The following is a 72,089-nucleotide window of genomic DNA, read 5'->3' as shown; positions in this document are numbered from 1 at the left end:
CAAATGCACCATATATTGGAGACCTGAATCTTATCATGTGGACCAAGTGTTAAATGAATTAGGATTTTAAATTGGTAAGTTCTGTTGGATCGGAAAGTGGATATCAAAATCCAAATGACTTCATACACGCTTTGTTCATTTTTTTCTGGATATTTTTTTTGTAATGCATTGATGTATGACTTATTGTAGTTTTGTTACTATTTCTTCATATTGTTACTATTTTTGTATATTTTTGTAATGCATTGGTGCCATGAGTTATATTAAAAGGCATTCATTTAGGTGACAAAAATTGCAAGGTGTATGACTTATTGTAATTTTGTTACTATTTCTTCATATTGTTAATATTTTTTTTTTTTGATAAATGATTGATAATTTATCCATAATAATCAGAATGAAATTACAAAACAGCCTGTCGAAGGAGAGGCACGAGCTGGTACCTCTTCATATTGTTAATATTGTATTAATACATCCTAATTGTCCTTCTCCTCCTCCTCCTCCTCCTCATCTAAGCCTTGTCCTAAGGGTTCTACCATAAAAACATAAAAAGATCCAAAAATTTCAAGAATAGAAAAAGAAATAAATAAGATATGGATAAAGATTTTTCTGTTTCTGGCATGCAAATGCTCTATTAAATACTTGTTATGTTATATTGTTGTGTATGAAATATTGTTATGTATGAAATGTTGAATTTTTTTTTGAGAAAGTAACATATCGATTTCAATGACGAAAAGAAAGATAGATACAAATATAAGCCATGTACATCAAGCCCATGTACATTGGAATATACCACACAAAAACAGAATGGATAAAACCAACAAGACAACAATATATCTTTATTAAAAGACCTCTGTATGACAACCATCTGGAATCGTTGTGAATTGTCAGTCAGGAACACAACCTCCTTTTTATATCCCATTGGACTTCTTGACCTGAAGAAGAACTCTCAAAGATCTTGGCATTTCTTTCATACCATGTACACCAAAAAACTGCCACAGGGATTAAACCCCACACAACCTACCCTCTCTTTCCCAAGTTCATCAGCTGCCAATCCAGCAAGAAACTATGGATGGATTGAGGGATTAAGCGTCCCTCTCTTAAAGGGACAGTGTAGAAAAATATGATTTGTTGTCTCCTCGGCACAGGAACAAAGACAACTGACATTGTCCATGATCATACCCCTACTTAGAAGCTTGTTGTATGTAAGACACTTTTCTAGGTTATTGATTTATTTAACTTATTGATAAGATGACTTGTTATGTTTGTAACCACCTTTAAGGGGAGGTAACACCTCGTGCCTCCTCTTAGGGTGCTTCATGCTTGTACTATTTCTGTCTCTATTTAATAAAATACCATTCATTCATAAAAAAAAATAATAGGAGTGCAAGTCAGGGTACACCTAGGATTGGAGACCAAGAGGTAACTAAATGTGGCCTTTTCCAGTACGTTGGTTTGACAATTCATAAGAAGGGAGAGATTGAAAGTTGTCAAAAAAACAAAAAAGAAAAAAAAAAAGCAAACAAGGGAGAGATTGAAGAGGATAGCAAAAAGGAGGGGGTGCATCCTGTGTTTTATGTTATAGGTGAATACCACTTAGATTCAAAGGAAAATTTTATAAAACAGTTGGAAGGCCAACTATGCTGTATGGACTAGAATGCTGGGCAATCAAGAAATATGTACAAAAAGTGAGTGTGGCAGAAATGTGTATGCCGAGATGGATGAGTGGAAAACTAGAAAGGATAGGATCAGAAATGAAGTCATTTGAAGGAACCTAGGAGATGCTCCAATTGGTGATAAAATGAAGTAGATTAAGATGGTTTAGTCATGTGCATAGAAGATCATCAACAACACCTGTAAGAAGTGATCTTTTACAAGTTGAAGGGGCTAGATGGGCTAGGGGTAGGCCGAAAAGGACATCGGTTGAAGTAGTAAGAAATGATTTCTTATATGCATTGTTAATTGGCATGTAAGATTAATTAACTAACCTAAAATTTAGTTTTTCCTTTCTGATAAAAATTTTCCTTGTAATAATTCCAATGCCTAGGTGCCCACCTAAGCAACTAAGTTATTCACCCCTCCCCCCCCCCCCCCCAAAAAAAAAAAAGCAACTAAGTGACTAGGCACTCTACAGTTGCCTAGAATTATGTAAACACCTTGACAACTATGGTGATGATTTCATTTCTAGTAGGTCAAAGCATGCTCTTAAGTAACGGTACTGTTGTGTCTCCTTCCAAGTTGTTAAGCTCAGTTTTGAGTAGTTTCCTGATGTAGATGTGAAATAAGGAAAAAACATGGATGAATAAACTTTGTAATTTTTTGGGTGTTCCAAGTTTTGGTAAAGCTCAGTTTTTAAGTTAAATTCTATTTGTTGGTTTTATAGCAATATGGTTAGTTGTCTTAAAGAGTCAAATTAATTTGAAGTCACATTGGACAGTTTTTAGAAACTTGAGAAGTTGGAAGAACATCACTTATCTTTCACCTATTTTTCAGGGCGCAAAACTTGTCACTTTGACTTGATTTTGGTGACTAAGTAGGTTTTTAATCACATATCCTGTGCCTAACATCTTTTAAATTTGACCTCTTTTGAGAGAGAGTTATGGCCATTTGACTAACAGAAAACAGGAGCTGAGTCTTTCTAGCTTGAGGGGTCTATCTTGGTTATTTTTTGTTTGTTAAGATTAGAAGTGGGGTATTAGTTAGAGTTGTTTTATGAGGTATAATCTATATTAGAGCTTCTATATATGGTTTTTACCTTTGTCTTGGTTAAATTAGAAGTTTTTGGTTAACTTTTTACTCTAAATTGGAGTCTGTGAAGGGAGATTCAAGCCCTAATTTTGAGTATATAAATATAATCTTTGTAATAAAACTTTTATTTTATTTTCTGAAGCTGTGAAAAAACTTTTATGGTGCCATGAATAATGGAATGAAATAGTTTGAAGATTGTTTTGCTTTTTTGAGAAAGGTTAACAGAGATTTTTTTAATTAATAGTTAACTGAGAAAAGTTAACAAAGACAAGGCCTTAGAAGGCTGGAACAGAATTACACTGGCAGAGAAACATCAGAAAACAGATTTGCTCTATGGGCTCCAGATTTGGCTAGGCTGCCAGCTATAATGTTTAGTTCCCTAGGGATCCAAACTAGCTTTACATTCAGGGAATTTAAAATGTCTCTGGCTTCAGTCAGTAGATGTACAAGCCTCCAGGGACCTCCAGTCTTCTGTCGTAACCACTTTATTGTGTTAGCTGAGTCACCCTTGATAGATAAAGAGGAAAGGCCTAACATTTTGACGTAGCGGAGGCCTGTGAGGGCAGCTGAGATCTGTGCCTTAGTGGCATCAGCTCTCCCGATCGGACCACTGTAAACCTAAAGGACACTGCCCCACTCCCACGGATTACTCCTCCAATTCCAGCTTTACCTGTGGATCCTTGAGCGCTTCCATCAAAACATAGAGTTATATGGTTTTCCTCCCTAGGACAGGAAGTTTGAGTAGGACCAAAACTGTGAAGTATAGAGGATTTCAGTTGAGTTTTTTCTGCAGATCATTCAAGGAAATACCTTTGAAAACTTCAGAGTTTAAAGCCCAATTGTTGCAGAGGAAGGTAATATGAGAGATTAGGTCCTCAATGTTTCTGGCTTTGTTTTCAAAGGTTCTCTTATTTCTTTCTTCCCAGACCCCCAACATCACTGCATGGGTCACCGTACTCCAATAAATATTGCCCCTACTTTCAAGGCCTCTGCATTGCCACTGTTGCAAAAGGTCCATAACTTGTTCTGGGAGAACCCAGTTGGGTCCCACTAGACTGAGAAATGAACACTAGATTTTCCTTATTATTGGGCAGTGCAGAAATAGGTGGTCTGCTGTCTTGCCGCTATTGAGGCAGAGGGAGCAAACATGAGGAGAAATACACCCGTCTTTGAGCTTCTTTTGTAACACATCATGGGTGTTTAGTTTCCTTAGACAGGCCTCCCAAATGAATAAGGATACTCTAGGGGGAATGTGGGAAGTCCAGACCTTCTTGGCTGGCCATCTGAAACTAGAGCCTTAAAGTAGGAGTTGGTAGTGAACTTGCCATTTGGGTTAGGATTCCAAATCCGAAGGTTGGGGGTTGTGGGGGAGATGTAGGCCTCACTTAGAGGGTTTACAAGAACAGTTATTTCTGCAAGTTCTACCTCTCTCAGTGGCCTTCTTAAGTTCAAGTTCCAATTGATTCCTGAGGGATAGTAGCTTAGGCAAGTGGAAACTGAGGCATCTTGGATTTGTGATAAGCAGAAAATTCTAGGGAAAGAGAGTGCAAGGGAATACTCTCCCCACCAGAGGTCAGTCCAAAACTTAACTTTGTTCTCATTTCCTACCTGATATCTAACAAAAGCAATGAAAATAGAATAGGTAGAGGAAATACCTTTCCAAGGGTTTGTTGCTTTTACCCGGGACAAGTGGACCTTGCCATCCCAACCATTGGCATCCCTCCCATACTTACTGTTTATGACTGCAGTCTGTAAAGCTTCGGGCTGAAGGGGGTATCTCCATATCCATTTCCCAAGAAGGGCAACATTTCTTTCCTCGATGTGTCCTAAACCCAGTCCTCCATTCCTCCTTGGCCTAGGGACTTGTTTCCAGCAAACTTAGTGAAGCTTGTATGATGCCAAGGATTTTTGTTCTTGGGTTTTTTTTCCTACTCCCCATCCCCACCCCAAATAGTCTGATCTTTCTTCTCCATTACTTGTATATTTTACATATGAAACTTTTCTGTTTCCCTTTCTTTCGCTATATCAGATCCGAATTCTTGCTTTATCCACCTAGCAAGAGAGCACGATGCTTTCTTGTGATGGTATTTGTTTCCCTATTTCTTCTCTTTCTCTTCTCTATTACTTGGTATATTTTAAATGAGGACTTCTCTTAGGTAAATAAATACTATCGTGTCTGCATATAGGATTCCCTTTTCTTCTTTTATCACTTATCAGTAACAGTTATTATTGAAGTATGTATAATGAGTTTGTACAATCACGTACTGAGCACTGAACTAAGGTATATAGCCTTGGCTGATCTTGGAGTCAACAGCATATGCTGTCCTGAGCTCCATTGCAAGCTTTGCAACTCTTTGTATTTCCATGATCCTACTACATTACATAGCCCCTTCAACTTGTAACTGATTGCCTTTTCTCTATAGGTGCTGTAGGTGGTCTCCTATGCACATGACCAGACCCTGTATTCTCCTTTTTCTCATTTTATCACCTATTGTGGCTATTCCTAGGTCCCTTCAGATGACTTTGTTCCTAATTGTATTTTATCAGTCATTCTTCCTTTTTTTGTCATCAGCTAAGAACATTATTATTAATGCATCAAGATACCCCAAAAAGTGTAGTAAATTAACCCTAGTGCCTGGCTCCTCTTGTCACCCCTGTTAACAGATTTTCCCTTGTTGGCCCTTTTGTTGCTAGTGCATCAGCAATCTTATTTCCTGATCCCGGTGTCAATTTTTATTCTTTTTGTTTGTAGTGTATCAGCAATCTTATTTCCTGATCTTGGTGTCAATTTTTATTCCTTTCGGTTCTGCTTTCTGGATTTAAGAGTTGCAAATTTATTACAGTATTCTTCAGTCCATTCACTCGAGGGGCAGCTATTTTATCTTAGACCCCTTTATTACCAAGGCTCCATCGTATCAGTTTATATGCTCTGTCCAGTTATTACTGCATGCATTTAAGGTGGATGTTATGATATTCGTATTCATGTAGAAATTCAAGATTCAGACATACTTGCAAGCACAGTATTTTGTATTCAGAAGTTTTGAACTAGATGTGTAGACATTTTTATTTTTATTTTATTTTTTTTATTTTTGCTTTGAAGAACTCTGTTATGGTTTCGATCACCATCCGAAGGGTTACTATCTTAACATGCATTTCTCTGCAGAATGAGGCTGTCTTGAAGGCTTGTGCTGAACCACCTCCTTCAGAAGCTTCAACTGCTGGTGCTACTGGAATATCCAAGAAAGATTGCACCTTGCAACCTTAGCAGAAATGAGTGACAACACCAGATGAGCCTGAAGTGTGGGCTTTGGCGATTCCAAGTTTCTTGTGGAGATCGTCGTAAGACTGAGCCTATCAAGGGACGGTTGTACTCTTTTACCCACTAGAACTGAAAGGGCTTTGCAACAGTGATGCCCTTATTTAGTATGAATGAAATTAACCTTTTAATGTTTTGGGTATTGATTGCTAGCGCTTGTTCAATTGTGAAAAGTTTCTTTCTAATTGGTGCATCTGAAAGTTGGGCTGGATGAAGTTCACTGGGATTATGATTGAGAAAGAGTTCAGTGGGCTTCTGACGTGGCACCGCCCACAAGCGCCCCACAGCACATCCCCTCGTGCATTGGGAATATCTTCCCATGACAATTACGGGAGATGTTCCCAATGCACGGAGGGGATGTGCTGTGGGGCGCTTGTGGGGACTGAGGAGCCTCTGAATTCTTTGGGGTAATTCTTCTACCAACTCAGAAATATTCAAAGCATTTCATGGCTATGTTCATGTAACTAGGTTTGTTTTGGGATGATTAATTTTATGTTGTGTATGGAATTGGTGGATTTTGATCTACCCTTTTGCATTATTACGGGCAGGTTTACGATCCAAACGGCAGCTTCACATCCTCCCACCTTGAAGCAAAGCAAATAATTCCCTTTCAATGGCGACATTTTTACGATTTAAGAACACGTCGTATAAACTTAGAAATTTTGTTCTGATTCTTGGAAGAAATATTACATGGATATTATATTATCAAAGCCTTCTCCTTGTTTCCATCATGGACATGAAAATGTGAACATGATTGATGGGGCAAAGTTGTAATGTATAAGCGTTTCTAGTTTATTCAGTGTGAAGTATTAGATTAATTTCAAATCAACTGAATGATAAGAATTCCGCCCGTCCAATTGGCCAATTCAGTGTAGTTCAATCTGCTGAAAGGTTGAGTTGTCAGATCCAACATCCCTTGCTAGTATTGGAATCTGACTACCAAGTATAAATTGAATTATAGGCCAAAAATGAAATTGACTCCCCAATTTCCACCGGTTCCATTTGTACAGAGGGCAACCTTGAAAGGGAACCACCCATGTTGCCCATACTGTATGCTATGCAAGTGGCTTATAATATTCAATGGGGGTTGGGTTTGATTGTTTGAACTTGGAAGCCCTTTGGTTGGGCTCAGCAAGATGATCTGAGCAACAGCAGATTTCAAGGGGTGATCTACTGATCTATGATCTTAATCATCTTTTTCAATTCATACTATGACAATTTTCAAGTGTCTAATCTTGTTCAAAACTAAAGTGCAGTTAGTATTGCAAAATTAGTTATTGAATGGGCTCCAAGGTACTAGAGAACCCATCATTAGGACTTTCACTGTGATTTTTTTTTGCTTTTTCCATAGTGGAAGGAGGAAGAAGGAAAGCCCATACATGTATAGGAGATTCTCACATTAAAGTTCACTTCTTGTGCTAGCTCAAAAGAGATCTCTTTTGACAAAGCTATGATAGATATTGCCCTTTAGTCTTTCCCTTCTTTGGAAGTCTCTCTTTCTCTCTGTTTCTCTTTACTATTTTTCTTTTTTTTTTGTCTTTTCTAATATAATCATTTGCCTTTTAATATTTCTGTCTAGATTATCGAGTAACAGAATATTTCTCTCTTCCCTCTCAGATGCTTTTAATTATTTGGGTATTAGGCACTAGGGGTGTCAATTGGACTGGATTTGCTCCAATCCGGTCCAGTTCAATGTGAGTCCATTACAAATGGTCCTGGTCCAATCCAGTCCAATGAATATTTTGGACCATTTTGGACCGGTCCAGAAACTGTTCAATCTGTTCAAATTCCTTAATTTAGATTGATTTCAACTCAAACCTGGTCCATTGACAACTATGTTCTTATCTTCTATCAATGGACCAGATATTGGCTCAATCCAATATAAATTCATTATGGACGGACCAGGTCCAATTCAATATGTTATATTGGTCCATTCAAATTCAATGTCTTATTGGTCCATCCAATCTGTCCAAATGGATTTTGATTTGGATGGAGTCCAACCCAAAACCGGTCCATTGACACCCCTATTAGGCACAGGTCCAAATGCACGTAGGAAAATGTTGCCGATTTTAGTTAAGGGATTGCTTCTGCTTACAGAACTTTCAATTCCAACATCATTTAGTCTCTAGATTTCCTCAATACTATCGAGTTCAATTTCTTCAACAGTGGGCAACATGAGATGACAGAAACGATGGACAATTTGAAGTTAATACTTGGATTGGAGATTATCATTGAAACTCATAAAGCTCAATGCAAAACGTTTCATGTATCTCTTATACAAGGAGAGGAAAAGCTACTATTACAACTACTCCTTTCGTCGTGGTTGGAATCACTAGAACAGACTTCGGTGATCCCACTTGAACCCTGAAGATGAAGGAGTTGAATTGTTCCTATCCTTCATCATGAAATCAATGAAACTAGGCCTAGCAACCACCGGATTCCGCACTCTGTTCTTGTAGTGTTGGGAGATGTCGTCAATATTATTGGTATTTCTTCTCTTCAGAAATATGCGACAGAGTACCCAATCTTCCATCTGCATCATGGAATTCTGCGGGGAATAAAACAAACGAATAATTTAGTGCTAAACTGTCACTGAAGAGCTCTGGTTCAATTACTAAGAAAAGATGGCTTGATTCCAATTTACCTATTAACTTAGCTGAATTATATGGTCTGTATTCTGTTTAGTTACAGTGGCATGGAGTCAAATATATGCACAAGTATAAACGGAAACTCACTTAGGTCGAGTTCTTCCGCTGTGGGATAATGCAAGGTATTGTTCTAGCGCGAACGAGGCGATATTCATGCATGATTCAGTCGGTTCTAGACCCACGAGGAGGCTTCCCTATGTAGAAAACTAAGAGTTTTTCTCATCCCCACCACTTGGTTGCTTCTTGAAGCAACAATTTGCTTGTCTATGCCAGTGGCCTAGTAAACAGAACCAGTTGCGTGTTTGGATCAATTCCCATTTGGATACTTTGGCTTGTCTCGTGCAAAAACTAACCTGGGCGGTCGATTCGTCGACCAAGACAATGGTTTTGTCCGTTTTTTATTTTAATTATTTTTTATTTTTTATTTTTTATTTTTAAATTAGAGCGGGCCATCTGTTTGAATCGAACGGTTAGACCTTTTGACCAAGAAACCAGTGGCCAAAACGGTTGTGTCCATTCCAGTTTTTAAACCTTGGTACATTTTAAAATTTTAGGATATATTTAAGGGAAAATTCCCGATCAATACCCTATACTTTGGCTCGAGTGACAATTTGGTCCCAAACTTTAAAATGCAACAATCCAGTACCCGAACTTTCAAAATGTGACAATCCAATACCTATCGTTAACCAGCCCGTTAATCAGCTGTTAAGTGACATTTGAAAAGTCAAAAATGCCCTTCGAATGCCATTTAATTCCCTTTATCAACCATCCAAACATTGGCAAAAAACTGAATTAACCTTGAAAGTTTGAGTACTGGATTGTCGCATTTCAAAATTCGGGGACCAAATTATCACTCGAGCCTAAGTACAAGGTACTGATCGGGAATTCCCCTTTGATCTTGCAATTTCAATTCTAAGAAAATATTTGAGATGATAAAGGTTCTTGGTTTCAAATTTCAAAGGCAAGAAAGAATTTCAACTGAGTGATTTTGGAGATATTATCCCTAGTTACAACAATGCCATCAACATAATCATCCAACCATCATCTCTTCTTATAAACAAAGTGTGATAAACTTGGGATTGAGAGAATGCAATCTTCAATATTGCATTTTTAAGCCAATCAAACCAGGCTCTAGGACATTGTTTAAGCCCATATAGAGATATCTTCAGACGACAAACTTTCCCTTCACCATTGGGGAAGGTTACTCCTAGAGGTAGATCTTTCTTGAAGGTCCCCATTAAGGAATGCATTATTCACATCTATTTGATATAAAGGCCAAGAATAGTGGGTGGCAAGAGATATAATCACACGAATATAATTCATTTTAGCCAAAGGAGAAAAAGTTTTCTAATAATCAATGCCATAATTTTGAATGTACCCTTTGGCCATCAATTGTGACTTTTATCTCTTAATTGAGCCATCAACCTTATGTTTAACAGTGTACATTCACTTGCATCCAATAGGAGTCTAGTCCTTGAAAAGAACAATTTCCTAAGTTTGATCCTTTAGAAGGGCCTCCATTTCTTGATTCATAGTTTTCTTCCAATGAGGTGACTATATTACTTTTGTAACACCATGGGGGAATGAAAACAAAAAAGATAGAAGAAGTATTAACACAATAAGAGGGTGAGAGAGCATAATAAGAAATATAGTTAGTCATAGGGTAGTTGCTACATTTTCTCTTTTCCTTATAGATGTCAATAGGAAGGTCAATGTCAGAATTCAGGACATTAAGTTCAATAACTTAAACATTAGGAAGCTCAAGAGGTGTAGGATCAAGGTTTACCTAAGTTAGGGAGATCAAATTATGATGGACATTCAACATTAGGAGGCACCTTCTTACTTCGCTTGATAAAAAACTGCTACCAAGACTAAGGTTGATACAAAGGAAGAGGAGGAGGTGAAGGAATACTAGCAAGATGTAACTGAGACAGGAACTGAAAGACAAAAGGGAGTTTGATTTTCAGTGGAACTCTCCCCTTGAGAGAATGACGAGATGATTGGAAAAATGATGAAGACTTAATGAAGGTGATGTCCTATTATATTGTATCATTAGGTATTTGATATAAATGTTTACAGGTGTTTTCAAGAACCCATTTTTTTTTTATAAATGACAGCATTTTATTAATAAAGAGGGATTGCATCAAGATTTTGAACACAAACTATCCCAATAGGGACGTGAGGTGCGACCCCATTCTACAATGACCAAAGTTACAATTGAGCCAAGAACAATTCAAACTTAAACACCCCCATCTTCACAAAATAATCAACCATTCCATTTGCAAACTGCCTTTCCCATTTCACAAAACTAGCCATTTGAACTTTTTCATAAATTTGTTGCACTTCCAACTCACTGTTTTTGGTTCCTTCAGCCACCCTATTATCAATTTAGAGTCAACTTCAATGAACAATCTATCAAAATTTAGCTGTCTCGCAATCTGTACTCCTTGCAAGACTGCTTGAAACTCTGCAAAAATTGAGTCCCCTATTCCAACCGGGCCTGAGAATACAACAACAATGAGTCCTTCATTATTCCTAAAGACCCCTCCTACACCGGTTGGACCTAGGTTCCCTAGGCTGCTACCATCAAAGTTCAACTTAATAAAGCCTTCATCAGGAGGTTCCTAAGATACCAATGGTTTGTTCCTTGCATTAAACTTCTAGCTACAACTCCCCAGTTTCTCCATAAGTCATCAATAGAGAAATCTAAGAACAAGTTTGAGGCTTTAACCCAATGTATAGCACTATTAAAAATACACTCCCAAACTGCCTCCATACTCCTTTCTTTGTCATTGAAGATTACCATTTCTCTCCTCCCACACGTCCATATAATAACAATCCTAATGTCACGGGGATAATAGTTGGGGCTCCGTGCGGCACTCGAAAGGGGCGAGTAAGCCTACACAACAAAACAAACACACAAAAAGGCAACAATATGGCACACGAATTAGCAAAAGTCTATTTGTATTGCAATAATCAGTGGTAAGTACAAGCACACAGTACAATGTCGAGGGGATCTCGTGCTTAACCTTTACACGCTTATGAGCTCATTCGACTACCTACCTCCCCTCAAAGAGTACCTTAAGCTTTTGGGGGAGTGACAATAAGAAACATAAAAAAGTTGAAAAATCATACTACAGTATTATAATAATTCCATTAGCAATCCTCAATACAAAAGTACATGCATAGCCCACCCATGACACACACTTGGACACTGGAGTGGTGGCTGTAGGCACGATGGTTGGCACTTGATGGTGTGGCGAAGAGAACACTTGTTACAGTCTCCCCCACTCAATTCAGTCTTCGTCCTCGAAGACTAGCTTCTACTTGAGGCTTAAACTTGTTGTTGGTGAAGGAAGGTTCTTCGACGGCTCCACAAACAGGGTTTCTTCCAAGGCCCAGATAGGAGGTTGGGTAGATGGCTAGTGGATGTTCTTGATGGTAGGAAAACCTATGGTTAGTCCCTAAGTTAAGTCTCTGCCTGGCTGCTTCAAGGTAGGATTTTGGATGGTTCCTAATGGTGGTAGGAAAATTGGTTGCCAAGGCTAGGTCAAAATGGTATTTTGGATTGTTAGGGTGTTGGTTCCCATGCATTTTTTCCCAAGGGTGATTCATAGGGCTACTATAGTATTTCGTTTGAGGGATGATGTGAATGTGGTCCCTAAATGGCTTGGGTGGCACTCGCTCTCCCCGGTGGTTGTGGTAGTAGATGTGGGCAAAGTTTGACACGGCCTTGGGTCTTTTGTTGGGCTCACCAGTTGTGGGGGTGTGCGGCTTCTGCTGTAAAGGTGGCTTCCACTGTTGTTGTTGTGGCGGCATTGGCACTGACGCTGGCGCTGGCGCTGACTTCTTCCTGGAGTTGCTACGATCACTTCTGGTTGCATTGGTGGTGGTTGTAGATCTCTCTGCCATCAATAGTTGAGGGTGGTGTTAGAGTTGCAAGGCAGAGACTTGCTTCTTCTTGGTGCTAGCTGTGGCGATCATGTTGACCATGCAAGGTGACTGCTCATCCAAGATCATCAGGGTGTCAAGGTGAGGCGCCGGTGCCGCTTTTGCTTGTATCATGAAGTCCATTCCAAGGACAATATCAAAATCATCTATATGGACGATGGAGAGGTCAATCTCTCCATCCCAGGTGCCGAGTTGTAGTCTTACTCGGCGAGCCATGCCTTCAGTAGGTTTGGCACTTGTGTTAACTGCTTTGAGCTAACCAAGCTCTTTGGAAACGACCAAATTAAGTCTCTTGGCCTCTACAATGGATATGAAGTTACGAGTGGCTCCTGTGTCAACTAAGGCCTTGGTTGGCCTCCCACCAATGGTTACATCAACATACCTCAATCCTCTCTTGACTGATGAGGGCTGTTTGGAGGTAGCCCCTTTCTTCATCATGGCATTGAAAAGTTGGAGGGCGCCCACTCTTGGCGCCTGGGTACTCCGTTCCCCATCACTCTGCTCATCATCACTTAGCTTGGCAATGAGGACATTCAGCTTTGCTCGCTTTGGGCAATTCCTGGTGAAGTGCTCCTCCCCACAAATGTAGCAAGTGGAAGGATGGCTTGGTCTCCCTTGATATCTGTTGTCATAGTAGCTTTGACTTCCTTGTGGCTGCTTCCCTTTGTGGTGCTCGACTGGTTTGTGGTTGAAGGGTAGCTTCTCCTTTGGGGGACTTGGTTGTCTATCTCCCCCACTCGAATGTGTGGTATGCGGGCTGGCTGATCTGTTTCCATTGTCATTCGACAGTCTCCGTTAACTAAGTTGTTCAGCAATGGCCATGACGAAGGCAAGGTCTTTAACATTGCGTCGTTGGAGTTCGAGCTCGGCCCAAGGCTTTAGGCCATCTATGAAGTTGAACAATAAGTCTTTGTCTGACATATCAGTGACTTCTAATGTGAGGGCTGAAAACTCTTTGACGTAGTCATGGAGGGAGTCGTCATGCTTGAGAGTCTTCATCTTGCGACGAGTGAGGTATTCCACGTTCTCTGGGTAGAACTGTCTCTTCAGCTCTCTTTTAAAGTCAGCCCAGGTATGGATAACACACGTACCGCGTTCTATATCAATACACCTTCTGCGCCACCACAACATAGCGACATCAGTTAAATACATAGTAGCAGTATGCACCTAAGTCATTTCATCAGTCACATTGGCAGCGGCAAGGTATTGCTCCATTTGCCACATGAAGTTGTCGAGCTCTCGTGCATTGCGGGTACTCGAATAGGGAGTTGGCTCCCTAATCTTGATGTGGGAGGGAGTATGTGCAAATGAAGTGCTGGCTGGATTAGCGATGGCCCTCTTTAGGATTGCACATTCTACTTTGAGTTCCTCTAATTGAGCTTGGGTGTCGGAGGAGGCACATGTGGCGGGCTTCATTGAGGTCCACTCCGCTCTCATTTCATCTAGTTGGGCCTGGACGGCCATTGATGTGGAGGTGCTTCTTCTCCACATTGCCCACTCTTTCTTCATCTCATCGAGCTGGGCTTGAAAACTGTCAAGCTTGTCTTAGACCTACGAGTTGGAGGAGCTTGCTTCTTGTTGGCGCGTAGTGCTGCAAATTTGCTTGAGTGTGCCATTGATTATGTCCCGAACCTCGTCAACGACTCCACTCAAGCGACCTTCAATCTCGACCAGTGTGTTGTCCATGGCTTCCATGTTTTGATGCAGCTCGTCTATCGAGTCTCGCATCTCACCTACGGTGGCTTCGCAATGCAGCATGCGCAACTCAACGGTTGCATGCTTGTTGGAAGATTTCTCACGTTTGCTGGGCTTCGGTGCCTTGTCCTTGTCGATGTTGTCGGCGAACACATCATTGGCCTCATGGGCTGTGGAGAGTCCATGCTCGATCTCCTCCACGATGTCCCTGTTGTGCTTCATGCTGTCACTTGCATCACGGGTCGAATGGCTTAAAAGGAGTTCCTACTCTAATTCCATCTGTCATGGGGATAATCGTTGGGGCCTTGTGCAGCACTCGAAAGGGGCGAGTAAGCCTACGCAACAAAACAAACACACACAAAAAGGCAACAAGGTGGCACACGAATTAGCAAAAGGCTATTTGTATTGCAATAATCAGTGGTAAACACAAGCACACAATACAATGTCGATGGGATCTCGTGCTTAACCTTTACACGCTTATGAGCTCACTCGACTACCTACCTCCCCTCAAAGAGTACGTTAAGCTTTTGGGGGAGTGACAATAAGAAACATAAAAAATGTGAAAAATCATACTACAATATTATAATAATGCCATTGGCAATCCCCAATACAAAAGTACATGCATAGCCCACCCATGGCACACACTTAGACACTGGAGTGGCGGTTGTAGGCACGATGGTTGGCACTTGATGGCGCGGCGAAGAGAACACTTGTTACACTAAAGCGTCTCCACACGACTTTACCTCTCTTCTTTGGCCAACTGAAAGTCATGGAGTCAAAGAGATTTCCAATATGAAGAGACACAATCTACCTATGACCAAAAAGATAAAAAACCTTTTTCCAGAGGCCTACGACAAAAGGGCAAGAAATTAGGAGGTGTAAAAAAATAAAAATTTTTATTCATTAAATAGTATAAAAACGTATATAAAAATGAAATTTGAAAAAATGTGTAGCAAAAAATGTATTGATACACCATTATTGATACATTTGGGTGTACCGATACTTTAAACCATGTTAGAGACATATCTTCTTCCAAATTTAGGACCAAAGCATCTATACCCCTTTCTGGAGAAGAGAGTAACCAAGTAAAACACATTTAATAGACTTATGATCAAATTTGTATTTAAAAGGTCTAAATCATTAACAAAGCAAAGACAACCAAAGACCTTAAGAAGTAAATTAAAGGGGGCTCATAAGGGAAAAAAGCTGATAAGGAGACTGAAGCTTAAGGTTCTTTGATGTAAATCGGTTAATGTACATGATTGTCTAAATAACATCTCCCCAGAAATGAGTGGAAACATGTGTCTGAAGCAACAACTCTTTAGCAACCTCAACCACATATTTGTTCTTCCTATTGACAACTCCATTCTGCTATGGAGTAGAGGCGCATGAGCTCTGGTAAATAACCCCTATTTCTTCAAGTTACACTCTCAATTGTTTTTCAAAATATTCATTTGCATTATTGGATCTTATTATTTTAATCTTCTTCTAAAACCATCAAGACCATATTTATGAAATTTTTAACAATTGTACGAACCTCATCCCAACTTCTCATCAAGTAAAGTCAAGTATACTGGGTATAGTCATCAATGAAGAGAATGAAATGCTTGTAACCACCCATGCAAGGAATAGTAGTATGGACCCCAGACATTAACGATATTTTGAAAATCATAATCGTAGAGAAAGTTAAATCGAAACGAATCGTGAATCGTAAGATTATTTCTATTTTTATAAACTTGTCAAAAAATTAAATATAAATATATTAAAAGGTTAAATATATATAGGAAACTTACTTTCCCTTATTTATAATCTATATATACCATATATGTACCTAAAATAATAGAATTTACCACTTATACAATAGAAGCATGAGGTGATATAATCAAGTTTGACTTGAAAGTCAAATAAATCCACATATAATGAATGGCTTTTTAACCAACATATGATGGAAAATAAACTCAATATCTAGCATTAAATAACGTAAATTAATCATTTTCTAGTAAGAGCTTTAAAAAAAATCTCCCTTGACAAAACTAGTTATAAACAAAAGCATAACAAAGTAGAGAACTAATTCTTAATTGAATTTATTTGAATCGTAGAAATCATATAAATCATAAGATTTATGAATCAAATCGTAGGATTCAAACAAAAATCGTAAGATTTTTGCATAAAAGGATTCAAACATAAGATTCAAATTGAAACCCTTGGGATTCATGGTTCAAATTGTGAATTGTATCATAAATCGTAAGATTTTGATAACATTGGACATTAGTATGTATCAAGTGAAAAGAAACAATGCTTCTTCTATTACTTATAAAATATGTTGTTCTACATTACTTTGATAAATGACATACTTTACATTGAGGATTTAGATTTGGCATTGAACTAAACAAATTTGGAAATAATTATAGCCAAATGGGCATTGCACTTCTTCCCCATCTTTAACCTTTGGGGTTTCAAGTGTGGATTGAGTTTCTAGCATTTGTCCTTATTATGTCTTGGCTTCTTACATTATTTGCAAATTAGACCATCATCCTTCTTATTAACAATGGGCTTACTTGTGCCATATTTGGGCATTGACATTAAAGTAGAATGTTCAACAATGGGAGGCAATAATGCAACATCATGGCAGCCCTCCTACTCTCCTCACCTTGCACTAAGGAGTAGGCAGCTATAAGAGATATTATGTCTACACTTAAAATATGTTGTCATGTAAAATCATAACTCAAGAGTCAAATCAGACAAGAAATCAAATACCCTGTTCTTTTCTAAAAACATGGTAATCACTATCAATCAATAATGAGACAACAACCATAAATAATAAAAAAAAAGATAAAAAAAGGAGAAAGTAGAGAACAAAGAGGAAGAGAAAGAAAGGAGAAGATTGAGAGAAGAGAACTAAGCTATTCTACTACCCCAAATACAAGAAATCTATTCCCCTCAACACTCCCCCTCAAGATGGTGTGTATATCTCATATAGACCAAGCCTTGCTAGTAATGAAATGATGGAGATCAACCAATTGGTCTCTGTTTTATGCAAAAAGAGTGTTGATATCACCACTTTGAACCTTATCTCTAACAAAATGATGGAAATACTCCGTCACATTATTCGATTGGAAAATTTGAACTTCAACATGAAATTGAGTGAAAACCATGGGATGGAAATCTTGCACAATCTTGGGTACTTCTTCTATTGAATGCATAGGATATAGTCAAGTGTATATCAAATAGTCATCAATAAATCTGATAAAATACTTGTACTCACCCTTACTAGGTATGTTTACAAGGCCCCAAACATCAGAATGGATAACATGGAAAGGCAAAGTAGATATTTATTATTATTATTATTATTATTTGATCAATAACTGTGAATTGTATTAATATTATGAAAAGTTATAGGGCAATGGAGCTAAACAATCTTAGCTCCCGAGAACAACCATTAAACACCAAAAAACAATTACAACACAACCCAAAATATAGAAATTCTATTCACCCCTTGTCTAGCTAGACCATCTACCAATGAGCTTGCACTTCTTTTTACCCATTTGTATTGAATTTCTATGTCCTTAGTCAACCACTTAAATTTCCTATTTTCATTGCTGTAATTCCAAAGTCTAAAGTTATCCTCTTTTAGCTAGTTTACCACCACTTTAGAATCTCCTTCTATAATCAGCATGTTAATATGCATATCCTTGATCCTTTGTACCCCTTCAAGAGCTGCAAGTATCTCAGCCCTCAAAAAATCTCCCACCCCTATTGGTCCAGAAAACATAGCTAACAGATTCCCTTGTTCATCTCTTATTACTCCCTCAATTCCGAATGGCCTCGGATTACCCATGCTACTGCCATCAAATTTTAATTTAGTAAAGTCATGAGGTGGAGGGAACCAACAAGAGTTTGAGGCCTTCTTTATTGGAGCAAGTTCTGCTATCTCATTCCATTTTCTTTGCAACTCATCAACTAAGAATTCTACAAACAAAGCCAAGGTTTTTAGCCAATGTATAACCCTAATATGGATGACCTCCAATATTACTTCCAAACTTCTCTCCTACCTGAGAAGATCCATGAATTTATCTCCTACCAAATAGTCCAATAGATTGTAGCCCTCACCTCCACATAAACTTGGCCCTTTTTGTTGGCCAATTTGGCATAGATGTGAATAAACTTTGCACATTCGAAAGGGGGGTCCACCTGCACCCAAACAAAGAAGTGTACCATTCCCATAACATTAGTAAATTGACAAGAAATTAATAAATGATATCCAAACTCACCATTAGCTTTACAGAGGATACACCAGTGAGGACAAAAATAACTATTGGGTCTTTTTCTTTGAAGTAAATCTGGTGTATTAACTCATTCTAAAAAGGCTTCCCAGTAGAAACTCCCAACCTTAGGAGGTATAGGATGACACCACACCTCTTTAACAGGGAAAGATAAGCCAGAGGAAGAAGATCGTGTTAGAGCTTTAAAGAAAGAGGCACAAGTGAAAGAACTCGAGGGGGTGAATGTCCAAATTCTACTGTCTGCCTTTGTTGGCTCTAGGAAAGCCTCTTCAAGAATGGATGATAGTGATGAAATACAATCAAGCTCTATGTCCTTGATATGTCTTCTCAAGCCCAACTTCCAGCCAACCCCAGAAGTGGAATTCTACTGTTTGCCTTTGTTGGCTCTAGGAAAGCCCCTTCAAGAATGGATGATAGTGATGAAATACAATCAAGCTCTATGTCCTTGATATCTCTTCTCAAGCCCAGCTTCCAGCCAACCCTAGAAGTGGAATTAGAAGGGACAAGGAATGAAGAAACCAATTCATTTTTAAATGTGGAAAGGGCAAAAATGCTCGAGAATTGGTCTTTTAAGAAAGAATCCACAATCCAAATATGTTCCAAAAAATTAATGAGATTGCTTGAGTGCAAGTTATACCTGATCCATGGAGAGAACAATGGCAGAATAACTTGAATAGCTTTCCAAGGAGATGCTCTTGTAGTCCTTGCTAGAATCCCTGAATCCCATCCATTGTCTGCAACCCCATGAATACTACCCACTATCTTCACCTAAAGTTTGTCTTTCTCTAATGAGAATCTCCATAGCCATTTCCCTAGTAGTGCCAAGTTCCTATTTCTTATGTTCCGAATACCCAAACCTCCCTCCCTCTTCCTCCTACAAACCATCACCCACCTCGCCCAGCTCCCAAAGAAAGTCTCTCATTAGTTTTTCTAATCTGCTAGCCACCATAACCTGAATCTTAAAAATTGACAAAAAGTAGATAGGAAGATTAGCTAATGTAGACCTGATTAGAGTGATTCCCCCTCCAAGAGACAAATAATTCTTCTTCCAAGTTGCTAGTTTCTTTTCAAACCTCTCCGCAACTGGAACTCAAAACTCACCTTTCTGAGGGTTATCTCCCAATGGCAAACCGAGGTAATTTAAGGGCCAATTTGATACTACACACTCTAAGATGTCTGCACACTCAGATGTCTCACCTTCCCCCATATTTACCCCAACTAACTCTTCTCAAAATTCACCTTAAGATTTGACATTTGCTCAAAGAGTTGTATAGTGAGCATCAGGTTTCTAATCCTGTTAAGATCCCCTACTCCACAAAAGAGTATAGTATCATCTACCAATTGCAAATGTGCGTGGCACATTCTCCCTCCCAACTCTCCAACCTCTTATTAAGCCCCTGGAATATGCTCTAGAAATTAGTCTCCCCGGAAATTCGGCTACCAATGTAAATAAAAAAGGAAAAAGGTGGTCTCCTTGTATAATCCCTTTCAAGGTTGGAAAGAAATCTACCACTGTCCCATTTACCAATATGGAGTAATGGCAGTTCCTAATGCAATCCAACACCCATTTGCACCAATTATCTCCAAACCCAAAATTGATCATCACCTCCATTAAGAAAGACCAATCCACTAAATCATAAGCATTTTTCAAATCCAATTTGCAAACCACCCCTTTTTTCTTGGATCTCTTGAACTCCTCCAAGCTCTCATTTGCTACCAGAATCTGATTTGTTATCTATCTCCCCTTCACAAAAGCTCCTTGGTGATCTACTATGATTGTTGGGAGCAATTTCCTAATTCTAATGACAACACCTTAGTGATGATCTTATAGAGATTGTTAATTAGGTTAATCGGCCTAAAATCCCTTGGGTGACTTGCATTCCTTTTCTTAGGAACCAAAGCAATGAATGTGGAGTTCAGCCCTGAGTTAATCACTCCTCTAGATTGGAATTCATCAAACACAAGCCTTAGATCCTCTTTTAATATCTCCCAATAATCCTGATAAAAAACCTTCGTAAAGCCATTTGGGCTTGGTGCCTTTGATCTATCCATAGAGAACATTGCCTCCTTTATCTCTTCCACTTCAAATTTCCTTTCCAACCATTCCCTATCCTCTAGCTATAATGTTGGCCATTCCAATCTCTCAATCCACACCCTATTGTTTAGGGATCTTCTAAAAATAGACCTAAAATGATCTGCAAAGGCCCCTACGATTTCTCTTTGGTTGGAAATTTTTACCCCTTCAATCTCTAGACTTGAGATATAATTCCTTCTTCTTCCACTTGCCATTGCATGAAAACATTTGGTATTCCTATTCCCCTCCTTCAGCCATTTACACCTTGATTTTTGTCTCCACCTTATTTCCTCTAGAAGAAGATAGTCCTCTAATTGTTTACACAATTTCCATCTTTGCTCCTTATCTTCTTTTGTAAGACAACCCATTCCTTCCTTGCCATCCAAGTCCTCAATTTGTGTAGTCACTATTTGCTTAATTTCCTCTAGTCTCTCAAACTCCAATAGATTCCACTCCTTGATTCTACCTTTTAGATATTTGAGCTTTTTATGAAACTGCATTCTACTCTATTTCACTGTTGGATTGCACTCTAACCACCATTCTTTGACTTTCTTAATGAAACTCGGGTGTCCTAGCCACATGTTTTCAAACCTAAAATGAGTAGGACCAACATTTCTCACCTCCTCCCTATAGATTACAATAGGCCAATGGTCAGATGTCACCCTTGGAAGTGCTCTAGAGTTCAAATTCCCCTAATGTTCTTTCCAGTCATTTGAGAATAAAAATCTATCCATCTTGGAGCAAATCGGGTTCACTTAGAGATTGGACCAAGTAAAACAACTGTGTAATAATGGGATCTCTTTAAGTTTGTAGGCATCCACAAATTAATTGAATTTCCTCATACTCATGGTCACTTCCCAATCCTCATCTATTTATGTTATTTACCCTTTACACCTCTTACCCTCACTTATTTCTTTTCCTCCTTTCCCCTTTGATCTCCAAGCTTTTATCTCCTCCCACATCCTTTGTCAACCTTTCAGCCTTACTCAATTTTCTCCTTTTAACCTTTGTTTCATCTTTCTTTGTTTTCAAAAACACTTTGAAGTCATTTGGATCTTTCAATTTACAACCCAATTTCTATACAAAACCCACTACGGAATCTTTACTAGTTAAGTCTCTTTCATTTAACTTTCTATTTCCCTCCCCTTGTTCTGTTTCCCCACCTTTATCTCCTTCCTCCTCAAATCCTTCTATTCTAACTCCCTCTAGTCCTTCTTTTTGAATGTTATTCACATCTGCTTCATTTAACAGACACTCAAGATTTTCCAAAGTTCTTTTCCTTCTTTTTGCTTCTCCTTCATTCCCTATTTCTCTCTCCTAACTCTCCTTGTCTCTTCTGTTTTCTCTTACCCCTTCCCCTCCTTCAAGGGCTGCATCCTCTAGGTTGGGATCTGTATTTGGCACATAGGACAAAGAGCAAACATTAGTATCACAAATCAAAAGGACACAATTACCTGGGTTGTGTTAGTGTCGGATGGGAGTGCTAGAATTGGATACGAAACCAGTTAGGCTCTGACAAGGAATGTGGGGTTCATCTGACTCTAAGGCTCAACTCTAATTAGTTAGCCTTTCTGCCTCCTTTGTTAAACAAAGATCTCTTTTCCTACCCTCCTGTTTGCGCCTCACCATTGTGTCCCCAAGTGATTCCTTACAAAAATCCCATTTGACAAGGTGATTTGGAGATGAAGCTTCTGAATGTAAGTCAGAGTTTTTACCCCTAGAATTCGAAATGTGTTCCACTTCATTATTATACAACTCTTTCTTAGTGCAGTGAAACAGTTCTTCTACAATGGAAAAGTTGTTTTACAATGCTTACTCAACTGACACGTTTGACAATGTAAGCTAGTAATAGACACTGACTTGAACAATTCAGGGAACATAACTTTCAAAGTCTCAAAGGACAAATGACCAAGGCGATTATGCCACAACCACAATTAACTGTTTGTAGAATGACTCATAGATTGACTCCTAAGACTCATAGAGGTCGATGCTGCAGGATCAGCTTTATTCTCCAAGATGTAAAGGCCATCAACCATATTTCCTTTACCAATCGTCCTCCCAAAGGTTAAATCCTAGAAAACACAAGAATGAGGAAAAAATGTTACACAACAGTTTAAGGAATGAGTAATACTGCGTATAGATAATAAATTAATAGGAAGTTTGGGAAAATGAAGGTTATGGGATAAGACAAGGCTATCAGGAATGGATATAGATCATTGATCAGCAATGGTGGATAGAGACCCATCAAGCCTTTGGACCATTCCAAATAATTCAGGCCATCAAAGGCGGTAATAAACATAGAGAAGTTCATGATGTCCATTCTCCCATTTAGGTTTCCTTGTTGGGAAGTAATACTAGAGGTTGTTGAATCCTTATAGTCATTTCCACAAAAAATTTACTACAGTTTTTTTTTTTTAATCAAAAAACCAATCTAAGATAGAGGGTTTTTTTTCTTCTAAAAAATAAGAAGGCTCAAAAAATAGGTTCAACAGGATTGTAGGTCAATAACTCTTAGCCGAAACACTTCAATTTATAATGAGGAGACAACCAACTCGTACAACCTCAAAATTGTGGCATTCATAACGTCAAATGTTTACGTATGAATGTAATAGTACATACCTGGCTTCCACGACCAGCAACACAGAGAAACCTTAGATAACAAGGCCTTAATGCATTCGACTGCTGCCACAAACCTAGAAAAACACCTTACTACATTTAGTTGCCACCATAGATCTAGAGAGAACCTTTATTGCATTCGGCTGCCACCACACCCTTCTTCTTGGTACAACAACCAAGAGAGAAGAAAGAAAAAATGAGGGCTGAAGGTTGCGCCTAGATGAAGAACACGATGGAGTCCTCAATCAAAAGAAGATTTTCAGAAAAGGAAAGAAAACACAACTTGAGAAGGTTGTGAAAAGATCAGTGCTCTGATACCATGTAGTTTGATAGAACAAGAAGAGAGAAGAAAGAGAAGGAAGAAAGGAGAAAAAGAGAGCAAAAAAGAAAATTGTAAAGAAACTGGGCCGAATGGGTCCTAGTATCTTCTCTTGTAATATCTTTTCTTTTCTTGTTGGCTAATTGGCCTCTCTTAATGGGCCTGTTATTTATTTTTTATTTAATCTCTTTATGTTACTGCCTAGCTGGCCGCCCACTTAAGGGCATACTTGTCATTACTCTAACATTAATTCTTAATAAAAAAGGATTAGAGGAGAAAGGGAAGATAATTCGAACATTTCTTCTTCTTCCTTCTCTTTTCGCCATCTTCTTCTCTTATACTGCTGCTCTTACTTCTCTTCTTCCTTTTTTTTCCCTCTAATCTTCAAATTTACACCTAATATTTGATGACTGATTTACATCTTGGTATCAGAGCAAGTCTATTTCTTCCTTTTTTTTTCTTCTTCTTCATCTTTTCCTAGACACCCTTAGATTAAGAGAGTGTATGGAGAGATAGATTCTCTATAGTTCAGAGAATCCCTGGCCTAGTTGGTAGAGGATTTGGAGAGTTTAAATCTGGCTGGATATTGCCAAGAAGTGGTGCTATTCTGTGCTGCCCAAAACCCTAGCCGATTAGAGATTTTCGAAGGTACAGGTAAAGGTGAAGCTTTGGGTGTGGCGCTCTGTGTTTGGGAGGTGTCTTTTGACTCCTAAAGGAGGGCGGTTCAGGTTTGGAAGAGATTGGGAAGCTCTGGTAGGATCCGTTGTATCTTCTCTCTTCCTTTCCAATAGCTGGGCGTAGTAAAACCTTAATTTCAAGCATTTGGGTTCTTGTTTGACTTCAAGTAAGTTTATATAGACAAAATTTCTAGTTCTTTGATTTTCGTTTGATTAATGGAACCATACAGAAGTGAGTTCAAGCAAGTGCCGATTTTCGGCCTTGGCTCGGTAGATTCCGTTTTGACTGGTGTGACCACAATCAAGCTAGATGGGACAAATTATCTTTCTTGGGCATAGTCTATAAGAATTTATGCCTGTAGTAGAGGAAAATTCGGGTATCTCACAAGTAGTAAAGTGAAACCCAAAGAGACAGACCCTGAATTTGAGAGATGGATGCAAGAAAATTATACTGTCATAGCATGGTTAGTCAATTCTATGCAACCTCCTATAAGTCAACATTATCTTTGGATGTCTTCGGCTAAGGAGATATGGGACAGTGTTACTGAGACCTATTCATAGAAGTTGAATGTAGCTAGAGTCTATAAGTTGAAAAGTGATGTGAAGAACATAAGACAAGGGGAGAAGAGTGTAGCAATCTACCACTCTATACTGAAATCCCTATGGCAAGAAATTGATGTTATGGAGACAATTGTATGGGAGAGTAAGAATGATGCTGAAATGTATAGGAAGTTGGTGGAAAGAAATAGGGTGTTTAAATTTTTCACTTGATTCAACCCTGAGTTTGACATCATTAGGCAAAATATTCTGGCCAGAGATGAGGTTACTCTTTCTCAGGCGTACGCTATGATAAGCAGTGAGGAGAGTAGGCGGCAGGTTCAGTTGCAAAGTCCACCTACATAACACTTTGCACATGCTAGAATAAAGCCAAAGGGTCCTACTAAGAAAAAGGAGCAGATATGTGAATATTGCAAGAAATCGAGGCATACAAAGGACACTTGCTGGAAGCTTCATCCTTAGCTTCTTCCTGATAGGTTTAAGAATAACAACAACTCTAAGAAGGGTAGTAAGATAGGAAAGCCTAAGACAGTTAATGTTGCTACAGTACCTGAAGGAGGAAACAATGAGAGTGAAGAAAAATCAATCATTGAGCAGTTAAAAACAATGAAGGCAGATTTTGAAAAGTATGGGAGGCTACTAAATCACTTGGAAGCTACTGTTTCTTCATCTCACTCTTCCAACAACACATCATCTTCATCTGCATTTGCTCACTCAAGTATTCGTGCTTCTGCAAATCATGCTTCAGTTTTAGGTAATCATAAAGTCCCTTAGTTTATTGATTCCGGTGCATCAGACCATATGACCAGCCTGTCTAATCTTTTCTGCTCATACCACCTTCTCTCTAGCAAAGAGAAAATATCCCTTGCTGATGGGTTTCTTGCTCCCATCTCTGGTAAAGGGGATATAAAGACATCTGACACCCTTTATTTATCCTCTATCCTTCATGTCCCTAAACTTAACACAAACATTTTATCTGTTAGAAGCTTAACTAAATCCATGAATTGTAGTATAACCTTTTCTTCCCACTCATTATGTTTTTCAGGACCTGTAATCTCAGAGGATGATTGGGAATAGCCATGAGGCAAACGGAATATACTTATTGGACACACCGGATAGAGCTTTTGAACCATCTCAAGGAGCTCCCTTAGAGTCAGTTTTGTTAGAATTTATTAACAAAGTCTTATTATGTCACTTTCGGTTTGGTCATTTGTCTTTTTCTGCTTTGAGTCATTTGTTTCCAGATATGTTTAAGGAAGTGTCTTTATCGAGTCTTCATCGTGAATCATGTAACCTGGTAAAACATTGTAGACATTCTTATTCAGTAAGCAATAAAAGATCTCTTTCTCCTTTTCATATTGTTCACTTTGACGTGTGGGGGCCATATCATTTGCCAACTATGGGGGGTTACAGGTACTTTATCTTTTTTATTGATGACTACTCTCATTACACTTGGATTTATCTTATGAAATCTAGGGATGAAGTACCAGCTATTATGCAAAAATTTCATGAACTCATCATCACCCAGTTTAACACTTGGATCAAAATATTTTGTTCTGATAATGCTAAGTATTTTGAGAAAACCCTCTCTACCTATCTTGAAACTTTTGGGGTTATTCATCAAATTTCTTTTTCCTACACTCCACAACAAAACGTGGTGGCAGAAATGAAGAATAGACATGTGGTTGAAGTTGCCAGATCCCTCCTGTTTGTATCCCATGTTCCTCTAAAATTTTGGGGAGATGTTGTTCTTACTGCTACTTTTTTTATCAACCGTATGCCCTCTCGGGTCCTTAACTTCAAAACCCCCTTTATCCTTCTCTTCCTAGATGAGGATATTTTTTCTCTTCCTCTTCGTGTTTTTGGGTGCACTTGCTATGTGCATGTTCACAGTCATCAAAGGCACAAGTTTGAACCTAAGGCTCGTAAATGTGTTTTTTTGGGATATGCTTCCACACAGAAGGGATATTGCTGTTTTAATCTGGTTCGTGGCACCCGCTTTGTATCTCGGGATGTCACCTTTGCTGAGTTGACTCCTTTCTTTAGCATTTCTCCTGAGGGGGAGAAATCTGAAGAACCCTTTGCTATGTCTCCAGCTATTCCCCTTCCCATTCCTCTTGAGTTCTATCATGAGGTGTCTACTTCTCCCACTGGACCTACCTCTGATATTCCTATTCCTCCTCCTCCTCCACCTTCACATCATTCTCCTATAATTCCTCCTCCTCCTGTTCTCCAAAGGTGGTGCCACTATATATGGGCAGGTTGTTTCCATTCCCAGACCTTGACCTTCCTATTGCTCTCCGCAAGGACAAGTAGAAGTGTACAACCCATTGTATCGCCAAACGCCTGTCTTACAACCTTCTCTCTCCTTCCTACTATTCTTTTCTTGCATCTGTTTCTTCCCATGTGATACCCAGGTTCGTACCAGAAGCCTTATCTCAACCTGAATGGAGGGATACTATGATGGTTGAACTGGATGCTTTGCATAAGAACCATACCTGGGATATTGTTGACTTGCCTGAAGGGAAGGAACCAGTGGGTTGTAAATGGGTGTTTACCATTAAATATCACTCTGATGGCTCTATTGAGAGTTTTAAGGCTAGGCTGGTTGCTAAGGGCTACACTCAAATGTATTGTTGACTTGCCTGAAAGGAAGGAACCAGTGGGTTGTAAATGGGTGTTTACCATTAAATATCACTCTGATGGCTCTATTGAGAGGTTTAAGGCTAGGCTAGTTGCTAAGGGCTACACTCAAATGTATGGCAATGACTATCTTGAGACATTTGCTCTTGTCGCTAAGATAACCTCAGTCAGGGTTTTGTTATCTCTAGCCGCTACTTTTGACTGGCCCCTACATGCGTTTGATGTTAAAAATGCCTTCTTGAATGGGTACATACATGAAGAGGTCTATATGTCTTTGCCTCCAAGGGTGTATGGGAAGGAAATGCAAGGCAAGGTGTGTAAACTGCATAAATCTATTTATGGTCTCAAACAGTCTCTTTACACATTGAGGTTGATAGACATTTTATAAGGGAAAGAATTTCCTCAGGAGAAGTTTGTTTGTCATTCATCACATCAGACAAACAATTGGCTGATATCTTGACCAAGGGAGTTCTAAGAGGGAAAATGACACACTATATAAGCAAGCTGGGCATGATTGACATCTATGCTCAGCTTGAGGGGGAGTGTAAAGAGACTGAGCCGAATTGGTCCTAGTATCTTCTCTCGTAATATCTTTTTTTTCTTGTTGGCTAATGTGACTCTCTTAATGGGCCTATTATTTCTTTTTGTTTTATCTCTTTATGTTCCTATCTGGCTGCCCACTTAAGGGCATACTTGTCATTACTCTAACATTAATTCTTAATAAAAAAGGATTAGAGGAGAAAGGGAAGATAATTCAAACATTTCTTCTTCTTTCTTCTCTTTTCGCCATTTTCTTCTCTTGTACTGCTACTCTTACTTCTCTTCCTTTTTTTCCCTCTAATCTTCAAATTTACACCTAATATTTGAGGACTGATTTACATCTTGGTAGTATCTTTACAAAAATATATTCAAAATCAATGGCTAGCGGTGCCCAAGTTGGTATTTATACTTAGGGCGACAACTTATAACAAATACAATGGGAAAAGGCAAAAATGTGCCTACTAGGCCGCTACACATTACAACAGAGTACAAAAGAAGATAGTGTACAAGAAGAAAATAAAATACAACAAGATTTAAATTACAAAAATAGCCCTCTTGGCTAACTCTCATTACCTCTACACAAATGCCGTCCAATATTGCAGAGACGTTCAGTGGAGGGGTATCAGACATTGGTGATCAACCTATAATGACCATGTTGAACACATTTCGCTTGAAATTGATGGAGCTCCTATTGAGGTGACATTGTGAGTCTCGGGACTGCACAACACTAGTTGGGAGAAGGATTGCAGAGAAGTTGCACACAACATCGCAATGGCATCCAATTAAAAGTTGTTTGTGCATCCGTTCATGAGTTCGAAGTCATGAAGGGGGAAAGGCAGTATACCATCTCATTGGACCAAAAGATGTGCCAATGCACGGAGTGGCAAATGAGTGGCCTTCCATGTGCACATGCATGTGCAACCATATTGCTAGCGGGGTAGAACACGTATGAATTTGTTGACCCTTGCTACACGACCGAAAAACAGATGGTCATATACTCAACCGATACACCCTATGTCGACTGATGAGTTGCTTTCCACAACCATGTCGTCTACGAGTGTGGATATCGATAGCTCATCATCTGTTGCACTTCGCCCACCCAAGACCAAACGACCACCGGGCCAACTCTAGACCAAACGGATTGAGTCCTAGCCTATTGAGAGAAGGGAGGTTCATTGCGGGCAATGTGGTAAAACGAGACACTATAGAAGCACGTGTAGGGCACCCATTCGATGGGGGTAGGTCCAACGGAGGTAAAACCCTAGGTTGTAACGATCCAATTGCACATGCACTTGTGTTATTAGTTTGACCTGGTTGTCGAATGAAATTACATGCATTTATCTCTTTCGAGTGTTAATGGGCAACTTATAAAAAATGGTTGTGTTTCAGGTGCTTTCATCTAATGCAATTAGTGGCACTTTTGTCATTCAAGTGTCAATTGACGGCCTTTGTCACTAGGTTGTGTTTTCGGCAGGTGTAGAGGTATCACATGGCCACCAAACCCACATCCTCCTATTGCCACTGGCCCACCAAGCATCCAGACACCTTCTGGTTGCCCATCAGCATAATGACCCAAACTGATGGTGGGAAATGGTGGTTCTGCAAAAGTACTTTTTCCCACCGTAGGGCTTTCTATGAGACCGAGCGTCTTCGCCTCTCATGGGGACATCCAGGGGACCTCACTCCACTTCGTGGATGTGGTACCGCCACCCGTTCACTCCCCACCCCCCTTCGGGACAATGTGTTAGAAATGGAAAAACAACACAATGGCCTCTCCGACGGGTGTAGAGGTGTTCCGTGGCCACCAAACCCACACCCTCCTATTTTCATTGACCCATCAAGCATCCCGACACCTTTCGGTTGCCCAATGGCCGAAACCAACAGTGGAGAGTGGTGGTTCTACAAAAGCACCATTTCCCGCCATCGGGCTTTCCCGTGAGCCCGAGGTGTCTCTGCCTCCCACAAGAATGCCTAGGGGACCTCACTCCACTCCATGGAGGTGGTACCGCCACCCATCCACTCCCGCACCCCTTCTAAGACAACATATCAAAAAGGGAAAAACCACACACTGGCCACTCTGATGGGTGCAGAAGTGTTCCATGGCCACCAAACCCACACCCTCCTATTGACATTGACCCACCAAGCATCCCGACACCTTTTGGCCGCCTATCAGCCCAATGGCCCGGACCATTTTTGACAACCTAAACCCTAAACCCCTAAACCTTAAAACCCTAAAACCCTAAACTCCAAACCTCAAACCCGAAACTCAAAACCCAAAATGTGATACATGTAACTTGAAACAAAACACGAAACCCAAAACCCTAAACCCTAAATCCTAATAAGTTCATATAAATAAATTTTAACAATTTACTAGAATGGACACGTAGGATGGATGGGATATCTCAGATGAAAGTAAAAGAACAAAGACTAACAACTATTATATGGAATTCAATGTTGTTTAAAATAATTGTTTTTTATTTTTGAAATTTACTACAAAAATAATTAATTATTTTGGACTAATCATATTAACTATTTTTAAAAAATCATAAATTATTGATAATTACATAATAAAATAGTCATTTTTTCCATATTATTTGCTAGTGTTACATTTTTTTTTGGTAAAACAAACCAGAAGGATATATTGATTGTTAGACATTGGAAAATTAATTTTAGCAAAAATCAATTTACTTCTTCATGCCTTTCAATATTATTTAACAATTTTCAATTCTTTTTAAAATTGTTTTGCATTCTTAGTATTTTTTAATATAAAATTGCTTTTTTTTGCCTTTTCAGTATTTTCTAATACAATTATTTTTTTATAAATATTTTGTATTTTCGGCATTTCAATATTTTCAATACTTTTCAACATTTTAAGTAAAATTTCAACAAATTACAGTTTTTTAAAAATAATTTTCAGTATTTTTGCATTTTCACCCTTTTTAATTAGTAATTTTCCATTAATTATTACTAATGTTTAAATATTTTTTCACTGGAAAATTATGTGATTTATATGTTCAATGATTAATAAGTTTAGTAAATTTCAACAATTGAATTTACTTAAATAAGTAATCATTTAATTACTCCTGCAACTTCTCCACAAAAAGCCTCCATCCTGACTTTTTAAACCCTTCTGGAATGCATACCATCTTCCTCGTCTTCTCTGAAGCATTATGTCACCATTATAAACCAACCCTTTTTATTATTTCTTAGTTCAGCTATAAACATCTTCCTCTCAATCTTCAAATGGCCCTTCTATCCGTTCTCTTTTTTTCCATGCAATGCTCCCTCCATAAAAGCCTTTCACCCAGATCACTGCGTCCCTGAAGAGAAAAATGGTGGTTTTTTTTTTCTCCTCCCTGATCTTCAGGCAGACCTGGCCTTGTTTCTACACTCCTCAAAAACGAACTTCTTTGCCTCGAAAGCCAGGTCCCTTCTCCATCTTGCAACTGGCCTATGGTTTGCAGCCTCCTTCTCCATCCCTTTTTCTAGCTACTGCTTTTTGGAAGGAGTTATAAAATGATCAATAGGATCAGTAACCAATGGACAGGCAAGGAACTTTAATCAAAGAACTCTTATGCAGCCTTCTTTCAAAGATATTTTTTAATTTGACCATAACAATCATTAGAAGTAAGCATTTAATAATTCTCTTCATTCCTTTTGATTTGCATTATGATTAATTTGTGCATTAACAATTATGAAAAATCTTTAACAGACGTCAAAAATACCAGTTGCAATTAGAATTCATCAAGGGTCAGCCTTCGACCCATATTTGTTTGTCATAATTGTGGATTAATTGACTAAGCATGTGTAGGAGGAGGTTCCATTGTGTATCTTGTTTTTGATCATAGTATTGATTGATGAAATAAAAACTATGGAGAGATGCTTTCATCATCAAATGATTTCACACAAGTTTTATTGGAGACTAATTCAAGATTATGAGAGATGGCAATCTTTTGTATATGTGCCCACCCACATTCCAATATGTGTAGGAAGACTGGGGATACTATTATAGGAAGCTTGAATGATGTAGAAATGGCAGGAAAAAAGTTAAATATGACAGCTTCGAGACTGTTCTATATATATAAGAGAGAGAGAGAGAGAGAGAGAGAGAGAGCAGAGGTTCTCAAAACCTAAGCAGCTAACTTTGGAGATCACTATAAGTCTATAACGAATATTGAAGCCAACTTAGATCCAAGTTGTGCAATATGGTGGCCAATTCCAGACAGATCTGTATTACCAATGAATCTTATCTGCACCAAGCAAAAAAGAAATAAATAGCCATTAGGCCCATTACCCCACCAATCAAAAGATCAAAGCATATATGAAAAAACTTAAGCTAAAGAACTCAAACAAAGAAGGTTCTTAATCCATAAAAAATAAGGGGTAATTAGCTCCACAGTATTAATTGTTAGTCACACCAGCCAAAAACCTGAACTGTACTAGTCATATCTTTTTGTTATTCATCTATCTCCATATTATTTTCTCATTCTTTGTGATGGAGTAGGAGGGGTCTTAAAAACCTTGACAGTAATTGATTTTCTTCATGACTTATTGCATAACTAGGGGAAAGGGCTCCCACTCAGGTGCTTTACAGTAAATCTAAATAAGCCAGGAATATCCCAATTGGGAAGCTGCTTGGGGGCCTAACACCCTTTTGTCATAGGAAAGATTTAAAAACCCATGTCACATTTCCAGAATAAGCCTTTTTGATAACTCTTTAACTTAAAAGGTTTCAACTTCACAATACCAGTCATGAAAAATAACAACAAAATTTTGCCTTTGGCTGATCTTAAACCAGATCAAACCCCCTTCTTTCTGTGAATGTGAATAAGTAATTTCTTCTCATATGCAGAGCAACTCTTCTTTGGTAAAGAAAAGATTATCATCTTATGATTTGTCTGGGATAAGTCCATTTTATATTTCAGTTTGGAGATGTAGTAGCTTGACATGGTTATGTTTAACCACCAAAGTTTGTATAAAGCTGGATGTCTCCTACAATTTCTGAAATGAAACTAAATGGAACCACATTTAACAAAGATAACCAATAAGTATGACTTTGAGAACAACAAAGATAACCACAAGCAAGAATCCTTCCAAGTCTAGTTAGCACCAAAAATGAAAAATGGGAAATTAAGCCTATAATCACACCTTTGACAGAACAGTGATGTAACTATCAAAGATGCTATATTCTAAGAAAACTTTCAATGAGGTATAGTTATAAGGATCATAAGCAAAGTTTGCCAAATGAGCAACTATTCTCTCCTTTGACTTTCTAAAAGAAAGATCCCTAAATCAAAAAACGAACAAACATCAATCCACCAAGTACAATACTAACAGTCCTACCCGGTAGACTGACCTGCCTAGTTTCTGTTGGTTTTAGTTCAGCCAATCCAATTAGGGGGTGCAAGAAAGGTACCCAAATTGAAACTTTTACACTGTTGCAAGTTAGGGCTTTTAGGTCAGGCCCACTCTAATTTTACCAAATTATCAACCTGAGCCCACCCAAGTTGTACTTAAGTTTAGTCAGATCCCTATTTTTAAGGGTTTCTTCAATTTTTAAGCATCTGGTAATTCAATTTTTTTCGTAGGTCTTGATTTAGAAGTCAAATTGTCTTCATAAATTCATGTCAAACTTGTAATATATCAACAAAATAAAAGACTATTTGTGGACGATTTTATACAAGTTTTTCTTATCTCTGAAGTTGTTTCATCTATGTGTGAGTTGGAAAGTGTTTAAAAGTTTTACTCATCTTATGTGAAATCTGCTTCTTTGAGACATTCAATAAAGATAAGAAAAACAGAAAAAAAAATAGAAGAGTAAAAGATTGTAAATCTCAATGCTGCATACCTTCATTATTTGTGTTCTGAAACTCACTAACCAACTCCTACAAAAAAGAGATAGAATAGGAGTAAACAAAGTAGTTAGCATTAAATGACAGTAAACACAATAGCTTAGTTGTTTTCTAGAGATTTTTACTGTTGATCTTATACGTGAGAACCAAAGACAACTAAGGCATAGCTTGGTAAACTCATGAAATACATTAAAAGAGTTAATACTGGCCAGTGTCAGTTTTAGGGGACGAATGTCACCATCACTGCAAAATTTCAGATTACTTATGACAGAAATTGGAAACAAATTCAAGGACCGACTCACCAAATTATATATGGACTGTTCTGCTTGACTGTGACTAACTCACCGAAATAGGAAATACCTGCAGAGAATGAGAGAAGTATGAATTCAGTGAAGTAACTAATATTCATTATGGATCTCATGGGCTAAAGTTTTGACCAGACGAGTAATTATAGCCATCACATCAATTGCATTATCTTTGATGAGAATCAAAATTTATTGGGACTTCGTTTTTCATTTATGAAGTCACCTTTCGTAGGGCTTAACCTATCAATTGCATACACACACAAACACATATAGATATAGGTATATGAAGGTTCTAGGATAAATGATTTGAACTGCCAGCAAATTCTTTATCAGAAAAAACAAGACTAGTAGAAATTGGAAAAGATCTTTGGCCCAAAACATGCCGCTGAGAAAAAATTGAGACTTATAAAGGCAGCCCGAACATCTCTTGCATGCTCAAGAATATAGTTGTTATCCCTGATCAAATAGAGAGTTTGATTCTTCAGTAACATTATGTGAATAGATCCTAGATATCATAGAATTAAAATTGATATCATATAGATCATATAGTATGTCCAGTTGTTCTTGTTGGCGACTGATGTAATTGGCTTTTAGAATCAAAGATTTTGCTAGATATCTATTGATAAAAATATCAAAGGTTACATTATTACCTTCTGTTCATGTTCTAAAACTTTGCCAAATGGGAACTAGTAAGGCTGCCTAGTTAAGGGATGAAAAGTGCATTCTTTACATTTCATAAATAGTGCTGAGAGGTATGCATAGGATGAGAAATGCAGATCTGGATCTTTGATGGTAATATTCTGACTTTGCAAATTAACACAAATCCAGGGATCTAGGAAGCATAGGCTTCTTTTTTTCTTTCTTCTCCAGGCATGTAACTCGTTTTATTTTATTCCTTTTCTTGTAGAGATGAATCAGTTTATATATTTCTAGTTGGTTAGATTGCATGTTGAACTGAACTACATTCATAATTTTCAGCTACTATCACATGCAGGTGCACAATCATTTTATGCCTTTTCATTGGGTATTAGGTGTATTGTTTCTCTCAGTCTACCTCAACTTGATTATAGAAATGAATCCAGGTTTGGGGATTGATGAAGTTGAAGGAAAGGAAATGTATTTGGAGATTTGGTAGGAATTAGACACTTCAATACTGCTCTTTTAGGGAAATGGATTTGGAGATTTGGTATGGAAAGGGACAATTGGTGGAGGAAGTTAGTTGCAGCCAAATATAATACAGATAGAGGAAATTGGGTTACCACCTCTTCTTTCATGTCTTTGGGTTGCTCAGTTTGGAAGAAAATTATGGAAATCTTTCCTATTTTCAGCAAAGGACTGAGTCCTAAGCTGGGAAAAGGTGATAGGCTAGCTTTTTGGAACGACCCTTGAAGTGGCAGCTCTACTCTCTCAATTCTGTTCCCGCAGCTATTCCTTATAGCTGAGTCTCAAGAAGCAACTATATCTGAATGCTATGAATTGATTGACAACTCAGTGGTATGGTGTCCTATGTCTAGAAGAAATTTTCAGGACTGGGAGATTGAGAAGTTTTCGGAGCTACTTGAGCTGCTAGCCCTTCATCAGCTGAACATGCAATCTGAGGATAGCTGGACTTGGAACTGGAGTTCAGGTGGCCAGTTCTCAGTCAAATCCTTTGCCCATTACTTATCTGATAACACCCTGGAAGACATGTCTGCTTCTATAATCTGGAACCTGATCTCTCCTTCAAAGATTAATGCTTCGGTTTGGGCTTCAACTCTAGAAAGGTGCTTAACCAAGGTCCATCTCTCAAAAAGAGGGCTTCAGCTTCAAGATTTGCTATGTGTGCTTTGCGGCCAAGATTTGGAGGATAGTAATCACCTTTTTCTTCACTGTCCTATCTCGGTTAAGATCTGGAATAACTACTTTTCTGCCCTGGATCTTGACTGGGTCATGCCTAGGTCTGTAAAGGAGCTGCTGAGATGTTGGGAGCTGCAAGGTCTGTCAAAGCTAGCAAAATGTCTGTGGAGGTCCATTCCAGCGGCTGTAATCAGCACTACTGGGGCAGAAAGAAATAAAAAACTTTTCAAAATCTGTCCATAGAACCAGAAGATATGATTGCATTTACATTTGGAAAATTGCTTTCTTGGATCTCAGCTGTAAAGGGGTTTTGGGTCTCTCATCTGGGGGCTAGATTGTCCTTTGATAATCTGTGGAATTTGTAATGTTGTATGACCTGTTTGAGCTTTCCCCAAAGTCTTTTTGGGGGGATCCTCTTGTACTATTATCTCATCTTTAACGAAATTACCTTACCTTTACTCAAAAAAAATTATAACAGTAATTTCCAAAGACTAATTGGTCTTAAGTAAAAAAAAAAAAAAGTTCAGGATTTTTATCTTTATGAATAAGAGTCACAAAAAGTGTAAAACTTAACTATGGTTAGGTTGAGGCACAAGGCGCACCAACACATGCCTATGCACACCAGCCATTGCCTTTTTAAATGGGTTGTGCCTCAGTGTAGGCATGGCACACTGCATGAAATGTACCTTGCTTGTGCACCTAAATGTGCCTTTTAAATCATTGAATGGCTCCCAACTAAGTTCCATCCCAGGCATCCATTTCAACATTCTAAATAAAACCCTTGATCATAATGGTCACTCAAAGCCAAACTCACAAAAACTCTCTTTCATTCTCAAAGCACTCAAAATTATATCTCCACCAAAAGGAAAGGAATCGAAGATGAAGAAGAAGATAAAACCGAAGCAAAAAAAAAAAAGGTTTATCAGGAGGATCCCCAGTGGAATCGGGCTCTCCATCAGCACTCTCAAAGCACTCCAAAATATAACTCATAGTGGATTAAAAATTATGGATGAAATTTCCTGTTCAGTTACTACCATAAATCTATTCCAATCAATTTGTAAATAGAACAAGCAAACAACAAATAATAAACTATAAAGCATTCAAAGTGAACATGAGAATTAACTGATTCAACTACTTATTTCAGCAGGTAAAATCCTTGTTAAATTTCACAATACTCTCTAATTGGAATTGACAACCATAGTTTCTTCTCTCTAACTCCTGAAGCGCAATTATATGTCACCAATAAACCTAGAAAATCACCTTAGATGATATTGTCATTACCAGTGACTAGGAGGCAATGATTCAGAGGCTGAAGTGGTTTCTTGCTTCTTAGTTTGATTTAGAAGATCAGGGTCCTCTAGAGTACTTCCTTGGGATTGAAGTTGCTCACTCAAAGAAAGGAATTTTCATTTTCCAAAGGAAATATATCCTAGAAATCCTACAAGAAGAAGGCAAGCTTGGGTGTAAACCAGCTGACAGTCCCATTGAGCTCAATCACAATTTGGTTTATGGTGAAGGGAGATAGTTACTGAAATGAGATGGTGACTAAGACTTATTGGTGCCTGTTTTATTTATCTATGAGGTGTTCTTAATCAACATGTGCATACTCCAAAAACTGCACATGTTGAGGTAGAAAAAAAGGGTTCTAAAGTATTTGAAGAAGCACCCAACGAGGGGCACATGTTGAGACTCTAGATAGGGTTCTAAAGTATTTGAATACTTGAAGATTGAAGCTTATACAGATGCAGATTGGATCAACTCTATATGTGATAGAAGATCAACCTCTAAGTATTGTACTTTTGTTGGAAGCCTGGTCAAGCGCTGATACTAAGTACCAATCTATTGCACATGGAGTCGTTAACAGTCCTAAATGTTAAAGTGCTTGGCTTGATGTGTTCCATCAGTCTTAAGGCTTTTGGCGTATTGGTCAAAGCACAAAACATTTGTTATTAGAGCCTACCACCATGTTTCATGTTTGAATCACAAAGAGGGTTACCTTGGAGAAGGGATACCTAGAGCCAAGTGAAAGCTACCACGGAAAGGGCTACCACCATTAGTGTCTTTTTTATTGGTTCTTTCTTGTTATGTTTTCTTATTGGGCCTTTTCTTTATAGGCCTTTAGCTCTTGTTTATGTTTACTAAGTATAGTGCTGATGTGGATGCCTACTTAAAGACAATCTTGTAAATTATGTAACTTAAGTAAGTTTACTAAAAGATTAGTGGGGGAAAGAGGAGATTATCGAACTCCTCCTTTCTTTGTCCTTTCTTCTCCAATCTTCTTCTTCTTGCTGTCTCCTTCTTCTTCCTTACTTTCTTTTGCTTTAATCTAAAATATTCTGCTAATTTTATTGGTTTGAATCACATCTTGGTATCAGAGCGGGTCTCCCTTCCGTTTTTCCCTTTTTTTCTTTTTTTTCCCATACACTTTTCTTCTAATCAAAAGGTGTATGGAGAGATAAATTGCTGATTATTCAGAGATCTTGTTTGCCTAGTTGGTAGAGGGTTTGGAGAGTCAGAATCTAACCAAAGATTGCCAAGAAAGTGGGTGCAGATTTTTTCCCAAAACCCTAGCCGACTAGAGAATTTCCAGTTACGAGTTGAAGAGGCTGTTTGGATGTGGCGCTCGAGGCTTGGAGGGTTCCTTTTTATCTCCAAAAGTGGGCAGCTACTGTTGGAAGTGGTTTGGATAGCTCTGGTTTTAGCAGCTACCTCTTCTCTCTTTCTCCTCAAAGGCCAGGTATAGTGAAACCCTAGTTTTGGGACTTTTGAGTGCTTGACTGGCCTTAGTTAGGTTTATAAAGGTTGAAAACATTGTTTTTTTATTTTCGTTTGATTGATAGAGCAATCTGGAAGTGAGGCTAAGTAAATCCCGATGCCAGGGGTTGGTCCCGTAGATTCCATTTTGATAGGAGTGACTTCACTTAAACTTGACAGAACAAATTACCTTGCTTGGGCACAAACTATTAAGATCCATGTCTGTAGTAGAGGTAAACTAGGGTTCCTAACGAGGGTGATGACGGATGGGACTGATCCTACATATGAGAAATGGATGCAGGATAACTACACAGTTATTGGGTGGTTGGTAAATTCTATGCAGCCCCACATAAGTCAACACTATCTATAGATGACTTCAACTAAGGAGATTTGGGATAGTGTGACAAAGACATACTCTCAGAAATTAAATGTTGCAAGGGCCTACAAACTGAGGAATGATGTGAAAATTTTAAAACAAGGGGAGAATAATGTGGTTGTCTACTATTCGATGTTGAAGTCACAATCACTATGGCAGGAGATAGATGTTATGGAAGCATTTGTATGGGAAAGCACCAAAGATGCAGAAACTTCCAAGAAATTTGTTGAAAGAAACAGGGTGTTTGGGTTCCTTACAGGACTCAATCCTGAATTTGATATTACAAGGCAGAATATCTTGGCCAAGGATGAAGTGTCACTTGCTCAGGCCTACTCTTTGGTGAGCAATGAAGAGAGCAGGCAACAGGTACAACTACAAACCCTACCTCCTCCAAAACATTTTGCACATGCTGGAATAAAACCATAGGGGCTAAATGAAAAAAAAAAGAGGTGATATGTGAATACTGCAAGAAGCCAAAACATACTAAGGATTCTTGTTGGAAGCTTCACCCAGATCTTCTTCTTGAGAGGTTTTGAAACAACAACTTTAAGAAGGGTGGTCAGTCAGGAAAGCCCAAGAATGCAAATGTTGCTATAGTATCTGAATGTGAAGAAAAATCTGTTGTGGAACAACTGGCAGCAGTAAAGGCAGAATTTGAGAGATATGGGAAGTTGATAAACCACTTGGAGTCTATTGTTGCATTTTCCTCCTTAGGCACCCCCTCTACATCCGCTTTTGTCCATCCAGGTATTCGTGCTTCTGCAAATCATGCTACAGCCTCAGGTAATCGTAGAATTCCTTGGATCATAGATTCTAGTGCATCAGACCATATGACTAGCATACCCAACCTTTTTTGTTCATACCAGTTCCTCTTGGGTAGAGAGAAGATTTCTCCTGTCGATGGGTCTTTGCTCCCATCTCTAGCAAGGGGAATATTAAAGCCTCTAACTCACTTGTATTATCCTCTGTCCTTCATGTTCCCAAACTTAGCACTAACCTTTTATCTGTTGGTAGTTTAACAAAATCAATGAGCTGGAGCATAACCTTCTTTCCTACCTATTGTGTTTTTTAGGACTTGAAGTTTTATAGGATGATTGGGAGTGGCCATAAGGTGAATGGGATATTCTTGCTAGATGTCTCTGATCAAAGTCCTGGATTACTTAGTGGAGTAGCTTTGGAGTCTGTTTTATCAGAGTCGGTTAATAGAGTCATGATATGTCATTTCAGATTTGATCATTTGTCTTTTTCAGCTTTGTTCATTTGTTTCCAGAAATATTTAAGGGAATATCCCTATCGAGTCTTTATTGTGATTCATGTGAACTTGCAAAACATTGTAGACAATATTTTTCAGTGATCTTTTTCAGTGAGTAATAAAAGATTTGTTTCTCATTTCCATATTGTGCACTCTAATGTGTGGGGTCCATATTATTTACTTGCTATGGGGGGTTACAAATATTTCATTCTTTTCATTGGTGATTTCTCTTGTTACACTTGGATCTACCTTATAAAATCTCAGGATGAAGTACCAAATATTGTACAAAAATTTCATGAACTTATACTTACCTAGTTTAACACTCAGATCAAAATATTCCGATCTGATAATGCAAAGGAATATTTTGAGAAGAGTCTTTCCTCCTACTTTGATACCTTTGGAGTTATTCATCAAAGTTCCAGTTCCTACACTCCTCAACAAAATGAGTGGCGGAAAGGAAGAACAAACATGTGGTTGAGGTTGCGAGGAGCCTCCTTTTTGTTTCCCATGTTCTTGTTCAGTTTTGGGGTGATGCTGTCCTTACATCTACATACTTGATAAATTGAATGCCTTCTCGAGTTTTGGGGTTTAAAACTCCCTTTAGCTTACTTTTCCCAAATGATGATCTCTTCTCTCTTCCTCTCAGGGTGTTTGGGTGTACTTGCTATGTTCATGTTCACAGTCATCAAAGACATAAGTTTGAGCCTAAAGCACACAAATGTGTCTTTTTGGGATATGCCTCCACATAGAAGGGGTATTGTTGTTTTGATCCGATTCATGGCACTTGCTTTGTTTCTAGAGATGTCACATTTGCAGAGTTTGTTCCTTTCTTTGGTACTTCTCTTGAGGGGGAGCATTCAAAGGAGTTGTTTGCCTTGTCACCATATGTTCCTCTTCCAATTCCCATTGAATCTTTTATAGAGTCTCCTATAGTCGAGTCATCTATCCCTGCTCCCCCTCATCCTCCTACTCATCCCCCTACTTTTCCTTCCCATCCTATTATCTAGAGGTGGTACTAGAGACAAAGACTCAGAGACATGCAAGTTGTTTTCATGCCTTCAAATGTGTCTCATGCTCCTCCCATCATTATTGAGGTAACAGGTCAGCCCTCTTCTACCACTTCGGATACCCTCCCTAACCTTGATCTCCCTATTTCCCTTCGCAAAGGCAAACAGAAATGTACAGCTCATTGCATTTCCAAACAACTATCCTACAACCTTCTTTCCCTTCCTACTACTCCTTCCTTGCCTCTGTTTCCACACATGTGACTCCCAAATCTGTCCCAAATGCCTTGTCCAAATTGGAATGAAGGGATGCTATGATGACTGAGCCAAATGCTTTGCATAAGAACAATACCTGGGAAGTTGTGGATTTGCCTGAGGGAAAGGAACCAGTTGGTTGTAAGTGGGTGTTCAGTATTAAGTATCACTCTGATGGTACTATTGACTACTTAGAAACTTTTGCCCCAGTAGCCAAAATGACTTCAATTAAAGTTTTGCTAACTTAAGCTACTACTTTTGATTGGCCTCTTCATCAACTTGATGTAAAGAATGCTTTTTTGAATGGGGACCTACATGAAGAGGTCTATATGTCTTTACCTCCAGAAGTGTATGGGAAGGAAATGCAAGGAAAGGTCTATAAACTGAAGAAGTCTCTTTATGGCCTCAAGCAATCTCCTAGAGCCTAGTTTGGCAGATTTCGGGCTGCTCTTGTTGCTTTTGGGTACACACAGACTCAGTCGGAACATACTTTGTTTGTTAAGAGGAGAGATTCCTTAGTGACCCTTCTGAGTGTCTATGTTGATGATATTGTGGTTACTGGTAATGATACTCAGGAAGTTGTTCATCTCAAGAGTTTTCTTAACACTGAGTTTGAAATTAAAGACTTGAAAGAATCAGATATTTCTTGGGAATTGAAGTTGCCAGATCTAAGGATATTATCTTCATTTCTCAGTGGAAGTATGTTATGGGCCCGGGAATAGGATCTCGTCACGGGTCAGTCCACGGGGAAAAGCTCCTGTTTTCCCTTGTTCCTCCCCTTCCTAGCTGAACCTATCTTGGCGTCCTAGAGGGTGATTTGTCCAAGAGATCACCGAACTCTCCTTTTACTCTCTTTCTTGACTGGAAATTTGATATCTCATTCAATAATGGTGTCTCCTTAAATAGGAGATTACAAGAGTCCTAATCTAAGGAGTCTCCTTGCTGAATAGGGAGACTTCCAACTCTATCTTGATAAGATAAGTTAATCCTAATCTGATAAGATAAGATAATCTAATCAACAATATCTTATCTTACTAAGGATAAGATAAGCTAATCCTAATCTGATAAGCTACTAACAAGATAAGATAAGAGCAATAGAATAAGATAAGAACAATAAGATAAGAACAATAAGATAAGGACAAGCAAGATGATCTAATCTAATCTAGATAAGGTTGTTGTTGCCGAACTGGGTAGGATGAGAATCATTGAATCACTACTGCTGCTAGCAGTGGGTCAGGTGCCTGTTGCTGTTAGTGGCGACGGTACGTCTTCCCGAGGAATGAGTCCATAACATTACTCCCCTCCTGGACTACGAGCTTGTCCTCAAGCTCGAACTCTGGATATGTGGCGTGGAACTCTACCAATGGGAGACATGTGGCTTCAGCTGATGGTAAATTACACCATTCTACCAAGACTTCAACAGCAGCACCAACAAAAAGCTTGGCTGACTGATGGGGAAGCTCAGTACCAGTATCATTAGGAAACAAGTTGCATAAGATGTTGTTCTAAGGTCCTTCTTGAGAGCCATCAATCCCAACACATACAACATTCAACTTCAATAAGTATTCAAACCTCAGAGTAACCGGTTTTGCAGGCTTGAGATTTGAAACCTCATCATCATGTATATGAAGGATGATTTTAAGAGGATGAGATCGACAGATTCCTTATTGGTCAAGGTTCTCTTTTCCAGTAACCTTCTTTGGCCGCTTTCTCCTTCTTTGACCCTCCTCTTCCTCATCAGGCGCATCATCCTCCAACTTATTTATTTCTATATTTGTAGAAACACTATTGTCCTTAATTGCTTGCTGGTGGGCAAAGGCTTGAGCATCCTTCATGCTTCCTATAATTTCCAATTCAATACTCTTCTCAAATGCCTCCTTCTGAGCCAGCAATTGTGAGTAAATCACATAGAGTGGAGGTGGCAGTAATTCTGCTAAATTATGCTGCTTTAATTTCTTTGTATGCAGAACCCCTAGTTGGTGTTGGACAAGCAAGGATGCTTTCTTCAGAGATTTCAGGAGACTTGAAAGGAACTTCTTTCGGTGTGCAATGGTCTCCATAAGGCTTTTCTTGTGTTGCTCCAGTTTCTCAAGAAGTTTGCAGAGTTCTTTTCACCGGAAAAGCTCAAAATTAAGCCGCCTTAGCATCAGGTCATGTGCACTGTCTTTTGATAGTACAGATCCTTTAGTATCTTGAGGGGCTGAACTAAAAAACTCCTCCTCAGGCACAAGTTCAATATCCGGATACTTTGACTTGAAATCTTTGCGCACCTTTATGGCTTTCACCAAATGAATTTTCTCATACATCAAATTGTGGAGCTGCAATGTAGTGAAATCTACTGGTGCCTTAGCACTTTCTGTTTCTGCTTTAACACGATCCTCTTCTAGCAATATAGAACGATTTACCTTATCCTGATCATCTGTCCGTTGATTCCAAAAAAACTGCTTGCAGTGATATAGCCAGCCTAAGGGGTCTCCGTTGCCATTGTACGACGGGGATTCCAGCCTGCTGTACTTGGGGATGATTGCGGCTATCAGGGCGACGACCTGCTGTTCGTCGGACGACTCCGTCAAGTCTGGTCAGCAGCTGTTTGTGGTTACAGCCCCTTCTGGATTCCTCTCCTTGTTAGAGAAATACAATTCCAGCAAGCGTCGCAGCTCCCGAACATCGTCTTTGACCTCATGAACCTTCACGCTGGTTTCCACGAGCCTATGCTCCAGTTCGTGGACCCTGGATAATAGCTGTTCCAGATCTCCCATGACGGTTGGCTCTGATACCAAGTTGTTATGGGCCCGGGAATAGGATCTCGTCACGGGTCGGTCCACGGGGAAAAGCTCTTGTTTTCCCTTGTTCCTCCCCTTCCTAGCTGAACCTATCTTGGCGTCTTAGAGGGTGATTTGTCCAAGAGATCACCGAACTCTCCTTTTACTCTCTTTCTTGATTGGAAATTTGATATCTCATTCAATAATGGTGTCTGCTTAAATAGGAGATTACAAGAGTCCTAGTCCTAGGGAGTCTCCTTGCTGAATAGGGAGACTTCCAACTCTATCTTGATAAGATAAGATAAGTTAATCCTAAACTGATACGATAAGATAAATTAATCCTAATCTGATAAGATAAGATAATCTAATCAACAATATCTTATCTTACTAAGGATAAGATAAGCTAATCCTAATCTGATAAGCTACTAACAAGATAAGATAAGAGCAATAGAATAAGATAAGGACAAGCAAGATGATCTAATCTAATCTAGATAAGGTTGTTGTTGCCGAACTGGGTAGGATGAGAATCATTGAATCACTGCTGCTACTGGCGGTGGGTCAGGTGCCTATTGTTGCCAGTGGCGACGGTACGTCTTCCCGAGGAATGCGTCCATAACAAAGTATGTTCTTGATCTCCTTGTAGAGACTGGCAAACTAGGGGCTCGACCTGCTTCTACTCTTATAGACCTAAATCATAAGTTGCCAGCTACTAAAGGTGAACTGTTGCCTGATAAGGGAGTGTTCCAGAGACTGGTCGGGAAGTTATTATACCTTTGCATGACTCGGCCAGATATTTCCTATGCAGTTAGTGTAATTAGCCAGTTTTTGCATTCTCCTAGAGATACACGTTTAGCAGCTGCTGAGAGAGTTCTGTGTTATCTAAAAGGGACTCCAGGGAAAGGTATCTTGTTTGCTAAGCATGGACACATGAAGTTGGAAGCATACACTGATGCTGACTGGGCCGGATGTATTGATGATAGGAGGTCCACTTCAGGTTACTATGCTATGGTAGCAGGGAACATTGTATCATGGAGGAGTAAGAAGTAGTCTGTAGTGGCAAGATCCTTAGTTGAAGCGGAGTATAGGGCAATGGCACATGGAGCTTCTGAACTTTTATGGTTGAGATCGCTTTTAGATGAATTGGGTATAAACTGTGAGAAGCCAATGATGTTATATTGTGACAACCAAGCTGCTATCAATATTGCACATAATCCTGTTCAACATGACAGAACTAAGCACATTGAAGTTGACTACCATTTTATATGAGAGAAAGTTGCATCAAGACAAGTTTGTCTACCATTTGTTGCTTCTGGAGAACATTTGGCTAATGTTTTGACAAAAAGTGTTCCTAAAGGAAAGCTGGTTCACTATATAAGCAAGCTGGGCATGATGGATATCTATGCTCAGCTTGAGAGGGAGTGTAGAGAGACTGGGCCAAATGGGCCCTAGCCCATTAGTGTCTTTCTTATTAGTTCTTTCTTCTTATGCTTTCTTATTGAGCCTTTTCTTTATAGGCCTTTAGCTCTTGTTTATGTTTTCTAAGTATAGTGCTGATGTGGGTGCCTACCTAAGGGCAACCTTGTAAATTATGTAACTTAAGTAAGTTTATTAAAAGATTAGTGGGGGAAAGAGGAGATTATTGAACTCCTCCTTTCTTTCTCCTTTCTTCTCCAATCTTCCTTCTTCTTCTTCTTGTTTCCTTCTTCTTCATTACTTTCTTTTGCTTTAATCTAAAATATTCTGCTAATTTTATTGGTTTGAATCACATCGCTGCTAGAGGGAAAGGGCTACCTGCCATCAGAGTGTGAGTTGTTGTAAAGAGGGCTACTTGCCACTAGAGTGAGACATGCCCCGAGTGAAGTTGCCGAGACGTTGACTACAAAAGTGTGGTGGCATGTTATAGTCCTAAGTGTTAAAGTGCTTGGCTTGACGCATTCCATCAGTCTTAAGGCTTTTAGTGTATTGGTCGAGCATGCAATAGAGTTATTGCATTGTTATGGGTGAATTACTCTAGGAACTAGGTCATTCAATGACATGTCCTAAGACCTTATATTACGATAATAAAGCAACCATCAACATTGCTCTCAACTTAGTTTTGCATGACAGGACAACATATTGAAGTAGACAACCATTTTATCAAGGAAAAGTAAAAGTTGGGTGATATTTGTATCCCTTATGTTAGTTCTTTGAATTAGTTGGCTGACATTCTTACTGAAGGAGTATCTACTCCCCGACACAATGGAAGTTATAAGAAGTTGGGAATGATTGACATTTTGACCCAGGAGTATTGTTTATGTAAGCTTATGTTTTTAGTGCCATGGGCAGACTTGTCTTCGTGCCCTCTTTTGTGGTCACCCTATTATAAATATTAAGAGGGGCTGCCACCAACTTTATCTTTTGATTCCAAATACTTGTTTTCTCTGTTCTTTCTCTCTTCTTCTCTTTTTGTAAAGATTCTACTTCTGAAAACAATTTGCATATACTAGTTTCTTCTTATTTGTAATGATCTGATCAACAACAAATTGATAGACGCCACCTTGAACTCTAGAAGACTTGAAGGCCTCAGTTGATAAGCAACGAATAGCTTGAAGCCTTTACCCAATCAAAACATAAGAGCAACGTAAAGGACTGATATTCAACTATTTATTCCATCCCTTTACTTTCTTTTTTCTTTTTTTAGCTTTTCTTCTTTCATGCCTTAGAGGCCCCACCTGTTAGGAACTGCCTAACTCAGGGACTCTTTCGAGGGAGCCTGCCTCCAGAATGAGAGAGAGAGAGAGAGAGAGAGAGAGAGAGAAGGAAGAGAGGTTGTATTCCCAATTCAATAATCCCATTCGATTATAGCCTGTTGTTATTTATACACTGCTGTTATACAGCTGTTACAGTTCTGTTGTACCAGCCTCTCCACTTGTCAGTCCACTTGTCTAGTTTGTTACAATCTTTGATCTAGTGGTTGGTTGTTAGTTACAATCTTTAAAGGCTGTCGTGGCCTTTTCTTGTACACTTGTATTTCTTTAGTTTGTGTCCCAACAGTCCCTCCCCCCTTAAATTCGACCTTGCCCTCAATGTCAAGATGTGGGAATCTGTTTTGTAACTCCAAGTAAGGTTCCCAAGTTGCATCCTCAATTGGGAGGCCTGACCATACCACCAAGGCTTCTGGTTCGATGTGATTCCCTTTGCGTATCCTCCTAAAATCTGTTATCTGAGTGGGCTCAGTTTGAACTTGGCCCTCTTCCGAGAATGATGGGAGGGTGGTTGTTGTTATTGCTCCTGTTTTTTGGTCATTTCTTTAATAGGGATACATGGAATACAGAGTGTAATTTTGATGTTGCTGGGAGGTCTAGCCTGTATGCCACTGATCCGATGCGCTCCACAATCCGAAATGGGCCGAAGTACCTCGGGCTCAGTTTGTTCCACCGGTGGCCTGCTACTGAAACCTGCTTGTATGATTGTAATTTAAGGAAGACTTGCTCCCCGACTTGGTACTGGGCAGGCCTATGTCTTTTGTTGTAGGAGTCTGCCATCCATTGTTGGGCTCGCTGGAGGTGGGATTTGAGATCTTGTAACACCCTATCTCGTTGGAGGAGTTGGTCTTCTACTACGGCTACTGCTGTAGACCCCTTCTCATAGGGAAGTAGGGGAGGTGGGTCCCGACCATATAGAGCCTAGAAGGGAGTAATTCTAGCTGCACTGTGATATGTGGTATTGTACCACCATTCTACCCAATGAAGCCACTTGAGCTACTGGCGGGGCCTTTCCCCTGCATAGCACCTTAGATAGGTTTCCAAACTCCAGTTGACCACTTCAGTCTGTCCATCTGTTTGAGGGTGGTAGCTGGTAGATTTTAAGAGTTGAACTCCTTGTAGTCGAAAAAGTTTTGCCCAGAATTGATTCATAAAGATAGGGTCACGGTCGGAGACAATAGAGTTGGAGGTACCATGCAGTCGTGCCACCTCCTTAGTAAAAATTTCAGCAACCATGGAGGCTGTGAAGGGGTGGGGCAGAGGGAGAAAATGGCCGTATTTGCTGAATCTATCAACTGCTACGAGTGGCGGACTTGCCATAGGAAAGGGGGAGTCCCGTTATAAAGTCCATGGATATATCTGCCCATACTTGTGTCGGGATTGGGAGTGGTTGTAGCAGTCCCGCTGGAGACTGGGTATCTACCTTATTTTTCTGGCAAATGACGCATTCGACTATGAATTTTTGGACCGAACTTCTCATGCCTTTCCAATGGAGTTGGGTGGCTAGTTTCTTGTAAGTGCGTAGGATCCCTAAGTGCCTCCTGCTGGGGATGAGTGGAACAATTCCAGAAGCTGTTGAATATGGGTTGAATCCTGTGGTATCACCATTTGGCGTTTATATAGTAGCAAGTTGTTTTCCACTGTGTACCCTGGGTGGCTAGTAGGGTCTTCTTGGATCTCTGCACGCAGCTTGCACAGTTGTGGGTGCCTTTCAGCTTCCTCCCTTAGATGTCCCATGATGGAACATGTAGGGCCCATGAGAAGTAATGGGAACAGTTGTGGCTGGCGTGACAATGCATCTGCCACCTTGTTAGCGTGCCCGGCCTTGTATTTAATGACATAATCGTAGCCAAGTAATTTGGCTATCCATCGCTGCTGTTCCGGGGAGAGTACGGACTGTTCCAACAGAAATTTCAGGCTCTGGTGGTCAGTTCATATGATGAATCTCCTTCCCAGGAGGTAGTGACGCCATCTCTGAACTGCAAGAACAATTGCTATCAATTCGTGTTCATATACTGATTGGGCCCATTTTTGTGCGGTCATTGCCTTGCTGAAAAATGCTAATGGTCTTTCTTCTTGCATGAGGACTGCACCCACTCCTTGGCTTGATGCATCACATTCAATGATGAAGTCCTTTGAGAAGTCGGGAAGTGCGAGCGTTAGTGGGGAGGAGACAGTTGTCTTGAGTGTCTCGAAGGCCTGTTGGGCCTCCTTAGTCCAACAGAACCCATCTTTCTTAAGCAAACTGGTCAAGGGGGCAGCAATCAGTCCATACCCTCTAATGAATCGCCGGTAGTATCCTGTTAATCCCAAGAAGCCTTGTAACTCCTTAACATTTTGAGGTCGGGGCCAATTTGTCATGCTTGAGATCTTTTCCGAGTCTACAGCTACCTTGCCGTTCTCGACCACGTGCCCCAAATAATGTACTTGTGTTTGTCCAAATGCGCACTTTGACTCCTTTGCAAGGAGCTTATGAGTTCTTAACAATTCCAAGGTGATTTGTAGATGTATTAGGTGTTAGTCCCATGTAGCGCTATATACAAGTATGTCATCAAAAAATATAAGTATAAATTTGCACAAATGGGGTCAAAATATGTCATTCATAAGGGCTTGGAATGTAGTTGGTGCATTGGTCAGCCCAAACGGCACAACCAGGAATTCATAATGCCCTTCGTGTGTACGAAAGGCAGTCTTGTGGATGTCTCCTTCATGGACCCGAATTTGATGATATCCTGATCTCAAGTCTAGTTTAGAGAATATGGTGGCCCTGCCAAGTTCATCCAGTAGTTCATCGATTACTAGTATCGGAAACCGATCCTTCACAGTGATACTGTTCAGGGCCCTATAGTCTATGCAAAACCGCCACGTCCCATCCTTCTTTTTCACAAGTAATACTGGCGAGGAAAATGGGCTTTGGCTGGGTTATATGATTTTTCTATCAAGCATCTCTTACACTTGCCTCTCAATTTCCAGTTTCTGAAAATAGGGGTAACGATAGGGCCTTACATTTGTAGGTGCAGCCCCAGGCAGCAAGGGGATGTGATGGTCATGGGCACGCTTTGGTGGTAATTCCTTAGGTTCTTGGAAGATCACTGAGAACTTCTAAAGGAGCTGCTGTAGTTGTGTGCAGCCCTCTTCGGATCTACTTTCTTGGGCTAGAATGGGGCCATTTCTGTTGGAGTCTATCTGCATTAAAACGATGTGGGTTGGGTCTGCTGCTTGTTTCCTTAGGGAGGCGAGGCTGATAGGTCCTGGGCCCTTAGATCGTTGCCCTTGAATATGTACCTGTGAGCTGCCCATTTGGAAATCCATGGTGAGGCGGGCCCAATCACCTATCATCGGCCCTAGTTGCCTTAACCATTGGACTCCGAGAACGACATATGCTCCACTAGTTTCCAGGGGGTGTAGATCCACCTCGAACTCATGTCCTTGTATCCTTATCTTTAATTCTGTGCACGTACTGTCGCATACCAGGTTGCTCCCATTAGCTACGTGCACCCGAAAGGCTACACATGGTTGGACTGGAACCCCTAGTTGCCTAACCAAGGTTTGGGTGATGAAATTGAGGGTGCTGCTACTGTCTATCAGAATCGATACATGGTGCCCCTGTATCAGTTCGGTTACTCGCATCGTTTGAGAAGAAGCAAGACCGGTCAAGGCTTGTAGGGATACTTCTGGGTATTCCTTTGTCCCTGGTACCCATTCTTGGTCATCCCTTGGCTCCTCAATGTCAGTTGATTGCTCGACATATTCAGTTTCAGGTTGTAGGAAGAAAACTTGCGGGACCTTACAGCGACGGCCTGGCCCAAACTTGTCTCCACATGCATAGCAAAGGCCTTTTTTCTCGTCGGGCTTGCATCTCAGCCCAGGTTAACCTCTTGGTTGAACCGGGGCCTGAACCAGAGCTGGCATCCTTGCCTGTGGTTCCTACTCCTGATCTGGGCTCTAGTTTACCCAAGATTCCAAGTTTTTGGTTGGTTACACCAGGTCTGATCGTAGCTCCTAGGGGTCGGCTGATCCTTCTTGCCCGGTTTATTTTGTCTTCATGTAATCGGGCTATTACTGCTGCTTCAAGAACGGTGGTGGGCTGCATGGCTTTTACCTCCAGCCACAATTCCTCCTTAAGTCCTCCAACAAAACTGCCGACAAGCGCGTTTTCTGGCCAGCCTTACACGCGCACTGCCAATCTTTCAAATGCCATCTGATAATCTTGGACGGAGCCAGTCTGTCGTAGCTTAGTGAGGCTTTCGTCATAATTCTCAAAGGCTGAGACCCCAAATTGCATGGTTAAGGCGTTGGTGAAGTCGGCCCATGTGGCCCTTGGGTGTCGTCGCCGGTACCATTGGTACCAGACGATCGCCTCTCCTTCCAGGTGTGCAGAGGCTAGTGGAACACGATCAGGGCCTTGTGTGTTGTGGTAATCGAAGTATCTTTCTGTTCACAGAAGCCAAGAAGTGGGATCTCCTCCCGTGAAGATGGGAAACTCGATTCTTGCAGTTCTTGATCCACTTCGATGACTGGTGTCAATGCATTCTTCTTGAATTTGCACAGGTGGTGCATGTGCGAGTCTTTCTAGCAAGGATGCAAAGCTTTCTTTGATTTATTTGACATCGGCTGATATTCTTTACATTTCTCCTTCCATGTAATCGACTCTGTTCTCCATTGCTGATGATCTTGTGCTTGGCATCTTGGCTTTGAATTGGCTCTGATACCAACTTGTTAGGAACTGCCTAACTCAGGGACTCTTTCGAGGGAGCCTGCCTCCAGAATGAGAGAGAGAGAGAGAGAGAGAGAGAGGTTGTATTCCCAATTCAATTATCCCATTCGATTATAGCCTGTTGTTATTTATACACTGCTGTTATACAGCTGTTACAGTTCTGTTGTACCAGCCTCTCCACTTGTCAGTTTGTTACAATCTTTGATCTAGTGGTTGGCTGTTAGTTACAATCTTTAAAGGCTGTCGTGGCCTTTTCTTGTACACTTGTATTTCTTTAGTTTGTGTCCCAACACCACCCCTTCCCCTTCTTCCTTTCCCCATTTTGAGTCTTTCTTTATAAGAGATGTCTCCTGTTTAAATTCTAGGGAGTGTTTCTAGAGTGTGAAAAATATCTTGGAAGTTTATTCTTGATACGTGGCAATTCAGTGTTGGCTGCAAGTGATCAATTATTGTTCCCTAAGTAAATTGTGCCAAGTAGTAGGAAGTGTTATTTATTCCTCATCATATTGGTAGAGACCTTTAAGATAATTATGCCAGTTTAAGTGTATCTAGTCAGCTGGATTTGCAAATCACCATAGTTAAACTACATGGAAATAACCATCTAGAATGGTCTTTATCTTTTTCCATAGTTTAGTAAAGAAACATGGACAAGTGAGAGGGGAAGAGAAATGAAACCAAAAGAGTTAGGAGAATACAATACGTGGCAATGCCCACTTTCTTATTTTATTGAGAGTACCAACTGTGTAGAAGAACAGATCTTTATTGACCAAAAAAGAATTGTGTAGAAGAACATAAATGCCCCTATGTCTAATAAACTAAGATTTACAACACTCTCCCTCAAGTGGGGTATATGTGTCATGCAAATCCAATTTACCACAAAGTCAACATCATGCAATTTAGTTATAGTCTTATAAAACGTCAGCCAATTGCTCCTTGGAGCTTACAAATGAAGGGAAAATTTTACCCTTTTCAATATTCTACTGAATGAAGTGTTAGCCTGCATTAAAAGGTTTAGTTTTGTCAAGCTAAATAGGTTTACAAGTAAAATTAATGACTACCTTGTCTCAACAAAGAGATATTGTTCTCAAAAGTGGAAACCTAACTAATTTAAAATTTTTTTCAGTCATTACACTTCAACCATCATGTATGCAGTTGAAAGTAGTAATAGAATTGAATGTTTTTTATTGCTATTTTTTCTTTCTTATGTTTCTAATAGTGCTGAAACTTTTGCAGTGTAGAAGATTGGTCTTAAAAGGAGTCAAGGAAATCAACACAGTGTTTATCAGAAAAGGGAACATCAACAACAATCCTCCTGATGTAGATGATAGTGGTTACCAGGGATAGCATGTAATAAATCAAAGAGTTAAAGAAATTGTTAGGTTAAAGAGCTTGAGGAAGGAATTACTATAAGGCAGCATAAGTTTGGATGATCAAGGAGGTGAACTTGTTCATGATGTTGGCATCTTTCAAAGATTACTAGGAAAATTAATCTACTTATCTCTTACTGGACCTAATTCTGCATATGTTATTGGAGTTGTTAGCCAATCCATGCACTCACCCAAGTCTAATTCCTAGTATGGACACGTTTATTGGGAAGAAGTATCGCCGCCGGCAGCAGCAGTAATTGGGTGTTCTCAATTCTCATCTTATCTAATTCCAGCTAGATAAAGTTCTATCTTATCTATTCAGCATTCTTATATTATCTGTTTTCAGTAGTAGGATTAGTAGGGAGTCTTATCTATTCAACATTCTTATCTTATCTGTTTCAGTAATAGGGATTAGTAGGGAGTCTTATCTATTCAGTGTTCTTATCTTATCTATTCAGTAGTATAGATTAGTAAGGAGTCTTCCTAAAAGTAGGACTCTTACCTCTTGTAATCTCCTATTTAAGGAGCTGATATTATTCAATAAAAGGCATCGAAATTCTCAGTCAAGACAGAGTAGAAGAGAGTTGGTGATCTCTTGAACAAATCACCATTAAGGCGCCAAGATAGGTTCCTCAAGAAAAGGGAGGAACAAGGGAAAACAGGAGGTTTTCCCCGTGGACCGACCCATGACAAGATCCTATTCGCGGACCTGTAAAAAAGGGGTTGTTAAAAAAGAATGGACAACATGAAAATAGAAGCTTACAAGGATATGAACTGGGCAGGTTCAATCATTAAAATCACAAGGAAATATACAATTCCATAAAATTTCCCAAGTCCAAGTAAGAACAAGATGGCAGTAGATAAAGAAGAATTGCTGATAGATGATGTTAAAATATCAAAAGTATTGTTCAAGGTCTTCAAAAGTATAAAATCAGAGCATGCAACGTCTATTGAGGATCCACAATCAAATTCAGAATCAAATGTAGTCAAGCCCCATATACTGAGGACAAAAAGATGACTTGAAGGATTCATCCAATTCTACAGTCAAAAACCATAAAAGAATAATAATAATTTTGAATATACAAAATCACATCTAAAATCTAATAATCATTAAAAACCAAAATGATATTGAAAATAAATACACCCATCGATTAATGTGTTTACAACAACCAACGGTATCTGAACATGAAAATCCAAATATAATAATTATACAACAAACCAGAAGGCCCAGAATTGAGGCAGCACCAAACTAAATGAAGGGATAAAGACTGAATATAATCTCTCAAAAACCAAAAACCCAACTGAAAAATCAGCCGTTATCATCTTGCAACCTAGTTCCAAATTTCCAATACACCACTATAAAAGAAAGTAGCTGGCACCTAGTTTCGATTTATCAATCGAAGTAACCGAAATTATAAGAAAAGCAAAGTGGAACTATGATAGCCCTTGAAATTTACAGCACCTCCACAGAAAAAAAATTGACAAATAGAACCCTTGCAATCCATGAATTAAAAGAATTTGAAAAACAAAAGGTAGGAAACAAAAACAATAATCGTTCCACCAGAAAAGCATCCTTAAACCGAACTACAGCCATATGCCAAACCTCCGGAAAATAAGTAGTAAGAACCGAAGGACAAGAAACCAATATTAAACTCACACACCAGAAGAGAAGGACGTCTATACGATACAGACCGAAGATATAAAATATAGGCAGACCAATGTAAAAGAAACAATATATTTTTCGTATCTCGAGAAGGGAAAAGTAAGGAAGATACCTAGTTTGTCGTTACACCAAATGGCTTAAAACTGAAAAACGAACCAGGATATTTTGCAACAGGAGGCAGGAGCTAGTTAAAAATAAGAGAGAACTCTTGGTAAATGTTACATACTTACATCTACATCCACGTTGCATCACTGTTTCTCCCGCTTATTTTTTTAACTCCACCCCTGTTAGTTCCACGTGAACTGTCCAGTATTAACAAAATCAAACTTAAAAAATTAAATAGAAAAAATGAAAAATGTAAGGATTCTCAGAATAGAGCAGAAGAACATGAACTGTTTGAAATAGATCTGAATCTACATTCTTAAAATCCAATTGAACATATTGAGAGAAAGAGTTAAACCTAAGATCTTCAATCGACACCAAGAGGTCCAACACTGACCATACCTCCAACAGTAAAAAGGAAAGAAGGAATCCGCCCCCACACGCACGCATACTACTGCCCGACTGAACACAAGGCTGCAGAGTTCTCTGTCAGCAACAGTTGTAGTTCGAGTCAACAGATGCAGCAGCAGCAGCAAACAAATTGATGGTGATGCTGCTGCTTTAGCAGCCTGCCTAGAAGATGGTGGTATGGCATTAGAGGAACGGGGGGGCGGTGGGTGAGAGACCACGTATATTGATCATTTCGTTATCGTCGGTCGATCCTCGTGTATTGCAGAGAGACGAAAATACGCAGAATAAAACTGCGCAAGTGATACTGTCCTACACAGAAAATATTCATATATGAATTTGATCTCGAAGGGAACCGAAAAGAGAGGTGATGGGACCGATTATCGTCTCTTTCTATTTTTATTATATTTTTTAATTTATTTATTATTTTCTTTTTAATTATTATAAATGAAAAATACAAAAACGAACATCATTACCTTTTAAAGAACTAAAGAAGGACAGCCTCACCATCCTTCCTTTTTACCTCCCCACGGGAATACTCTTATTACCGTCTTCCTTTTCCCACCCTTCGTTTCTTCCTTTCTTTTTCCCAGACCTGTAATACCATTAGTAAGGAAGAGGAGGGGAAGGAGCTGCAGCTATTTGGTGGAGAAAGATAGGAAGTCAGGACGCATCAGCATGCAGATGGGTGTATTAGAGAACTCAGAGCTGGCACCTCCACTCGAGTAAGTAAGCACAGTTGTTGGAAAAAGGTTTAGGGGGCTGGGCACCAATGGACGCCTATGAAGCTACAAGGATCGTCTTCTCGAGAATCCAGAGCCTAGATCCCGAGAATGCCTCTAAGATCATGGGACTTCTCCTCATTCAAGATCACGGAGAGAAGGAGATTATCCGTCTGGCCTTCGGACCCGAGGCCCTAGTCCACTCTGTGGTCCTCAAGGCCCGAAAGGAACTGGGACTTTCGTCGAACACTCCGTCGACGCCATCCACGCCTTCGTCTCCGTCTCCGTTCCTCTCCAGCAGCTCCAACTCCTCCGTTTTCAGACAGGATTCTTCTTCGCGGATGCTTGGCGGTGGCCTCAACCTTGCTCATTCCCTCTCCGTGCAATCATCGCCTTCTCTGTCGTCGTCTTGGACTGCTTCCGCCTTCTCAGATATCCCCAACCAGGACGACCTTGTAAGTCCCGGTTCCAGCTCATCTGCCTCCTACTCGGCGGGAATAAATGGCATCAACAACATGGTCGTGGGTTCTCCTCCGCCCGCATCATCTCTGTTAGCTACTGCTTCGGCTTCTCCTTTCTATGGCGGTGGTAGCGATCTGATTGATGAGCTTCAGCTCCAAGACCAGCTGTCATTCCTCAACGATGCCTCCCCCACACATGGGCTCAAAAATGCAGCTGACATGTTCTATCCACAATCCGAATCAGCCAGCGGAACCAGTGATTCTATGATCTTCCCCTCTTACGCCGCCGCCGCCGCCGCCAGCTGGGGAGCTTCTATCAATGGCCACCACCGGCGTAGCTGTTCCGTCACTGACGTCTTGGTCTCTGATGCTGGGGCTGGGTTTGGGTGGAAGCCATGCCTTTACTTTGCTAGGGGCTACTGCAAGAACGGAACCAGCTGCCGGTTCCTTCATGGCTTACCCGATTCACCTACGGCCGTGTCTGATACTGCCTCTTTGGTGGGCTCTTCTGGAAAGTTAGACATCGTGGAGCAATGCCAAGAGCTGCTCAGATCTAAGGCCGCCGCGCAACAAAGGTTGGGTACAGTGTCCCAGCTCATGGCTTCCCCTCCTTTCGCCTTCACCACCCCAGCCGATGGCACCGGAAAATGCATGAATTTCTTGCTTCAGCAGCAACAGAATGATAACATTCAAAGGTATAAACTGATACTAAATTGATCCCTTGTATAGTACTCTTACACGGTTGAAGCCGGCCGCGGTGATACCACTTGTTTTAATTAAATTGTCATCGTCAGAGCGGCAGCAACCATGATGATGAGTGAAGACGTACACAAGTTCGTTCGTCCTCGACTGGAAAGGACGGAGTTCTCGACGACAAACGGTGGAGGGATGGCCAGCCCGGGATCCAGGCAGATCTACTTGACGTTCCCGGCTGACAGCACCTTTAGAGAAGAAGATGTGTCTAATTACTTCAGGTTCTTCCTTCACATCATCAAATACCAGAATGCAGTAACTTTAAATTTCAAGATTGACTAGAGAAATTGAAGTGAGTTTTAACTCCTTTTGTTTCTTTGTTTCTTCTTGAAGCATTTATGGGCCTGTACAGGATGTGAGGATCCCATATCAGCAGAAACGAATGTTTGGGTTTGTCACATTCGTCTACCCGGAGACGGTGAAGCTCATTCTGGCCAAGGGGAACCCGCATTTCGTCTGTGATGCTCGCGTGCTTGTCAAACCATACAAGGAAAAGGGCAAAGTCCCAGACAAGTACAGGCACTCACTCTCCTCGCTTAGTCTCATACTAATCACCAATGCTGCTCCCGCCGTTGCCACTACTACTTCTACTGTTCCTCCTATAACTCTCATATATCATGTTTAGCTATTAATCTTCTGCCATTGCTTACACAGGAAGCAGCAGCAACAGCAGCAGCAGCCGACGGATGGAGGAGGCTTCTCGACTTGTACTACCCCTACTAGTCTCGATTCCGGAGATGCCTACGAACTGCAACTGGGTAAGCAAGGAAAAATTCTCCTTTCGTCACTTGGCTGTTTATTGTCCCCTTTCTCTTTATGAAGATTTATGAATAAGGGCATTCATCCATTCAGGAGCAGCAAGGATGTTCTACAACACACAGGACGTGCTACTGAGAAGGAAGTTAGAGGAGCAGGCTGACTTGCAACAAGCCATAGAGCTCCAAGGACGAAGGTTGATGGGTCTGCATCTTTTCGAAGTGAAGAAGCATCACCACCGCACTATGTCTGCCGGTCCTCCCGTTTCCTCCACGCACTCTTACGTTAATCAAAGTCTCGTCCTTCCTTCTGATTGCAGCAGCAGCCCCGAAACGCCCGACGGTATCTCCCTCCTCCTTTTCACAAATTGCTGTTTTGAATTTCCAATAAGAACGGTAGGCCTGAAAACTTCCAGTAGGGGCTTGTTCAAATTTTGCATCGTATTGTTTCAGAAAACTGTGTCAGCCCTGCCACTAGCATTTCTGCCGCAGCCACTACTGCTGCTCCTGCCGATCAGCAGTCGCAGCAGCAAGCATTGAATTCTCACGAAGAATCCAGTGAAAACAAGGAGGTGATCCGTGACGTTGAAGACTCTGACTTCCAAGATGGGTAATGAAATCCCTCTTTTCTTTCCTGATTACCATATGCTGACGAGAAAAATGGCCCTCAAATAGTAATTTTCAAAATTTTGCTTGGATTTCTTCTGATTTCCTGTTTTAGTCTATTTTGGGTCTTCCGATTTATTCTCTATTTTTTCTCTCCATTTGTAGTTGTTCTCCTTGCCTTGTTATCATTTTCGTATTCTCTAACTAAATTGATTATTGAGTGCAGGGTAGAGCACAATCTCCCTGATAGTCCTTTTGCATCTCCTACTAAATCAGCGGGAGACCACTCTTCTTTCTTTTCCGCCCAGGAGGCCGAGAGGAGCATTGCTGCCTCTGCTTCATCTTCGTCTTCTACTTCCTCTCCACTGCCGACCACGTCTTCCTTGGACATTACTTCTTTCAAATCATGCTTCTTCCAAGTTCCCAGGTATTATTAACTATATCTCTTGTCAATAGAATGTATGCTTATCCTCAAAATATGATGATTATTGGTAATAATTGGCATACGAATTTGGCTTTTGCTACAGGTTCTCTTCTGGGCATGGAGCCATAGGATTGTAAAACGATGATGGAGACCGGGTGGGCATTGGCTTCCCCTGCTCGGGTAAGGAATTACGCGCTTATTTATTTATTTACTTATATTTTGGAGAACTGGATTCGTTAGATACCCAATTTGTTTTTTCGTTTCAGAAGCCCCATTTCTACCGAACTTGTGGCCGTTTTCTTAGATCCCTAAATATTCTTCCTTTTGTTATGTTGCACTCTGCTTCCGCAGGAAAATTGAGAATTATAAGCCTACAGGATGATACACATTACCTGTATAATCATCAGGACTGAGAACCAAACGAGATCACAAGAATACTGTTTACTACAACACAATACATACTGATAGACAGACGGACTGAGTCGACTGACTTGGGAGTGACGATCACCCTTTCTGTCATGCACTTTTTCTTCTCTCTTATCCCTTTTATATTAGAGGAGATGGACCACAAACACATAACGCAGGACCACCACAATGTGTGGTAACTCTTTGTATTTGTAGCAGTAACTCTTTGTATTTGTAGCTCTCCCTTCCATCATTTTACTGTCCATCTCTCGTCAGGAAGTGACCGTGAAAGAAAAAGAAAGAAAAAAAAGAGAAAAAGTAGAAGAAATTGCAAAGTAAAGTGTAAAAACACAAAAGTCGTCCGTGAGGACTGAGGAGGAATCAACAGTCTTGAGAAGCAGGAGCAAAATCAAGGGGGAAGGAGCCGAGACACTGTTTACTGAGTGCGAGAGAGCAATAACACAAAGATCGGGAGGAGAAAATGGAAAATGGACGGCTCGTCTCAGTTCGGCTCAGCTCATGACACTCATGTAAGGCAGATACAGACAGGACTTGGTTTCTGTAGTTGTGATACAGCATTTGTCTTTGTGCCATCTCTCTCTCTCTCTCTCTGGTGCACCATGTCTTTTTTAATTCATTTATTCATGGGTTGGAGAGGAGGAGTCACATGGGTGCTGACACAACATGTGGCCACTGGGTCCTATCCCCCACGTATTTATCATCAAAATACAATAAACGAAAGGTCCCACATCACACCCTCAGCCAACACCCTTTCACTATCAATCTCAGCTTTTCGCAACTTTTTTAGCTGTTGGTGAACTGTTTAAAAAACACCCAGTCTTTTTTCGGGGACTGATTTGGGCACATATCCAAGTTTTTTGCTTTTTTTTAACATATAGGCTAAACAACACCAAGTCTGCAACTAACCACGTTCGTCGCCAGCAAACGTGGGCCCCAGTCCCACTAAGAAATGTACTGCTCTCGCACTCAAAAAGGGCTTATGTCTAGAAGTTGATGCCACACGTATGACACAGAAACACGTGGTAGAATCTTTTGAGTGTTGAGTAGACGGACGTGGCTTCTCTGACACTCTGACATGTTTGCCTGCAAATTCATAGTCACGGGTGAGGAGACTCTAGACAGGATTTTCATCCGTCATTGTTTTGCCCGGCTCCATCGGCTGACGTCTAGTTATATATCTCAAGGCAAAAAAAATTCAAGCCTCCCCTCCCCAAGTGTTTTTCGGGTCCGAACTATGGAGTTTTGGTAGGTAGGGAGTAAATTGCAGACAGTGGAGTGGGTCTTCCGTATTTATCCCCAAGGCAAATAAGATTAATCCGAAACTAACATTATGCGACCTTAGATTTCTTAGCCAGCCAGCTGCATGTGGGAGGTAAATTTCAAAGCATTCGTCCGAAATAGCTTTAACATTCTAGGGTGGATCTTCACGTCCACTTAAGCCATTAATAATAATGTTCGAAATTTGAATCCCCCTTCTAAACAATGTTTCTCTTGCCAGCTCTGCCCATGTTCAGGCCCGTTTGGGCAGTACCAACAAGAACTGTCCCAACACTCTTCGAATATAATCTTTGTTTATACATCTCACTATAAGATTAGGGCCCATATGAGATGCATGGACACAGATCATGTTGGAACGTTTTTTGGTTTGGAGATAAAGACTCCTGTTTAAGAGGGCTGAGCTGAACATTTAACTATATGGGGTTTGCTACATGATTAGGAGTTTAGGACTCTTGTTTGAAGATTAGGACTCCACGAGTACTATTTTTCCATGATTTCTTATTAGAACTCTTGTTTGGCTACATGACTGCTCTTTTTTCCATTCTGTTCTATTCATTATCATATCCATTGTTAAATCTTGAGTGCTTGAATCATTTCTTGCATGTTCTGTTTAGTGTTATATCCTTTTAAATCTGCCTCTAGATCTTGTATCCCCTTCAACTTGTATAATATATCTAAAGATATTATGTGCAGAAAAAAATTTACCCTCAGTCAAGTGATTGAGTTTGTTATTGGATTGATTTGTTCCCAAGATGCAACAAATCATCAAGTGAAAAAACAGCAACCAACAAACTTGAAGAATTTTCAAGGAAACCTTTTATGAAACAATAATAATTCAAATTGAAAGAAACAATGAATGACTTGTGTATATGAATAATTGTGCAAAAATGTCTTGACCTCTAGCCCTTTTATAGATTATGGAAAGTTACTTTAAAATTTTTTCAAGTGCTTGAGAAGAGGTTGATCTATATAATCATGAATTTAAATTAAGTGGTTGTTCATAATTAGTTAACGATTAATAATCGTTAAGCATTTAAATGGTGTCTCTTGATCACACTTGATCAAATCATTATCATTGGATTAAAAATTAAAATTCAACAATTATGAATCAACTTTCCCATTGTTCCAGTGTGTCCCTATGCAAATTCCATTGTGAAATTCATAGTTGGATTCATACTTGAACCTAAATTTGCAGCCAAATTCTCACTTGGACTTGTAAAAGACCCAAAACATTCCCATGCAAACCATATGAGAAGTGTGAGCAAAATGCATCTTACTACATCGCGCATACACACACGTTGCATGGTACCATGTTTCTATACTCCCCAATTCATCCTTCTAAATAGTGTATGCAAACTCCTATTAATAAGTTAAAAGGATAACTACTTACATACACATGTACTTTAGAGAAACTACTTATATATATGGGTGAACATGGATCGGTTTGTTTCCATGGCAGAACCTGGAATCTAACCTATAGAGGTTGATTCCAGGTTTTTGAAATTAGAGCCTATCCTGTAAATGTCAGTTTTGGCATTGGCGGTTGTAGGGTTGGTTCTGAGGTCTACCCATGGAAGCCATTCTTTCTTTATTCTCCCTGTTCAAAAAAATAATAATGAAATATGTTCTTTAAATTTTTATATTTTCAAATAAAATATAATATATATTTAAGACTTATATTATCTTTATTGATTAAATTGAGTAATTTAATATATTGACCATCATAATACATTAATATATGGTTCAAAACTTATTAATTAAATTTAAACTTTGCAAATATTATTTTTTACATTACTTATTATACACATCCAAATATTAAAACGAAAGCAAATCATCAAATCACTTAAGTAACTCAATAGTCAAGACCATGTCCTTTGTAACCATGAGTGTTTAGGTTCAAATCTTTACATCCTCAAAAGTATTAGGGGATTTATTTCAAGGCAAGTTCAATTCCAAGGTCGATTCAACCAAGGCCAACTAAGGCAAGTTCATTAGGATGGTATGAGTATGGTAAATTAACAGGCCCTAGAACCAGCCTAGGTGGATTTGGTTCCAAGAATTTGGAACCAAATTCTACCTTGTAGTAGATTAGGTAGGATCAGTTCAAGGCCAGTTCGAGATCAGTTCCATTCAGTTTCGAGTAAAACCTAACCATTTGCTCACCTCAACTTATATACGCCCTGAACTTTCAAAAACAACTTAGACATACCTTGTTGACCTTTCTAAAGTTAACTCAAACTGATAAATCTTAAAGGACTGAATTGCCCTTAACTAGTGATATATTCAATTTTTAAAATATGCCATCCTCTCCTATTTTTTTTCTTCTTTTCCATCTTCCTCTCTATCTTTTTCTTCTTCTCCACCCTGAAACACGACCAAAACTCCTTTTTTTTCTTTTTTTTTACCAGAGAGAAATGGAGTCAAGAAATTTGATTCCAAACCAAAACCGAAGTCACAAGAATCTAAAATTTCCTTGTATTACTCTCACCAACAAAATAGTCTAAAATCTAACTAGTCAAATAAATAAAAATGCAAATTTCCTCGAACTACGATTACACGCACTAGTGATCACCCATAAACAAAAAGCCAACACATCTAAGTGTTTATTGGTAAATGTAGAAAGTGAATGGTTATTTGTGACTTGCGACTACATATATTGTTCATCAATATCTTAGTGGCCTAGTGGCACTCTTCACTCTTTAATAATCTAAACCAATAAAAGTACATCCTTTCTCTCTTATGATGGCCTTCTCCATTGTTTACAGGGATGCAAAAGGAACAGATCATATCAGATTCAAATCCAATCCGATCCAGAGATCCAATCGGATCTCACAAATGGTTATTCGAATCTGAATCCATTTAGGATGTTGGCTCTCCAAATCTGATCCAATCTAATTCGAATTATGAAAATTTGAATAGATTATTAAAAGAAAAAACATAAAAGTTTATATAAAGAAAAACAAAAAAATATAAGTATTTTTTCAATTATTTTCATCATATATATTAATATATATATATATACATGTCTTTTTATAAAAAAATACAAAAAAAACATTATAAGCATATTTATAAATAAATATACTAATCTATACATGCTTTTTTATAAGTAGATATGTTTATAAATATATACATATATACAATTGAGTCAGATAGGGGTGAGCTAAATCCAATCCGATTTTCAATCAAATCCAAATATTCGATCTGAATATCTGATAGAGGGTCATCCATATCTAACAAAAATAGGATTGGATTTGGATCAAATTGGATCATGATCCAATCCATTTGCACCCCTAATTGTTCAAAAACAAAGGAGGAACAAGTATTCAATTTCTAGGTTATGGGTTCTGATTTTTTGTTATAAAATTTTTGCTAATATTAATATTATAAAAGCATTTGGAGTAAAGTATTAACTATTAAACAATATATGCCTTTAACTCCAATCAGATTGATGTACACAAACATTTATTTGTAAATAAATAAAGTACATAGTTGTTTCATATTTATATTGGTATGTTTTTTGTGTATTACCCCTTAAATTTGATATTTATGAGACTCGTGTTAGTTTAGAATGTTTTTAATCATTGAATAAACTTGAGGAGTTTATCCTAACAAGACTGACACTAGTGTATTTCCAAACATTTTGAGCATCTTGTCTTAACTTCTAGGGTTAGACCCCAAGCACAGTTAGTGGGTGTTTATAAGAGACATTGAACCCTAATCAATTTCTAGTTATGCCCTATACCTTTGAAATAGATGAACAAAATTGAAAAGTTGCACATAACCCCAAACTTGATTACGATACTACACTAAGTAGTGAACCAAACTACCTTTAATGTGTCAATTAGTGCGGTCCATCACGAGTCAAAATATCTAGCCATGTTGGAAAATTTAGGAAATTATTTGAGTGGGTGATCATAGTGATAGAATCAAGTCCTTTGTCGTACAAAGGGGCTATCAAGGTTTACACTCTCTCTAATGGAACCCTAAACTATCAACAGTGGATTTCATTTGTGTTTGAAATTTGGTTTTACAAAATATATTTATATATTATATTACTTTTTTATAAAAAGGTTTTTAATCCCAAGATCCATCTAAGTAGAGAGTGTGACAATGCACCTTACAAATAAGGGAGAGGTCATTCCTTGTCGGGTAGTGTTCTGATGATTATGGGATGAGAGGTTAAGCGTAAGAGACCATTACAGAGATGATTACTTGATAGGTTTTATCTCACATGAGTCTATTATCCTTGGATCTTCATTGGGTGGTTGAATCCAATAATCATTTAAGTGTAAATGTTGGCCCTAGACTGAGGTCATGCTGATTGTCTCAAGGGTTCATTGTCTTAAGTAGTGAATTCGGCCTAATCTCTTCCAGAGGTGGGGTCGAATCCTCATGGACTTGTGTGAGACCTTTGTGGGGTTCAACGCCATACAATAGAAGGTCCAAAGTGGCCATGCAATACCTAGGGACGTGAGCTATTAAAGCAAATGGGCCTTAATCATGAGATTAGTTAACCTCTCACATGACAACTTAAGGTCAAAACTAGGCATGGTTCTAGGTATAGAGCACCTATCCTCTTAAGAGGATAATGCTTATCTATTAAAAGAGTCTATATCCAAACCATATTTGGATAATCTCCTAATTTGATTAGGAGAGTGCTCCATAAAAGGGGATTAAGAAGGAAAATCCAATTCAGCTAATTTTCTTCACTCTCTTGCTCTCTCTTCTTCTCTCTTCTTTCCTAGAAACCCTAAATCGACATAGTCTTTTCAAGAACTGATTTTTATTAGTTTTTGCAAGAAAAACATTGAAAAAATCAGGCTCACATATCCCATTCAATCCAAGTGGGTTGGATAGCAATTTTGCTAAAAACGGTGTTTTTGAACTAGCATCTCCCATACACTACGTCATCTTCAATTGGATGCTAGTTTTTGAACTAGCATCTCCCATTCAGCTTTATTTTTTGTTTCAAATATAGTCCAAATTAGTACAAGAACGATCTAGAAATTCAGATTTCGAAATTACTGAGAAATCAGTTCCTGTGTTGGGTTGGAAAATTTTTGCCCTGCCATATAGTAGTCCTATTTATGTTATACGGGGCCAACCAACAAGGCATGTACAAGTTGTTTTTGAAAGTTTAGTTTCTCAAATGTATATAGCATATATAAGTAATTTTCATATAAGGAAGTCTTATAATTTTCCAATGAGAGAAAAGGTATAAAAAGAAGGGGAAACATGACAAAACAAGAGTTTTTTTGTGGAAATATTCAAATTTTGGAATGTTTTTTTTCAAAGTCAAAAAAGTAAAATGGAAGTGCCCAGCTATGTGACCAATCAATTAACCACCCAACATATTTAATCTCTAATAAAAAAAGTAAAAGAACAAGCCCAGCTCCCTTGCTTCATCTCTTTTTCTCTTTTCCACCCTATACCTCTTTCACAAGGTGGATCAGTATCGGTTTGAAAACCAATAGGATCAAGTTTGGCATTCCCTAAGATTAATTCTTGGAGAGCTTTACATCTATATGAGTGTTTCCTCGTATATCAACTAAGGGGATGTTTGATAGGGGCTTCCATTTATTTAGAAAATGTTCGTACTTAATGTCTTCAAAATCGAGGAAAAGTGGTTAATAAACGTTTTTCCATTGTTTATTGACAGCTATGTGCCACTAGGCACCACATATGCGAAACAATAAATAAACACCTTGGTGTTGGGAGAAACATTAAAATGAAGCTTCCCCCAACGTTTAGAACATACATAAACTGAGACAACCACTTATTTGATAAACAGGCTTATCAAATAACATTTTGGGACAAACGCCTATATGACGATGAGCTAGCACTGTTTATCTAATAAAGGGAAGTGGGAAGCCATACCAAAGACCATGTAGATCACCCTGCATCAATTAGTAGTCCATATCAAATTAATAAGAAAATTGTTAGGGACAATTATGAAAAGACCCAAGACCCACGGGATAATAACCTAATCATGCCAAGGTCGAAAACCTACTTTAGTGCTCACAAGACCATGTTCACACTGTTTGTACAGTCTCTTGCGACCTTGAATTGGGAATATCTCCTCATGAAAAATAACGTAAGTATAAGATATTCCCAATGCACAATGTAAAAAGCTTTGCAAACTGCCTTGGGAGCACTGAAGCCAATCTAGCCAAAGTCAGCAAGGACAGGCATGTGTCGACTCAAGAGGTTGGTTATGAGATTTTTTTTTCTACACAACAGGGGTAGTCCTTCCCCCTCCCCGAGCCACCATCAATTGGCAGTTATGACTTACGAGCATTAATACATTGTTAGGGTTGTGTTTGGAAACAATGCAAATAGAGTGTAAATCCCGGTTCAGGGTAAATTTGCACTCTGGTTTAGTTTTGCCAGTGTTTGGCAACATTACATTTATGCATTGACAAATGACAGACCAATGCATATTTACATTGATAATAAGATGTAAAAATACATCAATAAAAAAGAAGTAAAATTGCATTCAAATGAGCTTTTGATAAAAAAAATAGCATATGCTTTATTGGAATTCGTGTTTACATCCATTACATCTAAAAGTTTGTTTGATAAGGTAAATTTGTCAGTACAAAACTAACCCAATTTTGCAATTTATATGAACCATTTTACACTCTACATATTTGCATTCACACTTATTTGCATCATTTCCAAACACAGCCTAAGTTGTTATTCAATTAGTCATGGCAACTATTGTAATCATTACAAATGAAACCAGTCTTAGACCTATATATTGTAACCGAGTCACACATCCGAGATAAGCTTCCGTCAGGGCAAGCCCGTGCCCACACCATTCCAACTTTCTTTTGCAACCTGAATATCTCCTCATGAAATAAAGCACATAAATATGAAGATACTCTCAATGCAAGGTTGTAAAGGCTGCTTGAACGGGCTTTGCCCTGACTGAAGCCGAACCCCACACATCCAAGATCATCAAAGAACTAGCTTTCATTCTTCATTTCTATTCTTCGGTCTCCTTCTCTTTCAGCAAGTTACAAGACCTCTTTGAGAGTGCAAGAGATGGAAAGGGACTTAAAATTGAAGATTTACTTAAAAAATCTGAATTGATTGCAGCAACAGAAAGGTGGGAGAGAAAAAAAAAAGGGTAAAAGACTTAAACCTCCCTTAATATTTCTTCTAAATACAGAAGCTTCCCCTCCTTTTTTTTAAATTATTAAGACCTCCCCTATTGAATCACGTCATTGGACAAAAATGTCCCCTCTTTAAGAATTTGGCCTAAATTCGTTTGCACATAGGGGTGGATTCGAGCCGAGCCAAGCCAAATAGTACGAGGCTCGAGCTTGATTTTGAAAAAAATATTTTATAAAAATAAAAAATTATGTATAAAAATATTTTTTATTTGATATTTAAAAAATAAGAAGTATAATAATTTTATATATATATATATATATATATATATATTATTTTCTATACTTTTATTATATATATATATATATATTCGAGCCAACTTGCGAGCCTCACAAGCTGAGCTCTAGTAGGCTCGAGCTCGACTCGTTTCATAATCGAGCCAACGAATTGGGCTCAAACTTAGTTGAAACCAAGCCAAGCTAAGTTTTTCATGAGCCAAGCTAAGTTTTTTACGAGCCAATCTAAGCTTTTCACGAACCAAGCTCGAGCAACTTGTGAAAAGCTCAGCTCGTTGCCACCCCTATCTGCACATAAGTTAATCTATCAGTTTATTTTTATAAAACTCAATTTTTCCCTTCATTATCACCTCTTTACTCGCTGTCCTTGCTAGTTTTCTGCTACCAAACAAAGAAATGCTAGCAGAAACTCTTTTACTAGCATGGTATCCTCACCAGGAATCATGAAACAGAAGATCTCTTAATCATATAAAAGACATAAAAAACCTCAATGAAGATCAACAATAGAGGATCGATCTCCAAGCGGCCATTTGAGTGTTTATGAGAAGAATCTAGCAAATTGCTAAAAGATGAAATGGTTTTGAATCTCTTGTGTTCTCACCTAACTATGACACTCGACCATCAAAGCACCATTAGAGCTCACTTACAGATATTGAACTCAAACAAAAGAGGTAGCAAAGGGATGGAAAGGTCTGAGAGATTCGTTACTCAACAAAGTGAACAAGAAGACTATGCTTTAAGTTTGATCCACAGAGCCATGGCAATACTCATTCAAACCAAAAATAATGGATGTACTCATGTACCCTTTCTTCCCTTCACTATTCTTTCTTTTGGGCCAGATAGCTCTCAGAGGCTCAAACCTCTTTTCCTTTTGTACTATCACCTTTGATTTCAATTCAAAGTTCCAGATGAGGATGAGAGAGAGATTTAAACAATTATACAAATTTCTCTCCAACGGACCTACTGTTTGTCAAATGCAGACCAGACCCGACAATTAGTTGGATTCTGCTTCCCTTTGTTTGCCATGACATCCTCTTTATATAAATGATCATATCTTCATTTGGGTTATATTTCTGTGGTTTTCAATGAAAATTTAAAAAATAATGAAGGGTATAGAGGTCTTTTCGTCAATTCTGTCAAATCTTATCGAAACAGCCCAACAGGGGGAGGTTTATGTCCTTTCAGAAATTAAAGGGGAGAAATAAGTATTTATATTAAAACTTAGTGGAGGTTTAATTCTTTTATCCAAAAAAAAAAAAAAGTAAAAGAAGGAACTGCCGCTTTTAGTGCTGACCGGATAAAACATATCACTCCCATTATATGACAATTTTTACTGGATCATGGAATCTTGTCTCTATGACAATTTTTACTGATGACCAGATAAATTATGCAACTCTCATTACACCAGATCCAGATATGGAGAAGGACTAAGCCATCTGGAAAAGAAACTCGTCAGAAGTTATACAGTTAAGTCAGCATACCTTTTATTCACTCAAAGCTCTCCACCTACTTATCCAAAAAAAAAAAAAAAAAACTCTCCATCTACCTCAGCGCCTCACTTCAACTGGAATCTCCTACGGGAGCTTAAAACTCCATATTGATTTTAAGTGTGTATGTGAAATTTTTCTGTGACTGCTGATCAAAAAAAAAAAAACGTCTGTCCTCTCTGTAAGTATAATTCTCTTCATCGCTTCTTTCAACGTCCATTTTCAAGAGCCATTTGGTGTCAAGCACAGACTAGTTTTAATCCAAATCTGTTAAATCAGCGCTCCCCACACAAAGTTCTTTTCGATTGGATAATCGCATTTAGACAAACTCATGAAGAAGCAAGCATCTCAGGCTGCAAACTTCTTTACCTAGTCTGGAACGCAAGAAATAAAGTATTATTTGAGACAACTCAAGTCAAATATCACCTGTAGACATTATTCGGATTTCAGAGAGCTAAATCCTACCTTGTTTGTGGCACCTTGCCTCTTTCAAATACAAGGATACGAAACAGAATAACAGGGAATTTAATATCCCATTGCAGGATACAAGATGCCTATTCATCCTCCAATGCGCCAATGAACATGCTATCATGGATAGTGCAGCTTTTTGCTACATGCAGCTTCAGTTGCAAATATAACAAAGCTTCTAACCTACAGTTACTATCTACAAGACTACAACTAGTCAACTTTTTGCTAAGTCTGACCAGCCAAATTCATGGATAGTGCAGCTGCACTGAGCTCTACTGGAAGACTTCTGAACACTTCTACTTTTTTTTTTATTCATGAAAATAGGACTCAAAGCCAAGCTGCTCATATACTTGCTTATTCTGCTTGTAAAGGTCAAACAGCGACACAGTAGTCTTACTAACCGTTATCATGTTCAAATATCTATAAATTAATGAAGTTGCTTTCTTTCTTTGCCAAAAGAAAAAAGGCCAATAAATAGACGTCAAGAATATAAAAAAAAATAATAACTTTGACATTTTAGGTGGAATATCATTATATCGATACTCCAGATTTGCCTCTTTGACCAGCCACATACACACAAGAAATGTCGCCCTTTTTCACTTTTTTTTTTTTAAATAAAAGTAATCAAAAGGCATTAAAAACTCAATTATCATTAATTGAAGAAGACTTTAGGAATTCACTTGTGATTAATTGAAATGTCTATTAATTATCTCTCTGTTTAGTTTAGAATTAAATCAATGCTCTGTTTGCTATATTAGAAAATTTATTTACAATAGAAATAAATAAAAGTTTAACATAATATTAGTTTATTTATTTTCCCACTGTCGATATACCTCTGCAGTGCAGAGAATAAAATATGAAAATTAATTAATCTACAAGTCAATTAATTAATAACGGATAATAAAAGATGAAAATCTGAATATAAAACTTCAAACCGTTATAGTCTAACCTTAGTTCCTAAGTTCAATAGATTGTCAACATCTAATTGACAGTTCACTATTTTAAAGGCTACAAGGAACTCAATTAAATCTATGTTTATATGTACAGCTACAGGGCATGGAGGAGATTTCGCACCCCACAGCACATTCCTGTCATGTATTGGGAATATCTCCCAATGATCAGAATCCATAATATCATCAGGAGATGTTTCCAATACATGGTGGGATGTGCTGTGGGGCATTGTGGGGTGGCCTCTTATGAGGAGGAGATGTGATCTCATAAAGAGGAAGAGGAAGGAAAACAAAAAAAATGAAAAAATTAATGGGTTTCTTTTTAGAGAGGAACCTGTTTTTTTATACTAGAACAAAGTTGTCCACACTGGCACTTTGTTGCTTTTTTTCTTTTCATTTTAAATAAAAAGATAAAACATGGACAGTAGGATGTTTATGTTATGTATCTTAAATTTTTTGTCCCAAAATTTTTATACCATTTTCATATTAAATAAGGGCCATCGCACCGACCCATGCATTGCATGGGGCCCGCTAGTATTAAATGTGCTCAAACAATAAATTCAAAGAAATTATTAGCATAGCGTTGGCCTATATTGTACATTGGGTCCACGTCAGCAATTCAATGTCTTGGCCTATGGCGGGTCAACAATTAAACCGTCCTTGGCCCATGATGTCATAAATCATATGATAAAAATATAAAAAATAGATTAAAAAAGGCAAAATATTAAAAATTTATGAAAATGTCCGTCTTTGATTAAACAAAAAATATGGATAGTAAATGAGGATTTTTGTTATCAATAATGAAAATGGCTATAAATACAGAAAGGGGATTTACTGTTTAACTAGTGACCCACTAACCGGGTCAAATGGTTCAATTAGATGGATCAC

At 39.0% G+C, this 72,089-nt stretch overlaps 2 protein-coding genes, 1 long non-coding RNA gene and 2 pseudogenes across 31 annotated transcripts in view; 2 read left to right on the top strand and 3 right to left on the bottom strand.

Moving 5' to 3' along the window:
* LOC148872989 (uncharacterized) overlaps nucleotides 1-6,200 on the top strand; it is an 8,384-nt gene extending 2,184 nt beyond the window's left edge. For both annotated transcript variants that reach the window (XM_088970252.1, XM_088970253.1), the window contains one exon: nucleotides 5,906-6,200. In XM_088970252.1, the coding sequence (XP_088826378.1) occupies nucleotides 5,906-6,007 (102 nt within the window). In that variant the 3' untranslated portion in view covers nucleotides 6,008-6,200. The remainder of the gene's footprint in view (nucleotides 1-5,905) is intronic.
* Nucleotides 6,201-8,320: 2,120 nt separating this feature from the next.
* LOC148872988 (NAC domain-containing protein 83-like) lies at nucleotides 8,321-12,618 on the bottom strand (annotated as a pseudogene).
* Nucleotides 12,619-31,945: 19,327 nt separating this feature from the next.
* LOC148872986 (uncharacterized) lies at nucleotides 31,946-56,073 on the bottom strand. Of its 25 annotated transcripts, none has more exons than XR_016108101.1 (7): nucleotides 55,936-56,073; nucleotides 55,410-55,771; nucleotides 55,180-55,251; nucleotides 53,789-53,995; nucleotides 34,217-34,274; nucleotides 33,911-33,947; nucleotides 31,946-32,312 (listed from the first exon to the last, which is right to left on the bottom strand). It is a non-coding gene; the product is annotated as an uncharacterized LOC148872986 (long non-coding RNA). The 25 variants fall into 25 exon arrangements; XR_016108099.1 differs by having other exon boundaries at nucleotides 55,454-55,771; XR_016108100.1 differs by having other exon boundaries at nucleotides 55,410-55,766.
* Nucleotides 42,826-44,275, bottom strand: LOC148872987 (THO complex subunit 5B pseudogene; annotated as a pseudogene).
* A 158-nt stretch (nucleotides 56,074-56,231) lies between the features above and the next one.
* On the top strand, nucleotides 56,232-60,178 carry LOC148872985 (zinc finger CCCH domain-containing protein 53-like). 4 transcript variants are annotated; one of them, XM_088973514.1, is made up of 9 exons: nucleotides 56,232-57,337; nucleotides 57,437-57,616; nucleotides 57,729-57,908; nucleotides 58,050-58,153; nucleotides 58,254-58,493; nucleotides 58,604-58,760; nucleotides 58,983-59,183; nucleotides 59,284-59,360; nucleotides 59,532-60,178. In XM_088973514.1, exons 1-8 carry the CDS (start codon nucleotides 56,232-56,234, stop codon nucleotides 59,315-59,317), a joined length of 2,202 nt encoding a protein of 733 aa, XP_088829640.1. In that variant the 3' UTR covers nucleotides 59,318-59,360; nucleotides 59,532-60,178. The 4 variants fall into 4 exon arrangements, with proteins under 4 accessions (XP_088829640.1, XP_088829638.1, XP_088829639.1 ...); XM_088973512.1 differs by having other exon boundaries at nucleotides 58,248-58,493; XM_088973513.1 differs by having other exon boundaries at nucleotides 57,729-57,914.
* Nucleotides 60,179-72,089: the final 11,911 nt, after the last annotated feature.

The sequence above is a fragment of the Nelumbo lutea genome, chromosome 2, assembly GCF_056320005.1.
Source record: "Nelumbo lutea isolate HS-2025 chromosome 2, American lotus-T2T, whole genome shotgun sequence".
NCBI classification, from domain to species: domain Eukaryota; kingdom Viridiplantae; phylum Streptophyta; class Magnoliopsida; order Proteales; family Nelumbonaceae; genus Nelumbo; species Nelumbo lutea.
This window is presented reverse-complemented; position numbering and strand designations above follow the sequence as displayed.

Bases quoted from the DNA above. Each gene is read 5' to 3' on its own strand.
- LOC148872985 (XM_088973511.1), top strand. From the start codon at position 56,232: ATGGACGCCTATGAAGCTACAAGGATCGTCTTCTCGAGAATCCAGAGC. The intron at 57,338-57,436 runs GTATAAACTGAT...TGTCATCGTCAG, and splicing joins CAGAATGATAACATTCAAAG to AGCGGCAGCAACCATGATGA. The intron at 57,617-57,728 runs GTTCTTCCTTCA...TTCTTCTTGAAG, and splicing joins GATGTGTCTAATTACTTCAG to CATTTATGGGCCTGTACAGG.